The sequence below is a fragment of the Erythranthe guttata genome, chromosome 6 (assembly GCF_056151865.1).
Source record: "Erythranthe guttata isolate IM_541 chromosome 6, IM_541, whole genome shotgun sequence".
In the NCBI taxonomy this organism is placed as follows: Eukaryota; Viridiplantae; Streptophyta; class Magnoliopsida; order Lamiales; family Phrymaceae; genus Erythranthe; species Erythranthe guttata.
This window is the reverse complement of record NC_142538.1, coordinates 13,958,414-14,030,502: the sequence shown is the minus strand read 5'-3', so window position 1 is coordinate 14,030,502 and position 72,089 is coordinate 13,958,414. Positions and strand designations below refer to the sequence as shown.

Below are 72,089 nucleotides of genomic sequence, written 5' to 3'. Positions count from 1 at the left end.
ATACACATTGTCTATCGACCTCTTGCTAATTCTCCTATGGAAGCTCATTTTACGAATATTGAGCTGGAGTATTTCCTCGTATTCAATGTAGATATTAAGCTCAGCTCTAATAGGCTCGACGTAGCTCGATTATAGTCTATAGGAATGCATCAAATTTTATTTCTTTATTTATATATGAGGATTCCAATCCATTAAATCCAATTTTTATTGTCCTATCAAATCATAGGTGTTATTGGGGCTATGCGTTCGAGGCTCTGGCGACAGAAGATCCAACAAGAGCTGATGGAGAAGGGATACATCACGTTGATGCTAATGTCGAATATTGTGCTGTGATTAAAACCAAATTAGGAGCTCATCGGATACTCATGGGTGCTGAAATGGATTGCTGCGATTCAACCGACGAGGGCAGGAGATTCTATGTGGAACTAAAAACAAGTCGTGAGGTTGGCATTAGTGTTTGATTTTCTCTTTGTTCATTGTTCTAGCTTGCGTATCTAGGTTATAACTATGATCTCTTTCATTTGTGCTTCTACAGTTAGATTATCACACTGAAGAAAGATACGAGAGGGAGAAATTGCTTAAGTTCTGGGTAATATGCATTGTCAAATATTATAATGAATTTCTTCCTTTCACATTTATAAAGCCGTTCCCTTTCTTCTCTTGTTCATTTCTTTTGGTGTTTTTTTCCCTGTAGTGCTGTTAAATGAACATTGTGTAAAATCTATTTTTTTCTCAGATGAAAAGTGTATCTAGGTTAACTTAGAAAATCTGCTCGATTAGCCCCTCTACAAACCAGCTTCCCTGTGCATTAAAGATAAATTACTAATTACTCTCCAGCATATGCCACTATTTATTTCCCCCATTTACTGCCGGTGATAGTAACTAATTATATTATTTGACTTTTGAGCTAATAAAGGAAACTTGTTTGGAGAAATCTCTTTTTCATTCCTTGACTTTGATGTTTAAGAATATCACCAAGAATTAGGGACTTCTATAGATCGAAAGGTGGAGGGTTCCATTTAAATGATAGTAGAGATTCATTTTGGAATAACTTAGATATAGGTAGTTGAGGTATAGGACGTCGCTTTGCAGAATTCTTATCCTCGAATGTGTAAAACTCGAAAATTATTTCTACTGGATTTATAACCACTTTGGCTGTATTACTATGAATGCCTGTTTAATATATGGTAAAAAAGATTATTCTGAAGAGCTCTACTGACTAGTGCTACAATTCAATCTATTCCTTCCTAAAAATTGTTCTTAATACGTTATTTTAGTCAATTGGAAAGAGGATTTAATTTGCTGACAAGTTTTTGTTCCTTTAAATCCTTAATAATGCTTACTAGTAAGGCTGACTAACATTCAAACCCTTTTCACTTTTGAAGGCCAATAATTAAGGTTTATTTTGAAGAGTGAAATGAATCGATTCTTATGATGGCAAGCAATTTAAAAAAGGATTCTCTAATCGTAGGCTTTTAGAATCTCTTACTCTCTTTGGATGATATTGCACTCAAAACTTGTTGCTCTGGCCGAGGATGTGTATTTGCTAACTAAATTCCTATACAGTTCTTTCTTGCTATAAGAACAAATTGATTGTCAAACTTGATTAACTATGGATAAGTTGCACAAATTTGGTTTGTTAGGCATTTGTCTTCCTGTAATAAAAGATGATAAAAAATGATCTTCTTTCAAAGTGTAAATCTTCTGTTGCTTTGTCTGCGCAGAAAGTACAGTATGATTTTAATTATGTATATTTTGTTTTGACGGGTTTTATAATGCTATTAATTTATGGTGCCAGATCCAATCATTCCTTGCTGGTGTACCTTATATTGTGATCGGGTACAGGTATTGCCTATCTCTTTACAGCTAATCCTTGATTAGATTGTTATAATACTACTATCGAACCTAATTAATAACCACAAAGATAAAATTTGTCCATTTCTTGTTACTTTTGTGTATATCAATCACATTTTGATTGGCTGTTATTTCAGAGATGATGCCGGCGTACTTGTCCGTACAGAAAGATTAAGAACCAAGGACATAACACACAGAGTCAAGATGAAAAATTATTGGCAGGTAGATTTTATTTCTCCAGCAAACTAAGCATCGTCTGTATTTCAGAAGGTATTGAATTTTTGGCAAATTGTGACTTATTATTTTTCTTGGAATTTGTGCCAGGGAGGAGTGTGCTTGGCGTTTGCTGACGAGGTCTTGTGCTGGCTTTACGGGACAGTCAAAGAGAGTAAGAACCTTTAAATTCAGTCTGTCTTGGCCATTTGAAATTGGAATCGTTTAATTGCCGAAAATAAGTAAATGAAAAAAATAAAAAAAATTGGCAGCGAGACTTGTGTTTTCTTTCATTTTTCATATCTTTCAGAAAACAGAGCAATTTTTTATTTATTTATTTTTGTAAAAAGAGGCCATCGAATTTGAATCTCTTTGTTGTATGTATGGGTGCAGATGAAGACTATGTATTACAGTTTGCGCCGCCTTTCTCACGATTGGAACTCCTTCAAGCTCATTCCTGCCCCGATGTGATAAAGCAGCATGTTGAACAATTATAGCCACACTCGGTAACAACTTACCTTCGTGCAGATGAAGCTTGTACTAGATAAGTTAGGCATCACGGTCGTTCGGGGATTTTCAACTGGAAGTTTCCTAACTATTTAAATCTAAGAATTCGATCTATGCTACAATTATAAAAAAGAAAAAAAAAAGTATTGCTCACATAGATATATGACTGTAGTTACGTTATGCTGACTGCAGCATGTCTTACCGATGTAATACTTAATAGCGAAAGTATTGCGATTCTCAATTTTTTTTATGGTTTTCAACGTATTTCAGATTTGATAGTTACTGTTGTCACTTACGGTAATCTGTAGATTAATTAATGGGAAGAATTAGTTCTAAATAAGCGTGATCAGAATACTTTTCGTGTCAACGATGATTATTATTGTGTTTACAAGTATGTATAAAGTATAGTTGGGAGGGAAATCGTACTAAGGGTGTCTCATGCTTACTAACTAATGAATGATATGTCCTATTTTGTTTTCGATTATATTTTGATGGAATAGAAAACGATATTGTGAATGGATTAAATGTTTTAAATCAGACTTATTTTTTATATAAAGGTAGTTCGAGTGAAGTCACCAATGTTCAAAAACATGAACAAAATCTTCAGAAGATGATACAAACTTGTGTTCTTGATTGTATTTTATTGTGAGTGTTGTAATTAATATGTGTTTTATTGTTAGTTTTGTAAATAATATGCAAGTGGGGTTTCTTAATCTAAACCACGCAAACTACCACTTTCTTGATTGTATTTTATTGTTAGTGTTAGTATTCCACCAAGTATTATTTTTATAATTTCAAATATATCCTTAATTGTCAATATACTATTTTGAAACCCTAATTTCTCTCTCATTTTTCCTCACCACCACCACTGCCTCTCCCCCGCCGTCCACCGCTATCGCCGCCGATCTTCACCGACTACCACCGTCCCTTCGTCGTTCCACCACTCAACCTCACTTCGTCTTCGCCGCTCAAAACCCTCACAATCACAGTCGCCGATACCACCGCCGCGCCTGCACATGACGCCAACAAGTCGTACACGCTCGACAGCCCCTCCACCACCGCCGTCGTTGTTCTGACCGCAGAAACCCCATGGGGAACTATGCGGGGACTGGAGACATTCTCGCAACTAATGTGCTTGAAGTCGTCGGTGGTGGCACGCGGGTGGTGGTTTGCTCCGCCGCCGCCGCCAAGGAGTACAGTTCTTCGCTATGAACATGTAATTCATAAACAAATCTGAATATATGCTCTCATTTCTCTCTTCTTTACTGTAATTATGGCATTTAAATTTTCAGCCAAGGGGAAAAGAAAACTCCCACCAAGTCCGGCGGTGTGATGACGATGGGGAGACCGATTTTGAGTTTTTTTGTGGATCGGACGGAGGACGACACGTGTAGAGAATTTCGCGCAGGCTGAAACCTTAATCAGCTATGTACATGTTCAATAGTCGATTAAGATAATCGACTATGTACTGGCAGTCGATTAAGGTTGATCGACTCCATTTTTTATTGATTTTTTTGTTTATTGATTCCAAGTGTATAAATCAATTATAATGTTTGTATATTTTTTGTTTTTTGTAAAATATAGTTGATTTTGCATTTTTTTCGCAATTGTGATTTGTTATGTTTAGTAGCAGATTCTTAATCGACTATGCTTCATCATAGTCGATTAATATACCTGATACAGAAAAAAAATAATTAAAAAACAAAAAAAAGAATTAAAAAAATTAAAGATTTTCCTTAATCAACTTTGAAGCATAGTCGATTAAGGCTAATCGACTATGCTTCAGAGTCTATTAAGGAAACTGATACAGAAAAGAAGGGGAAAAAAAACGGAAAAAAAAATCGCTGAGCGCGTGACCCAGTGATGATGTGGCGGGCGGGGGCAAAGTTGAAAGACATAATGACTCAAAATGGGTGTGGGCTTTTCTCAAATGAACTAAATATTTTGGACCTCTCTCCATTAAAAAAAAAAGTAATGAGGGGTTCTTTCAAAGAGCCCCTTGCATATAACTCTCAGGAGGAGGACTTAAATGTACATATCCCAAGACTAAAAACAGTTTCACTCAGGAGGACTGAAATATACATATTTCTAGACTAAAAACAGTTTCACTAATCTCCATGTTTTTTTTCTTCTTAAGATACCCCTCGTGATGCAATTTAAATCATTTTTATACATTAAACTCTAACTTCACCAATATTCACATTAACCTCGAATTTGAACAAATATATCACATTAAGTCCATTTTCATAATTTTTTGAATTTTGTTTTTTCAAAAAGTAATATATATTTTTTCTGATTTTCCTTTTTCAGTCAATTTCCGGAGTTGAACTTTTCTTTTCTTTTTTTGGGGGTCCCTAAATTATTGTGTTAACAATCTTATTAATTAATATAAGGTTGCTCCTGGTAAACTTTAGGGTTTTTTCCCGTTCATTTGACGGTTTTAATTGTCGTTTATTTAATATATTTAGTTTTGTAATATTTTATTATTTGCTTCTATTCTTTTGTCTCGAATCTATGCAATTAATTATTAGTTCCTATTAATGGTTTATTTACTCAATTAATTTTAACAATATTTAATTATTGACTCTTATTATTTTCCGCAAATATATGGAATTAATTGCTGGCTCCTATTATTAATTTATTCACTCAATTAGTTCCTAAGATTAATTATGAAATCAGAAGACGTAACTTCGTTTCCCTTTTTATCTTTTTTCAGTTCAGGTTACTTTACTTTTATTGTTTTATTTACTCAATTAATTTCAAAGAATTTTTGCCCCAAATCAAACTACACATATTTTTCTCCTACAATACTTCTTTTTATCTCACTTCTCTCTACAGTTGCCTCTCGTAATACGTTAATTTATTGTTACTGACAGTATAATTAGTGTTAATGACAGCACAATTCCAATCAACGTTTAGCGGTGGACGTAAAAAAATGAAAAAAAAAACCACTAAAAGAGCCTACGCCTGAAATCGGCGGTGAAAAAAACAGACCAGAAAAAAATAAAAATAAAAAATAATCAAAAATTCAACGCCGGAGACTAGCGTTGACTGTCTGGTCAACCTTGGAAATCGGCGGCAAAAAAATAATTTTTGAAAAAAAAAGTTTTAACAAAAATTCAAAATTGCATTTTTGTGGTAAAAATTGATTAAATTGGGGTTACAATTAAGAATTGAGTGTAGAGGGTTGGAGGTAATTTTGTCATATACATTATTTTTTTCTTTATTTATAATACATATTAAAGGGATGTGTTTATTGGCGAGATAGATATAACCCTGAACCTAAAATAATAAAGATGGTTAGTGAGGAACTTATGCACAAAAACCCCTATTTTTTAAAATCTCGTAGAATATAAATGTGGGTGCATTTCTTTTGTCTACCAAATGACTTTTTTCTAGTTATGTAAAAAAATTTGAATGAAGTTTTATTTGTTATTAGATACGATATTCTTTAACAGTTTGAAATGGACAGAAGTAGATTTAGATTACGATTGTGTTTGAATTATCCATTTGTTGAGGATGTAAGAGAATATCTACTCTAGACAAATGATATTGGATGCTAAATAATATTGTCCACCATCTCGATACGGCGAGAACTAAGTATTTAATTTCAAATTCATTGGCAACTGATATTTTAGAGATTAAATGCAAATACATATTTTACCAAATTTCATAAGGTATTTGTCTTTCTTATGATAACAAAAATCGGTAACAGTCTTCGAATTTACATTTGTATTTTGATAAAGACAAATTTCATAAGGTAGTTTAACAACTCATATGTCTATTCAAATACGATAAAGAAAATTATTTTGCATGATCAACATCGGCTTTATGCAACAGTCTTCGAATTGACTTTTGATTTTTGTCATGCTTCTACAGTACAACTGTTTAGTTGACGAGTGGAATTTATCTTTATTTTCAATTTTTGTTTTTGGCGGTTTAGTGATTAAGGGGGGAAAAAAACAATACACAACTTCCACATAACATGTTCTATATTATAAATAAAGGTTACTTTCATTGTGTAGTTTTGTACTCAATTTTGTTTCTTATTGATGTAAATATAATATACAACATTTATGTAGTTATTATAGCATCTTTTGCCCGTATAGGCAAATTACACTAAAATTTCACTAGAATATGATATATGGTAGTATACTTTCAAGCCCCCAAAAGATTATTTCTCGAGCACAGATTTGTCATGAGCAACTAAATGTTCTAAACGTTGACATTTTTCATTTGTTAACAGTTTAATTTTAGTTATTTTATTTATTACAATAATCAATGTATTTTTTAATTAAATTTTCATTAATTTTATGTTGGATGACAAAACTTATAAATCTCATTATTCATGGTCGAATAGATTACAAAATAGTAGTTGGAATTATGTGTTTATGATTTGTTCCTCATTACAAATATATAAATCAAATTAATAATACCTTGAGATGGTGTTAATTAACTAGCATTGAATGTTTCATAGACAGTTGAAGAATACATATATATATATATATATATATATATATATATATATATATATATATATATATATATATATATATATATATATATATATATATATATATATTATATGATGTGAGTAAGTCTATGCAACAAGTGAAATAAAGAAATAACACTATATTTATTGTATTGCAATCTTTATATTCATGTATTAAAAACTATGTTCCGTGCTTCCTTTTTAAATGCTACCCCGAGCAATCGCGCGGGACACGGTTACTAGTGGAATTTAAAGGTAAGGAAGGATGGATTAAGGAACGAAAGAGAAGGAATTATTGTACATTCATTTGATCATTTTTTATATTTAACAATAAAATGTTTTTAAATAATCTAAGGATGAGACATGTTATACAGTACAATGTATCAAGCAATTCATTTGCCTCATTTTGTTTATTATTTTTTTCATTTCTCTTAAATCTTCCTTTCTCTTGGAACAAAAATAAGGGGTGGGTATCAATTATCATCACTCCATTCTACCCTATTTCTAGTCAACATACAGTTTTAAATGCAATGCACTGAGACATAAAAAGTAAGAGAACTTTCAATTTTACAATCAGAAAGAAATGAAAAAAAAAAAGAAGAGACAAAATAAACTGCATCAAGATAGGCAAAGTCATAAGTGAGTTTCAGTTTTACATGAATCTGAAGCCCCTTAAAGCATCAAAACATATGTACATTATTTTTTTCTTTATATAACGAAACAAGTGAACACAAAGCATCAACAAAATTAACATGTAGACAGTTGAAACATCTTCATACTTGTATATATATATATATATATATATATATATATATATATATATATATATATATATATATATATATATATATAGAGAGAGAGAGAGAGAGAGAGAGAGAGGGAGAGAGAGAGAGAGAGAGAGAGAGAGAGAGAGAGAGAGAGAGAGAGAGACTGGTAACTTCAAATCTTTGCAAGATTGTGATCGGAATAGCAAGAACATACAACGCACTCAGATCATGTCGAACACTTTAAAGGAGTCGGCCACAACTTTAAGCTGGTTCCGGTACTTTCTCCACCGCCTTTCGTTTGCTCCAACAATCAATGTGTAGTATCTTCCTGCATAAATTCCGACACTAATTTACGATTTTTGCAGAACGTAATATACAAACCATGTTGTTTTGACAAAGATTAGTTGCATTACAGATATGGAGATAATCAATAATCATTTATCATCATTCTCACACAACAATGTACACAAGACTAACAAAGAAGCAATTCCCTCTTCAAGTAAAACGTTATGTTTGTTCTTGTTTAAGTCGATACCGTTACAAAATCTAACTAAAGCTCCGCGTTTTCCTTATTCCAAATAAACAAACTTTCTTTATTTGTTTTGGATGTCAAATTTGAGTAAGACGTGCATAGAACATTAAATGTGATGAAAAAGTTGGCATACCATTTCCGATTGCTATAGTTGCAAAAGCTGCTCGGGCAAAATTTGGAGATGTAAGTACATATTCGAAGGTGCAGTAGTTTCTACCGTCGATGTTTCTCTGCAGTTATAAGATTGACAAGCTTAGTAGTAAAATAAGAACAGAGATACCTTGTACCAGTAGAAAACAATTAAACAAACACACCATATATATATATATATATATATATATATATATGAGAGAGAGAGAGAGAGAGAGAGAGAGAGAGAGAGAGAGAGAGAGAGAGAGAGAGAGAGAGAGAGATGAAACCAAAGATTATGGAGGGGAAATTTACCTCTTGCATATTCAATAAATCTGCTACTTGAGTTGGTGCAGAGTAGACATTATTTATAAGATTTGCAACAACCTAATAGCAACAAGCTAAAAAAATTATTTAGACAATTCAAATAGATCCGTAGAAAAAGAAATAAAGTACAGAGTTAAGGATATGTCGGTATTCACCTCGTCCATTGGTCCTATATCATGGATATCAGTTTTATTTGTTGGTATAAAACTCAGTCTCACATTCTGAAGTTGCAAATGGCTGTCCTTGAATGCCGAATCGTGACCTCTGAAGTCAAATTCCTGTAATCAAAATTCTCGACTAATTATAAAAGAAAATAAACAAGTAAATAAATAAAAAAAGCTATTTGTAGCTTCTAGTAAAACTCTTACTCTCCAATCTGAGGGGTAATAATATGAATAACCATCAACCTTGTCAACAAAGACTTCATAGTTGTCAGGTTTTTCTGCATGGAAGGATAATCGAGTTTAGTTTCGGAAACTAGTGAGAAGTGAATATTAAGAAATGGAACAAAAGAGCATCCAATTTCATGAATTTTAAATCAAGAGAAACCATGTCAATATGTCATAATTGATACTATAAACGAAAAATAATCAAAAGTTAACAAAATACAAAATATGTTATTTTTTCATGGAACAATGGCATGAAGATATTAGGACACGTGTTAAATTACTACAAAGCATGGTACCTTCTGCAAAGACGGGGCTTATAGGAAATGAGTTCACAGAGAGAGCACCTAATCCGAGTACGAGTTCCCTCCTTTTACAGCTTACAGATTGAACTGCTGCACAAGTAAACAAATAATTTCAATTTCATTGTAACTTATTTAAATCATAGAGCTTGGAACCAAGAAACTACAAACACTTCCCTGAGTTTTACTCTAAGGATATCATTAGAAGTTTCCTTTACCCGAAAATTAGAAAAGAATAGCAACAACGAAGGAGGAAAAAAAAAAGGATTTAGAAGTGTAAAACCATCATACATTTTGAAGGCAGTTACAATAAAACTACACCTAGTAAATGGTCATAGAGAATTTTTCCGGAAAGGGAATCGTAAAATAATCGAGACTACCCCTTACTAAAAGTCGAACTGGTTCTTCATCTATTGACTATTCTCATTGGGGAATTTTCACAAACACAAGCTGTGCGGATTAGAATTGCAGCAACACACACATACACACTCAAACGAAAAATGGTCTTCGATCAATTTTACGTAAAATTAGAACTAAAATGCCTTGTCAGTTATCAGATTTGAAGAGAAAAAGTCATAAAAGATCAACTTTGTCATGCTTTGTCATACAGATTAATGGCCAAACCATCATATCGATTGGAGTTAAATTCAACACAATCGCTCAAATAACAACCAGCAGAACCAAAAATTAAAGACGAAGATGATCCTAAAAACGGGGAATTACGAATTCGTACATTTCTGTTCATCAGTAGAAGAAGTGTTGATTGAGCATTTGGTAATCCCATGTGCAGAAATAGCAGCGGGTTCTGATTGGCTCGCCCAACTTTGCACGCCGAACTGAAGAACAGATTTCGATAAAATTGTCAGATATAAAAAAAATCAAATTATAAAAAATAATGTAGATGAATAAATGTTGGGGGAAGACCTTTGGTTTGGAGATGAAGCTGAGTGAGAGTGATGAAACTGCCATCTCTGTAAACTAACAGCTCAAAGGTTTGTGGGTTTCTCTATCTATCTCTTGTTAGTTATGGATAGTGCATGCAATTTTTGACTGGCCACAAAAACTATATTATTTGTTTGTTTGTCTCCTCAAAATGAAAAGGAAAAATAAATATAATAATAATTATTATTATTAGGGTAAATTACAAACACCCCCCTGAGGTATGGCCAAATTACAAAAACACCCCTCTTGTTTGGATAATTACAACCACCCCCTCAACTCCTCAAATTTAGTGTAATCTTCGAGATTATATGGAATATTATCACTTTTGTACCCGTTTTATCTCATTCAAGCGCTACATTATGAAGCAAGATGGTCATAATATGTGATTTTTAGCTTGTATATATCAGTTTTTGGTGCATCGGAAGCTGTATTTTTACACAAAATGAGTACAAACTAGAGCACATTTTACGGAATCTAGATGATTATGTTGAATTTGGCACCATAAGGGTGGAGGTGTAAGAAAAACTCATAGTTGAGGGGGGTAGATGTAATTATCCAAACAAGAGGGGTTTTTTTGTAATTTGACCATACCTCAGGGGTGTTTGTAATTTACCCTAATTATTATTATTATTATTATTATTTGTATTTTATTTTCCTTTCCTATATTCAAAAAGAAGGTTCGGATATTTTATACTTCTAATTTTCCGGGAAAATGGTTGCTTTTATTTATAAGGGGTAATTAGGGAGAACCCCTGATCTAGGGGTGAGACAGTTGGTACGGGTTTGGAGTGTTTTAATCCTCGAATCTATTCGTTCGGGTGGGTATAGATAAGTTAAATAGTTCTAAAGCGGATAATGGAATACGCTTACCCATGGGACGAGTAGGACTAGGCCCGAACTCGTTGACTCATCCTGAAGGGTCAACACGGTTGACCCGATCGACTTAGCGGGTGACTTGTTTATTTTAAAAAAATGAATTTTATTGAGTGAACTAGGTTATAGGAAAAAAATTTAATGATCGAGATCATTGGAACCGGTCCGGACATCGAACTTAGCGGGCGTCAATATGTCCTCCATCCAGCTCGAGACCATGTCCTATATTTCACGATCAATGACCCGACGGGTCCGACCCAAGATCCAACAGCTTCGGGCCGTTTTATAATAATTTAACAACCAATATTTATGGGTCTTTTTTCTTATAACGGAGAAGGATGGTGACTTCGAAGCACTGATGTCAGGTTAAAAAATTCAGCCATTTCTAATAATAATTATGTTTTGGGTTTTTTCCTATTTGTTATGTTTAATTACATATGATATTTTTATTTGCAATTTGTATTTTGCAAATCTTGTATGCACTTTCATAAGTTGTTTGCTTTTTGATTTTTTCGATAACATTGTTTGGATAATTCCTTAATCCTGAATTATTTTTCTTTTCTTGCAACAGCCAAATCAAAAAAAGAAAGAAAAAAAATCACTAAATGACTGTTCAACATCATCCAAAAAGAAAGGAAAAGAAGAATTAAAAAAAAAAATTAATTCCGACTGCAGTCGAGGCCCAAGAAACCACCAATCGTTACAGAAAAGAAACACCAATTTCACATTATCCTTCAAACCTCTATTCTTTTTCCATGTAATGCAGTTTGCAGTTTCAGTCTTTGTTTGTTGATAAAAAGGTTTTAAGATTTACATTCAACCTTGAAAATTTTAAGTAAAAATTGCAACATTGTTTGTTTTGCAACATTTTAAGTCTTTGTTTGTTTTGCTATTGTATTTTGCAACATTGTTTTTCTCAAACTAAAGTAAATAACAAATTTATGTTTACTATTTTTTTTCTTTTCGAAAGCAGCTATTTACTAAAAGGAGAGTGCTAAATCCCGTACTGAAACTTACTGAATAACGCACACAAATTAAAAAAATTCTTCTGTAACATTATAAAATTATCTCTGTACGTCTATTCTCTATCACTTTCTTCTCTTTAGGGCACTCTCTCAAAACCACTCACAAACAAAAATGAATTTAAAGACGAACGATAAAGTTCGTGATTATTGTTCAAATCTCGGTCGCTAACATGCAGATGTTATTTGCTTATTTGATATATTTTATTTGTTAGATGGCACATTTATCCGACACAGTGGTGCGTCAATTCGAATTTCATTCAACATATTATTTCTTTCCGAGTTGTACTTGTACCGTTTTCTGGTGTAAATCAAATGTAATTTGCATAAAGTGATTCACGAGTTAGGCGATCTAGCATAGAATGTCTATGTTCTTAAAAATATATATTAATTTTTTTAAAACCAAAATTAAATATGTGAAGCCAGGTTCAGACCAGGTCGTGCTCAAATTTTGTACAAGATTAGGTTTATAAAAAAAAAAAAGAAAAAGGGAAAGATCTACAATGGTATCTATAAATTAGGGTAAATTAGGACAACCCTTCTGATATAATGTCAAATTATGAAAAAAAAACCCCATGTTAGGGCAATTACAATTATCTCCCTTAACTATGAATCTTCTTACAATTCCACCATTGCGTTGTCAAATTTAGTGCATTTTCTAGATTATGCGGAACATTCTCCAGTTTGTACCCGTTTCATCCCATTCGAGCTACATATTTTGGAATTAGATAATCGTAGGATGTGTCTCTTGGCTTGTGAATATCAAATTTTTTTTTGGTGCATTAGAAACTGCATTTTTTCACAAAGCGAGTTCAAGTTAGAGAACATTCCACAGTATCTAAAGATTCTGTCGAATTTGATACGATAAAAGTAAACTGAAAAAAAAATTGATAATTGAGGGGTAGTTTTAAATTACGGTACCCGTAGTGTAACCATAAAATGAAAACGGCAAATATCACTTCCGGCACATGTACTATTTACACATTCTATAGCCAGATTGGTTCTTTGACGACCGAATCGAAATCACTTGACCCTGGGCCTGGCCAGCTGTATCTCCACCCCTCCTCGGCTCCACTGTACGACTACCGGCGCTGATTTCTGAATACACCCCCCCCCCCCTCTCTCTCTCTCTCTTCTCTCTCTCTCTCTAAAATCGAATTTCCAATGCTGTAGTTTTCGACACACCCATTGAACACACACCAAAAGCACACAGGCATTGTACTTTTATTAAATGACGTCGACCAGCTATAGTCCATCGAGAACCCCCGGAATCTCTAGGATGCAATTCGGCGGTTCCATCGCTTCCCGGCTGAGATCCTCCTCTTTGAAGAAGCCGCCTGAGCCGCTTCGCCGCGCCGTTGCCGATTGTTTGTCCGCCGCTGCTCCGTCGCAGGTCGAAGCTTCCAGGACGTTACGGGTTCGAATACTCCTCATTCATTTACTCAATTTTTTTTTTTGATTTTGTTTATTCAGATCGTCTTGCTCTCTGCAGCTATTGTCTCATTTTTAATCCGATTTTGCGTTTTTACTAGGTTATATCTCAATTTTCGGTATGATACTCTTGTGAAGGGTGGACTTTGTTTTGGCTTATGATTTTTTTTTTTTTTTTTCTCGATTCTGCCCCTTTACTGGCATTTATTTTGTCAATTGGCTAGTGACTGGTATAAATTTTGCTCCTAATGATCCAGAAGAATGTATGTAAAAATGCAGGTTGATTGTGCTATACATAGTTGCCCTGTTTACGGTAGCGGTGTTGGCCAAATGTTTAAATTACACTAGAATAGTGTTTCTTGTTTTATTAACTTAAATCATTCAAATATGATTTTTTTTATAGTTGTTTCCCTATCAAATTGCTTTCCTAGCCTCAATGCAGTTTAGGATTGTTTCAGTCTGATCTAATCTCCTCTACCACAATTTTTCAAGAGGTGAGAGAAAGCGAAAGACGACTATGTTGTATGATATGAATCTGATTTTCTATGACAGGATTACCTTGCATCGCTTGCAACAGTTGACCTGGCGTATGGCATGATTCTAGAACACACACTTGCGGAGAAGGAACGCAGGTACTTTTTTTTTTTTGGGTGATATGGTGCTATGGTATAAATCTAAAATGGTTGATCAGACCATGCACCGTGCTTTTGTCCTTTCAATGTGATTTTCCTCGACTATTTATTATTTTATAGTATGTTATAAAGTTGATTTATTTTCTATTCTTTCGTTTGCTGCTATATGTTTTTTCTTCTGAGTTGCTGAATATTTATTATGTCTGCCTCCCTCTGTGTGATCAGTCCTGCTGTGGTTGGAAGGTGTGTGGCGCTTCTGAAACGATATCTTTTAAGGTGATTTCTTCCTATCATCAGACTATTCTCTTTCCATTTGAGCCTTTATGCATGAGAATTGAGCATATTTGACATTTAGAGATGCAGTATGTTCACATTTAATGCACAGACTCATGCTGTATTACATTATGGTGCACTCAGTATTGTGTATTACTAGTTTGCTGCAATAGTCGGGATAAAATAAAAAGCGAAATTTTCAATTTTTGAGTTATGAAATTTGAAAAAGTTGATAAATTGGCAATTTTGTTCACTAGCCATCTCGTATCTGAGCTGAACTGTAATCGGCTTCCCCACCACTCCGTATAGGCTTACTAATTCCACTTGAAAAATTCAAGCAAACCCTTTCTGGGGCATTATCCGCAGTTACATATAAGTTCTGTTTATAATATTTATGCAAGTTTGGACCACTTAAGGAGTTTCTTTAATGCGTAACCCTTCAGTACAGTTTTCACTAATATGCAGCCCTGGGTACAAAAAAAGCCAGGACTGTGTGTTGAAGGAAGAAACATAATTTTTGTTTTCCTAGCATTTCTTAAAAATGGTGCCTCGAGAGAAAACCAAATACAAATCAGTATACAAAGATTATTGTTGGAGATAGCAATAATACTCATTGTCTTCAGATAGATCATCGATATGAGAGCTTTTAAACTCGTTATCAAAACTAACAAGATCCCATATCACTCTAGCTACCAAAATTGGACTCTTCTAAATATAAGGGGAAATAAGATGGGACATGGGAATAAAGACAAGACAGTAAAAAAATGTTTTGTTGTATAGAAATTATTTATGTTGACTATGCCTTTTCTAAATTTGTGTTTCATTCAGTACATGTATCTCGTTTAATTTCCTTATTTCCTTTATTTACCATCTTTGTTTTTATTGTACGTGTGTATCTCAAAAGGAGATTGTGTATTAGCACAACGATAATTAAGGCGATCCTTCAATTTTAATTGAATCATTAAGAAACTTCTTCACACTTCAAATACAACTGAAATTTGGATTAATGAATCTTGTTATGTGCAACTAGCATCTACATTAATTCCAACACATACAAAAACTATAGGCTCTTAATAGCCCTTCAGTCAAGTACAACTGAAGATTCGTGATGATATTATTCTCTGGTTATGTTTACTTACATTTCTTCCTGTCAGTTTTTGATAAAATGTTAGTGCTGTCTCACGTCTCCTCTTATGATACTTAAACCAAAGCAAACTGCAAACCATTTAGAGTAAATAAATATATTTTAGAGCAGTAGGAGGTATATAGTAGAGATGAGGGGTGAAATGAGTTAAAAGGGCAGGCCAGTGCAATTCAACTCAGTTGTAGGTCCAGGGAATTGGAAAAAAAGGAATATAGGATTGGGGTTGTCATGAGGAGAAAATAAAGGTTTATTGGTAATCAAGTAATACTTATAGGCTAGAAAGTTGTCTGTCTGAGCAACAAAAATAATGTTTTTGATTTTATTATTACTGTTAGCTTAGAAGTAGAAAACTAAAAACAGCATTATACATTTAAGTTTTCTACTTAAATATCTCAAGTGACTAACTATTTTCATTCGTATATTAGCTTTAGTTACTTTCATCTACCATGAGTACCATATAACTTTATAGTTTAGCTTTTCCCTCCTTTCTAGTCACATTTTATGAATCCTCAAACAAATGAGAGTTCTGATGGTATGAACCCATAAAACTTGCGTAATGAGTCTCTAAAGTATTAAGATGATTTAACCAAATTTTCATCCTTGGCATACAAGATACTGATGCTATACTGGACATCCTCGTCTTCCGTACAATTTCTTATATGTATGTAATTGTACTTGTTTAGTGGGCATATGCATTTAAAAAAAATTGAGAAGAAAAAGATTTGAAATAATATTGTTACAAGAACACCATTAAACCATGGTTTTCCAACTTTCACTTCTTCTCCAAATTATCTTCTTCTCCAAGTTTCCTAACTCCAAATTGAATGGCATTATTATCTTCAATTGTGTGGTATTGATTGTGGTGACAAATGGGTAGATCATGCAATAACTCCTGGTATTGAAATAACTTAACTGGTAGTTTGGATATCAAATAAGTTGTAGGGGTCCCTTAATTCGTGTGGGTGGGTTTCTCAGTGGTCTTTCATATGGTGTTGGCTTGCTTTGTTGCATACACAACAAAGTGGCAGGGCTCTTCCATTATTGATCTGAATCTTCCATGTTTCCCTAGTTTGCTCTGCACCCCCACCCACCCCCCCCCCCCCCCCCCCCCCCCCCCCAACCACCACCACTTAATCAATAGTATCTTCCTTTTCCTCCTTCCTCCTTCTCAATACCCACTAATAGAAGGAATGTAAGTTCTGAATTGCAACATATTAAGATATGTAATTTTTGTTTAATTATTTTTTATATTAGCATTGGTAGAGCTTTGAGAAGGTTGCTCATGAACCTACTCTGGTTAATTATCTCATCCACAAGCTTATTGTTAATTGCAGATATAAGCCCAGTGAGGAGACATTACTACAGATCGATCGATTTTGCACAAGTATAATTGGAGAATGTGATGTGGGCCCTTTCCGAAAATTGGCACCACCATCTACAAATGTAAATCTTTTGCCTGTGTCGGGTTATGCATCCGGCGGCGCACTTATGAAATCTTTAAATTATGTTCGCTCTTTAGTGGCTCAATATATCCCAAAGCGCTCATTTCAACCAGCTGCCTTTGCTGGAGCTGCACCTGCATCAAGACAATCCCTACCAACATTATCATCTTTATTGAGCAAATCATTCAATTCCCAATTAAGTCCGGCAAATGCCAAGGAATCTTTGGAGAAGAAGGACACATCTGTAGCATCTATATCTGACTCTCCAATTGCTGAAGAAGTTGATGAAGTTGGAGATCTAGAGTTTATGGCACTTGATGCTTTCAGATGGCGTTGGTCTGGAGACCAACATTCATCACTTCTCTTGCCCAAAAGGTCTTGTTCTCTATCTGCTGTTATTCATTAATCACATTAGTTGTTTTTGCTTTTACCAATTTCTGAAAATACTCACTTACAGCGATCACATTCTGAATCTCCAAGACATTCGCACTCATAATTTCCTAGAAGTAGGTGCAGCCGCTCTTCTTGTTGGGGACATGGAAGCGAAAATGAAGGGTGAAGCTTGGAGAATTTTTGGAAGTGCAGACATGCCTTACCTTGATCAATTGTTGCAGCCTTCATTACTGACTACTGTCACCAACTCAGCTTCAGCTTTTGCACACTTGACAGCAATAACAGCGCTAAAACGCTCCAAACCAGCCGCTAATCAAATTTGGCATGTTTTTGCTTAATCCCTTTCTTTTTCCTACTGTGGTTTGAGTTTATTTTCTTGCCAGTAATGTTTTCTTATATTAATTGTTAAATCTTCATGATATTCTCTTGACATTTTTATTGATGGTATACTTGTTACCTAGTAATTATTTAGTAGAGCAATGAGGGGATGCTGATTTTCTGTGGCTCGTCATTTATCAATTTAAAACCGATGAAATTTGTTAACTTTTCTAGCACTCGATTAATATAATTTTTGAGATTATGGAGACTTGTGTTAGTTAATTCACGCTTTAATATCTAACTGTTTGGAGTTTCTTTCTTTTCTGCTCGGTTGTGTTTTGGTGATTTTTCTTTTCTTATAAGTTTTTCACATCACGGTTCTCAAGATTACCAAGTTCTATGACTGCGCATTCATCTGCGACATCATGGGAATAACTTTTGTTGTAGGTCTTATTATGTCATGGACATTTTGGCTGGTGGGCTTGTTTTATGAGATAATATGCTAATCTGAACTTGATCTTCCCATCGTATTGATCTGAATGTCACTTCTTTTTCCTCAGGGAGGATACTCCTATGAGCACATTTCGGCCACGTGCTAGACCACTCTTTCAATATCGACATTACAGGTAAAGAATGAAAGTTTCTTTAGGTACCCTTAATTATGAACTGCTTGTCGATGACTATGTCTCCTCCCTGTTGTGAGTTCACTTGCAGTGGTTTTTATGATTGCGTGCCATGTAACTTGTTGGTTGTAGAGTTAATTATTTTGAAACCTATGTTTACATTCAACACCCTCTTCTTTAATAGTCATTTATTCGTTGAAATTTATTAATTTCATATGCATTCCATAGCTTTGTATATATATATATATATATATATATGTATATGATGTATGTATGTTTACTTTATTTAATTGTGCCAGTGAACAACAACCCTTGCGGCTGAACCCTGTGGAGGTATACGAGGTTATTGCTGCTGTTTGTTCTGAGGCATCTTCTGCCACTTCCAATCACCTGACAGTCTCATCTAAATTAAGACAAAGTGGAAAGCCGTCGATGGATGTAGCCGTGAGCGTTCTTGTAAAACTTGTAATTGACATGTAAGATATGATGCATTTGTTTATATCTTATGAATTAACTATAAGACACGCAGCCACATACAATTTCCTTTGTCCGTGTGCCTAAATATGTGCAAGTATATAAACAAGCATAAATATGGGTGAGTGGGAGAGTTACTGGGGCATGTCTCAAGTACGAGTGTTGACTGGGTAAACGGAGTAATAATGGTGAGAAGATTGGTTTATATGTAAATCCCCTCATTTTTATTTGTTGCAACTTTATCTTCTATAAGATTATTCTACTGATCCTTTTTTCGTGGGAATCCTTGGTAACTTTGTCAAAGAATTGTGCTGGTAACTTTCTTAGCTTAAAGTCTTTGATTTTTCATGGCCAAGTTAGTAGGTTCAAATTCTCGTCATCGGCTTGACTAGTCAATTTGACTTATTCTAATCTAAACTAAGGATACTTTTACGCTCCCTTCTCTGTATTGCTTACTCAGGGTCAGTTTATCATCATTCATTAGATCTTCTAAAGATTGGGTCCATAGGTTGAACTATTTAGAGTTAACTTACTATCGTAAAATCTTTCCTCCGGAATAGGGTATAACAGTAACCAGAGCTGACATTTCTATAAACAAGCTTCTCAACCTGATACGTCAGTTCTAAACTGTTTGCAGGTATGTTTTGGATTCTGAGACTGCTGGTCCTCTCTCTCTATCCTTGCTAGAGGTGCTGCTTTCTTCTCACATGATTTTATATCAGACATGTATTTATGTCTAATTATTTTCTCTGTAACATTGTAGGACATGCTAAATTCTCCTAGCTTGATGTCAAAGACTCGAGCTTTTGATTTAATTATTAACCTTGGAGTGCATGCACATTTATTGGAGCCACCAGCTCGTGACGATTCCTCTATAATTGAAGAACAGTATTCCCAGGAAGCATATTTTGACAATGGAACTCAAGTTTCTTCACATGGAAATTTAAAATCCAACTCTCTCAAGAAAACAGGAAATTCCTCGGCTATTGATACATTTGAGTGTTGGATTCTGGGCATTCTCTTTGAGGTTCTTCTTCATCTTGTTCAGGTATATCCTATGACAGGAAATATTTGCAAATGAGTGAAAGATAAGATTAACAATAATGACAAATAGTTTCCTTTGAGATATTTAAACTTTCAATAATATCTACTATATGCATTAAGTTAGTTAAAAATGTGGAGGAATAGGTTAAAATAGGCCGAGATCAATAGAACGGTGAGAGGAGAGAGAATACTTATTACAATTGATGAACAAAAGTTGTTTAATATACGTGCTGCTGATCTGTACTTCAATAAAATTTATGAACCATGATGATGGATTTTTTGAGTTCCCAGTTATTATATTCAAAATCTCCAACATTTAGGCTTCCTCGATTTCCCCGTGCTGTATTCCATCTCTGTCTTCATAGTGCTGCCATGAGAACAGATTAGGGACACCAAATAAAGTTCTCCGCATCCAAATTGTGATTGGTGGTGATACTTTTTCACCAAAAGATTTGAGTAATGATTGTTAATCATTGTGAAACTGAATCACATGACGTGGCTGAAGATGTAAGTTTCTTCCTAATCTATTCCCTAATCTGAAGATGTAAGTTTCTTCCAAATCTATTCCCTAGACCTTAAGTCTCATAATGGAGCCATCTGCATAATGTTTAACATTAAATGCCGAACTTATCAGTAGTAAGTTCCTAATTTCCATTTCTTGGGTAAGTTCTTTGTCTCAACCATGGTTTCTTCCCGTCCTGGGTCTTGGAAGTGCTTCCTCCAATTCCTATGAAATAGATACATTAGTAAAGAACAACTAAAAATGTTTGTAGGAAAGGGACAAAAGATTCATATGAAAGAAACTTAGGGATAGGATCTTAGGTGCATGACCAACTCTTTCCAGAGAATTTGGTTTAGGATATGGGTAGTAGGAGGAAATTTATTAACCGATTATGTAGAAGTTGAGTCTAGGATCGGTGCTTGACCAAGTAAATTGCTGTAAATATCTATACCCATTTTTTCTTATGAGATTTTGTTACTAAATCTGGCTTGTGCAATCTTCGTGATTTCATTGAGTTTATCACAACTTTAATCCTCATTGCCACTGAATCTTTGTTGGATCCTCCATTTCCTTCATGCAATTTTTAGTGATCATTAAAGTCCCATGATTTGTTGAAAATCACATTCCATATATTGTGAACTATTATCAGTTCATAATATTATAACCTTAGCAGCAAAACAAGTATTATTTCATGGATGGAGACTACTTCTTCATTTGCACACATAATATGTACGCTACTCATCTGACTACAGCCATCAATATACCTTTTTTGACAACTAATAATTTCTTCTATCCTTTTTTGTTTGCTTTCTGTCTACTTATTAATTGATGCTATGAGTCATTTTTCAACTTTCTCATACAAGAGTTCCTCTTGACTATTTTACAGATGGAAGAGAAAGAGGAGGCTGTCTGGGCTTCTTCCTTAAGCTGTTTACTATATTTTGTCTGTGATAGAGGCAAAATCCGACGGAGCAGATTGAAAGGTCTTGATATTAGAGTGAGTATCTCGACTACTTTGCTTTCTTGTCATATATTGATTGCTAAGAAAACCTTCTTTAGATGCACCTCAATTTTTATGTACTTGAATTGTCTTTTCCCTTGCTTGAAATGTCAATAATTTGTTCAGAAGAAGGTATACATGGAGCATTGATTTGTCGGTTCGTTGCAGCCTCACAGATGAAGTAACAATCAACTTCAATATGCTTAGTTCGTTTGCAAAAACTGGATTTCTAGCAACGTGAATAGCTGTTCAATCTGAAATGATATTTTTATTAATATAGACCATCCAATTTAATTAAACTACTACTTGTTCAGCTATTAGCGCACAGTCCTGTACATGAATTACTATAAGTTGGTATTTCATATAAAAAAATATCAAGTTCATAGTACCAATAAAAGAAAGACTAACTATATCCCTAGGAAATGCGTTTTATTAAATTAGTATTTGTTCAGCTATATTGCATGCATTCTGATTTAAGTGAATTAGTATAGGTTGGTAATTCTTATTATAATTATTAAGTTGACAATATCAATATAGAGGACTAACTTTTCCCTAGAAAAATAGTCTTTTGTTCCCTCTACAGGTCCAAACTAAGAAACATTTTAATTGGTTGTACATTGTCTCTATGGTAGGTCTTAGATCTCATGATCAATACAATGCTGTAAAAAAATTATAACGATATCTTCATCATCATTAAATTTGTCTTGCATAATTTCGACATAGATGATTCAGTCTCAAGCTCTCGCCGCCCCCCCCCCCCCCCCCCCCCCCCCCCCACAAAGGATTTTTTTCTCTCTCATCAACGTTGTTCTCTGCCCACAGGTTATTAAGGTACTCATGCAGATCAGTAGAAGAAACTCTTGGGCGGAAGTAGTTCATTGCAAACTTATATGTATGATGACAAACATGTTTTATCAAGTGCCAGAGGGACCTGATAAAGTTGTTTCAGCTACCCCTTTGTTTCTTGTTAACCAAGTTGATCTGATTGGCGGAATTGACTTTATATTTGGGGAGGTACTAGTCTAACCATTTCCTGTTAGCTAAATTTTGTTGAGAAGGAAAATCTATGCCACATGTGGAAACTGGAAACTATAAGGTTTTTTTTGACCTGCTATACCTGTTCAGCAATTATCTTCTATGGTTCCTAACAAAAATAGCCTTATTTGGATTCGTTTTAATATTTAGCCATGAAGAACAGCTTCCAGAAAGAGGCTCGTTAAGTAGTGCTCTCTTCACCTCAAATCTTTCTTTTAATGGGTGGTATAAATGATTTGTTTCAGAATAAGAAAATAGTTTGTTTTCTTTCACTAAGTAAGCATATTATTCTTTTTGTGTATGTGTTTAGAGAAATTTCAGAAATCAAATGTCTCCGGTACTTCTCTACTCTACGATTGTATCTCCTTGCCCAATGTTGACTCTCTTGCATTGGCAGAGGCTGTGCATTTTAAGACCTACATGAAATTGATCTTTTATGCTCAAATAGAGTGAATGTTCATTTTGCAAATGCAGTTGGTTCTTTCAAACTCGAGGGAAGAGAGAAGAAATCTATATCTGGTGCTTTTCGACTATGTATCACATAAAGTAAATGAGGCATGTATAGCTGCTGGAGTTTCAGAGTATAGTGATGATGAGATTCGACCTATTGCTGTCTTGCTTGTGCTTGCAGACGCACCCGAAGCACTGCATATTTCGGTCAAGTTGAGCGTTGAAGGTATTGTGGAACTATTGAGGAGATCAATTTCTACTGCACTGTCCACATATCCTAATAATGATCGGCTTTTGACGGTATGTTTCTCGATCTTTTTGATCTTGTTTACATAATTGAAACATGATATTCATTTTTCCGTTTGATCAAAAGCTAGGTTCACTCACATTTATATTCAACTTTATATGTCAAAAGGAGTGGAGGTTGTTTATGACTTTGGTCGAGAAGTCTTCTTCACCCTGCTTGATTCAATTTTATGAAGTACCAATTATGGGAATATAAATTTTGACGGCGTCCTAGTATTTTGTTTCCACGCTAAAAGATAACATATTTGCTAAGATTATGACATTGGTCTAGAAGCCTTCTTCACACTACTTGATACAAATTATGAACTGTCAATTATGGGAGTACAAATTTGAACAGTGTCTTAGCATTTTTTATCCACCCTGAAGTTTGATTCAACATGTTGCCATCTTTATAGGTTGTCACGTTTTAACTGCCCATTGTGATTGATCATATAAATTTACTGTACTGGATCCAAGTGGTTTGATCTGTAAAAAAATGTCGTGTTCAACTTCAGTTAGCCATCTGTATTCTTATGTCAATTTTTTACTTCTGATCATTTCTTACTTTTCATTCTTTCATGTTGATATGAACTTACAATGTGGTTTAACTCCGGACCAGATTGCATATCTACTGAGAACATATTTTTATGAACAACAAAAATATGACCTCAACTTTTGTATTTGCCTGAGTTTAGGCTTCTGTGCATCTATTTTAAACCCATGCTAACATTATTGGATATTTCTACCTATCATTTCCTTCTTTTATAACTTTTTTTGTAGATGTTATATAGCATGTTGTTTGATTAGCTCAGACACTCGTACATAGACGAAAAGAAAATATTTGGTAAAACATATTCTTTATATGTTTTTTTAATTATGCTCCTCTTGCAGCTATTGGAGAAGATAGTAGAGAAGTTTGACACACTCATAGGGTCATTTACTCATGTAGACAAAGAGTTCACTCAAATGATTCAGATCACGAAATTATTCAAATCTTCTGAAAGCATTGGTGAAGTTCCTGGAAACATTTCTACTTTGAATGCGAAGCTCTCTTGGACCACTCTACATTCTCTTCTACACTCTGAAAGGAAAGCTAATCGCCACAATGGGTATTTGTGGTTGGGGGACTTGCTGATTGCGAAAATCAGTGAGGAAGGTGATCTGAGTCTCTGGTCAAGCATTAAAAACTTGGAGAAGAAAATTTTACTTGCTGGTGTTAATGATTATTCAGCCTCTTCAGATGTTCCTTTACCAATCTGGCTCATGTGTGGGCTCCTCAAGTCAAGAAATAGCCATATCAGATGGGGCTTTTTGTTTGTTCTGGAGAGGCTTCTGATTCAGTGCAAATTTTTGCTAGATGAGAATGAAGTCCAGCATGTAATGCGTAGTCAACCTTCGGCACATATACATGACAAGAGTCGTCTTGAGAAAGCGAATGCTGTGATAGATATCATGAGCTGTGCCTTGTCTCTGATGGCTCAAATTAATGAAACTGATCGAATGAATATTTTGAAGGTAATCAATCTATTGTTATTGGTGACGTTCTGCAGTAATCCTTGTTTTGTAATTTCAACCTGTTATGCTGATTGTCGATACCTGTCACTCTTTTTATGATTTCCTAAGTGACTTTTCTCTCTGTAGAAAAGACATCTCACAGATAGGCGATGCTTTAAGCATTCAGAAGTATGAACCTTCCTCGTGGCACAACTGCCACTATGCATATTGCTGCTGCTAGTTTATGATAGCCATTATAGTTTGACTTTGTCCTGATCTGACTCTTTTTGTTTAGAGATAAATAATTGTCAGCTAACAGATACTTTTGCTTGGTTGCTTCATTAAGTTGTTTTGTTTAAGTTCGTTGTTTGCAAGCGTAAAAACACCTCATAAAATTGTTCTGTACTTCTCTATCTTCTTACACTGTTATTTTCCTCGGACGTGCATGAACAGATGTGTGATATTCTATTATCTCAACTGTGCTTGAAAGTTGCGCATGCTCCTGTGATGCCATTTGGAGATATAATGCACATTAAAGATTCTAGTACTTCAGAAAAGATGACTAAGGGAGATGGAGCAGAAGGTTTATCCCTAAAGGAGAACCCCAGTCGTGGTGATTTCAGTGGAGACCCTAAAACAAATTTTGGGAAAAATATACATACTCCAATTCGTGATACTGCATCCATGGCAGCGCTGCTTCTTCATGGACATGCTATTGTTCCCATGCAATTGGTTGCTCGTGTTCCTGCTGCATTATTTTATTGGCCTTTGATCCAGCTAGCTGGTGCTGCGACAGATAATATTGCTTTGGGTGTCTCTGTTGGTAGCAAAGGAAGAGGTAATCTTCCAGGTGGCACATCAGATATAAGAGCTACACTTCTCTTACTTTTAATTGGTAAATGTACAGCAGATCCCGCTGCTTTCAAAGATGTTGGTGGAGAAGAATTCTTCAGGTAGCTTTTCAGCTTGAACTCACTGTTGAAGGTTCTTGTTTATTTGATTTCTAAACACTTTTTGCATAATTGTCAGGGAATTATTGGATGATACTGATGCAAGAGTGGCATATTACTCTTCAACCTTTCTTTTGAAGGTATGTATTGGATCTCTTTTTTCCGACGTTGAACTGTGAAATGTGGTGATATTATATTTAATTTGAATTTATATTGCAGAGAATGATGACAGAGGAACCAGACAGTTACCAACGCATGCTTCATAGTCTTGTTTCAAAGGCTCAGCAGGTTATTGTTCTGATATGAAGAAACATATGCCCTATTTCAAAGTGTTATAGTTGTTTTAATCTATGAAAAAGGTCTTTTTCGTTGCCTAGCTATCCTTCTATGTTTCCACAATTTTGTGCTGCTTTTTATTGTCCATTGGGATTACTCAGGCTAGAATCCAACATGGAGTAGATTATCATTTCCAGTGTCATCAGGTCCTTTAACGATGCTTTTAAAACTCAAAATGACATGACCATGTTTATTGTGTAGTAACTTCAAAATCCATATGAATTCCCTTAGCTGCCACTGATGCAATTAGCATTGTGGACTTGGTATATTTTCAGACTAACTTGTCTTCAATTGGCTGGGATGTTGTTTGGCCGGATCGAAGTAAAGGTTGACCAATAACAGTCCGCAAGTTCAGTTCTTAGTAGAACTTGTGGATAATAACTTAAACCATGTTTCTCCGGTTTAAATTATTATGTGCATACTTTTTTATATGGGTTGGCCTTAAAGGAAACACATCAGCTCTGTTAGGCAAACAATGAAGTCACGTTTATCCATATCTTATTTGACTGTTAAAATATCCTAGGAAATATAATTCTTTAGAGTTTTGCCTGTTGCGACTCTACACATTTTTATTCAACCAGTGCCACATATATAAGATAGATTTCCGAAATTTCACTTGGTATACACTCTTTAATTCCGTTGCTTGTGGACTATGTTAAAAGAAATAGGGTTGTTATTTACATTAGGGACACATTTAAATATACCAAAACCTCCCTTTTTAGATTACTTCGCTTGAAAGCAAAAGATTTAATGTATGCTTTTGTGATATATTATTATTTTTATTGGTTTCCTCTTATGTGCTTAATTTCTCACTTGTCTGATTATATGAGTATGATTTGGCGAATCATGTACAGAGCATGCCTGGTATAATGTGTAGTATTATCCTTTTACTACCATGATTTTCTTACTAGTTGCTTATGATATTCTTAAACTTCTTTTTTCAGAGCAACAACGAGAAGCTATTGGAAAATCCATACCTCCAGATGCGTGGCTTGCTTCAGCTGTCAAACGAATAACTATCTTTCTCACTTTCAGCTGTCAAAAGCATCGCTACTTTTGGCTGGTGATTGAGCAATTTAATGCTCACTACTCCTGATGTGCAATGCCTCACAAAAAAAATATGGTGACAGTTAATGGTTATGCTGTGACCTCAGTTCTATCATGATCGGAATGAATTCGATGTTCAGCTCCCAATTGTGTTATTATTTTAGATGCCTTAGGACGGGTTGTCTGCTACACGTATGTTTCAAGAGCTTTTTCTTAAATTATGGTGGAGGCCAGCAAACACTTAAGCCTAAGAAGTGCTGAGAAAGCCTACCTGGAAATGAAGAAAAGCTATTTATATTTCTGAATTTTGTGATGGCTGCACATGTGAAGAGAAAGAGCTGCTTTTGTATGCTGAAATGTGTCAAAAATCTGGTTTTCAAGCCAACTTCAGGTACTTTTACTACTTTTTCTATAAAATGTAATTGGTAGATTTATCATGATCTTCTGTTAGAAATTTGAATAGATAAGTCAGATAGAAACATAGGGAAAGCAGACTATATTATTGAATAAGTGCACTGTCTTATAAGGAGATGCCACACAAATATCCGAACTAACAGACACCGACTACTAAATAGACACATATTCATGACGTAAATAGACTTGTAAATATCTTCTAACACTCTCCTTAAGTCGGTTCAGCACTTGAGCTTGTTTAGATGAAAAGGACAAATTTAAAGAATAGTCGAACAATGGTTGATTGGCAGACAACTAAGAGTCTAATCTCCTAACTAAGATAGGCAGGAACTACTAAGTAGACACAAATACGTAAAGTAAATAGACTCATAAATACCTTCTCTAATTTAGAACAAGCTACAAATATACTTATAATTGTTACTTATAAACAAAAATAAACAATGAATGATAAAAGTTTCTGTTCTGCAAGTTTTACATTATTCATACTCCTACTAGTGATCATTCTTTATCTTCTGTTTTTTTTAAATTTTTTTTTTTTTATTATTTTCAGTAGTTGCAGTTTTTGGGAATGCATGTGAGGAACACTAATAAGTCTTTGAAGTGGAGAAAATGTATGGTCTGTTGTCCTTTTCTTATATGAAGAACAAAATTCTAAGGTTCAATATACTTCTAGTGGTGCGTTTCGGAAGGTTTGCCTTTTGGATCCAAAGGAGCACCGTCATCCGGCTGGAATATCTGTATAGGAAGTGTGTCTTATGTTCCTCGTGTAGTTTTTGTTTTTCAATTTTGTTTCTTTCTAAATACATGCTTATTTCGCGTGATTCTGATTTTTGTAGTGTAAATTTTGTTTTTACGATAGGTTATAATGTAACTTCTGTTCTGTAACACGTAAATAACCATTTTCTTAATATCCTTGCAATGAAGTGTTGGGTTTTTGGAAATAAGGTGCTGATATATGTTGTAAGGACCTTACAGGTTGACTTACTGTCTTTGCCTATTCCATAGGAATCTGAAAACGAGGTTCCTATGGCGATCAATTGGCGAAGCCCGAAAACATAACCTTGGAATTTTAATATACTGCTTACTGTTTGATGGAATTTTATGTGCTCATCTTCTTTTACATGATAAACAAATTTAGTTTTGGTTTTTTCAACAGTCCTGTGAGAATCCCCACACCCTACAAGATGATTATTTGTTTTAACTATATTTCACCTATTTTTTTGGAGTTAATTGCATACACCCCTCTGTGAAAATTCTAATTGCCAGAAAAGCCCCTATGTAAAACAATCAACATTTACCCCCTATGATGGATTTTATTTAGCACACCACCCCTTATCCGAAAAAAAATTGTTGACTATAGTTTGTGGAATTTACGTGATAAAAATTATATTAGAACTAATTGAAAATTTGAAACTACTTTAGCTATCTAATGCGTAACTTAAAACAAAATGATTTATTTTAAAATAATTTTTTACACATATATGCTTATAATAAATATATCATTGGAAAATTCTTCAAATTTAGTTGTACTCAAATTAAATTACATCGAAGATTTCAATATATATATGTCGAGAAAATTACAATAAGAAGAAAATAAACTCTCACCGTTGTATAAATATAGCACATGAAAAGACATTTGATATTTAAACTACATTATTAAGCTATGTTAATTTATTATTTTCATTTTTGTTCTTACAAAATTGACCCTAACTAATTGATGGTATAATTTGTTATAAGGGGCATAATAGGAAGCAAAAAATATTAAGAAACAAAAAACATTCATGCTCTAAAATTGGTAGAGATAGAGATAGAGAATATACTCATAATTGGACACCGAGTTGATAGTCGGAGCGTTTACGGCGGGAAAACCTTCTAAGTGTTGTAGGATTGACGGCTGATCGTGATTCCGATGAAATCAAAGTTGACTTGGTGCAAATGACAACAAGCATAAGGTGACGTAAAGCTTACTGATGGAGAACAAGGAATTTAAGAGTTCTATTAGGATTAGGAGTTGTTTTATTTTCCTATTTTTTTTAGTTTTAGTATTTTCCTAGATTAATTAGAATTTTATTTTTAGTATTTTCCTAGCTTAATTAGGATTTCTAGTTTATAAATAGGTGTCTTAGGGATTTATTTTGGACATCAAATTTCGAATTTTAATAAAACCTTTAGAGTTCTCTTTATTTTTCTGGTGGATTCCAGAGTTTTTCGGTGGATTCCGAATGTTATTTTGTTCTATAGGATTAATTCGTAGAAATTAATTCTTTACCGTGCTTCCGTTATGCGTCAGTTGGCTTCAGTAGCGAGGTTTTTCCCTGTTTAGATGGCGAAAGGCGTGCAACATGGAGACGACAACCGCGATGGCGATGACCGCAAGGTTGGTGACGTTTATGCAGCGATCGAACAAGCTACAGAAGGATTGCGAGTGGAGTTTCGTGAGGAGCTGCGGCAACTTCGGGCGATACTAGAGGGACTCACCCTCAACGGCAACAACAGAAGGGGCGAACCTAACATGGCGCGCGCTGGGAACTTGGCCCGAGGTGCACGAGTTGGGAATCAAAACCACCATCATCTTCAACAAGAAAGTGATGACGGGTCGGGTGAAGACAATTTGGCGATAGTATATGGAAACCAGCCCAGACAGAGACAAGATGATCATTGCCGGATAAAAGCTGAGATTCCCCTTTTCCATGGGAATCTTTCCATCGAGGACTTCTTGGATTGGATTTCCGACGTGGAGCGAGCGTTCGACGTGATGGAGACACCCCCAGAAAGAATGGTTAAGATGGTCGCATATAGGTTGAAAGGCGGGGCGGCTGTTTGGTGGGACCAACTTCAATGATCACGAACTCGGCAAGGGAAAGGTCCTGTACTATCTTGGAGGCGGATGAAAGGGTTGATGCACGATCGATTTTTACCGTCTGACTACGAACAACATCTGTACAAGTTATATCATAATTGTTCACAGGGTAGTAGATCAGTGCATGAATACACGGCTGAATTTATGCGTCTGTCAGAAAGGAATAATTTAAGGGAAACTGAGAATCAACAAGTAGCTCGTTATTTGAATGGGTTGAGAAGTAATATTCGAGATCGAATAGGATTACAGCCGGTATATAACGTTGATAACGCTCAGGGTATGGCGTTGAGAGCTGAGGATTTTGAGAAAAAGAAGTAACGCGAATAATTTTAGGAGAGCGGTAACTTATACCCCACCTCAGAGCGATAGAGGAAAAGCTGTAAATCAGAATCCGGTACCGACGACAACAGCCCCACGAACGCAATCCTATGCGAGAGGCGGTGCTAGTGGTTCGAACACCAACTTCCAGCAGCGAACAAATAATAATCCTTATGCGAGGCCTTTTCCTGACAGTTGTTATAGGTGTCACAAACCTGGGCATCGATCTAACGAGTGTCCTGAGCGAAGAGCATTGAATCTAGTGGATGATCCGGAAAAGAGAGACGATAGTGAGCACGAGGGTTATGAAATTGACAAAAGTGAAGAGGACGAGGAGACCGAGTATCATAGTCACGAGAAAGGAGAACAGGTTAATTGCGTAGTGCAACGTGTTCTTTGTTCGGCAAGGCAACTAAGCCAACGAAATAGTATCTTTCGTTCCCAATGCTCGATTAATAAGAAGGTATGCAATTTGATTGTGGACAATGGGAGTTGTGAGAATTTCGTAGCAAGGAGACTAGTGGAGCATCTGAAATTGCCCGTAGAAAAACACCCGTTTCCTTATACGATAGGGTGGATTCAGAAAGGGCCCACGGTCAAAGTAACAGAAGTCTGCCATGTACCCCTCTCGATCGGAAAGAATTATGTCAGCGAAGTGGTATGCGATGTCGTTGACATGGACGCAAGTCACATTTTATTGGGGCGTCCTTGGCAATTTGACGTAAATATGGTGTACAACGGGCGAGAAAACTCCTGCAAGTTTGAATGGGGAGGCCGAAAAACGATCATGCTACCTAGGACAGAGACAGCGACTACTTCGGCCCGGGAAGTCGGGAAGGACCCCGTTTTTGTAGTGGCCCAAACTGAAGGTGAGTTTATGGAAGGTGTTGAAACAACGACCGAGATATACGCCACCTTAGTAAAATCGTTGGGAGTTCCGAAAGAAGAGGCGAGTTCGAAATCGACGGTGGTAGTACCGGAAAGTGTCCAGCCTTTATTGAAGGAGTTCGGCGAATTGGTAGCCGATGACTTGCCAAATTCGCTGCCACCTATGAGGGACATCCAACACCAGATTGACTTAGTGCCCGGTGCAAGCTTGCCGAACCTGCCCCATTACCGCATGAGTCCACAAGAATGCGAGATACTACGAGAGAAGGTGGAAGAGTTGTTGGCAAAGGGGTTTATTAGAGAGAGCATGAGTCCGTGCGCTGTTCCGGTATTGTTAGTGAACAAGAAGGATGGCAGCTGGAGGATGTGTGTCGATAGTCGAGCGATAAATCGGATAACTATTAAATACCGATTTCCAATTCCACGACTTGATGACATGTTGGATATGCTAGAGGGGTCGAAATTATTCTCGAAAATTTATTTGAGGAGTGGTTACCACCAAATTCGAGTTAAACCCGGGGATGAGTGGAAAACGGCGTTCAAAACAAAAGATGGCTTGTACGAGTGGTTGGTGATGCCGTTCGGCCTGTCAAACGCATCCAGCACCTTCATGCGCGTGATGAACCAGGTACTACGACCCTTTATTGGAAAATTGTTGTGGTTTATTTCGACGACATTTTGATTTATAGCCAGACTGAACCCGATCATTTGAGTCACTTGCGAGCGGTGCTAATCGTGCTAAGAGAAAATCAACTCTTTATAAATTTGAAGAAGTGTACGTTCGTGATCAGTCGCTTGGTATTTTTTGGATACATTGTGGGGGCCGAAGGAATATATGTGGATGACGAGAAGGTGCGAACTATTCGCGAGTGGCCAACGCCCGTGAACGTTTCAGAGGTACGGAGTTTTCATGGCCTAACGACGTTTTATCGTCGTTTTATTCGTGATTTTAGCAGTATTATGGCTCCCATTACCGAGTGCATGAAGAAGGGGAAATTTAATTGGGGTGAAGAGGCAGACCAGAGCTTTGCAATAATCAAAGAAAAATTAAGTAATGCACCTGTTTTGGCATTGCCGAGTTTCGAGAAGGTTTTTGAGGTGGAGTGTGATGCGAGTGGCATGGGTATTGGAGCTGTTTTGTCCCAAGAAGAGCGTCCGGTTGCTTTCTTCAGCGAGAAGTTGAGCGATGCGTGAAGAAAATGTAGCACCTATGATCAAGAATTCTATGCCGTGGTTCGGGCATTAAAACAATGGGAACACTATCTAATCCAGCGGGAATTTGTGTTATACACCGATCATCAAGCATTGAAGTTCCTGAATAGTCAAAAGTGTGTGAGCAACATGCATGTGAGGTGGACAAATTTTCTTCAGAAATTCCCGTTTGTCATTAGGCACAAGAGTGGGGCTCTGAATCGCGTAGCAGACGCTTTGAGTAGACGAGCTGCGTTGCTTACCACACTTAGCGAAGAAGTAATCGGGTTAGAATGTTTGAAGGAGTTGTACGAAAGCGACGAAGATTTTGGGGAAATTTGGTCTAAGTGCACTGCGAAGCAGCCCATGGAGGACTACTCCATCAGCGATGGGTTTGTTTTCAGAGGAAACCAGCTATGTATCCCAAGGACCTCACTTCGTGAGAAATTAATTATTGATCTGCATGCAAGTGGGTTAAGTGGGCACTTAGGGAGAGACAAAACGAGGATCAGCGTCGAAGAACGATTCTATTGGCCTCAATTGAAGCGAGACGTCGGAAAGGTAGTTGGGAAGTGCTACGTTTGTCAGGTTTCAAAGGGGCAGTCACAAAACACGGGGTTGTATACACCTCTACCAGTCCCGAGTGGCATTTGGGAGGACTTATCCATGGACTTCGTGCTAGGATTGCCACGAACGCAACGTGGTGTTGATTCGGTTTTCGTAGTGGTTGTTCGATTTTCAAAAATGGTCCATTTCATTCCATGCCGAAAGACCTCGGATGCTTCCCATATTGCACGATTGTTCTTCGGAGAAATAGTTCGTCTGCATGGAGTTCCAAAGTCGATTACATCGGATCGGGACGTCAAATTCCTTAGTCATTTTTGGATTGTCCTTTGGAAGATGTTTGACACATCCCTTAAGCGAAGCACGACAGCTCACCCGCAAACGGACGGACAAACGGAGGTGACTAATCGAACATTGGGTAATTTAGTGCGATGCATTTGTGGAGATCGCCCTCGGCAGTGGGATCATGCCTTACCTCAAGCTGAATTTGCTTACAACAGTGCTGTCCATAGCGCTACCAATATGTCCCCGTTTGCATTGGTATATCGGGCAATCCCAAAGCATGTGGTAGATTTAATTCGCCTCCCACAAGAGCATCGTAAAAGTATAGCGGCAGAGCGAATGGCTAAAGAAGCGCATGATGTGCAGGTTGAAGTTAAGGAGAGGTTGGAGCAGGTGAATGCTAAGTATAAGAAGGCAGCGGACATACATCGAAGAAGAAAAGTTTTCGACGAAGGTGATGAGGTAATGGTGTTTTTATGTAAGGAACGTTTCCCCGTGGGCACATACAACAAACTTAAGCCGAAGAAATATGGACCGTTCAAGGTGTCGCAACGCATTAATGATAATGCTTATGTGATCGATCTTCCTTCACATATGAGCATTTCGAAGACCTTCAACGTTTCGGACTTGTATGCATTTCGTGAGGACGAACCGCTGTATCCAGATACAAGCTCGAGGTCGAGCTCTTTCAAAGAAGAGGAGATTGATGGAGAACAAGGAATTTAAGAGTTCTATTAGGATTAGGAGTTGTTTTATTTTCCTATTTTTTTTTAGTTTTAGAATTTTCCTAGATTAATTAGAATTTTATTTTTAGTATTTTCCTAGCTTAATTAGGATTTCTAGTTGATTAGTATAAATAGGTGTCTTAGAGATTTATTTTGGGCATCAAATTTCGAATTTTAATAAAACCTTTAGAGTTCTCTTTATTTTTCTGGTGGATTCCAGAGTTTTTCGGTGGATTCCGAATGTTATTTTGTTCTATAGGATTAATTCGTAGAAATTAATTCTTTACCGTGCTTCCGTTCTGCGTCACTTACGATAGCAAACTCATATCTAAACGAGTCCGATCATTGGCGCAGTCTGTAGTATATCTTACAGATCTGAGCTGAGATGTTGAGATGGAATGAAAGAGTTCTTTCATCCACCTAAGAGAGGATTCATCCAGATGATTCAAGGAGGACCCACCGGAGGCGATACACATCGAGCTCGGAGGAGGAATCTTGGAGAGATTAAAAATGGGGGAGACGTGTACGAGATCGCATATCCGACCACCATAGAGTTCGGGACGAAAAACGTTTTGAAATAAAATGGACCTCCTCATAATGACCCCTTGCTCGTGACCATTAATATAATGTTGGAGGATACTGACAGTTTGGTAGACGACTGTTTCCGACATATGGATTTGGATCTACCTGACTTCCCAGTGAACCGCGTTATTATGGATTTAACAAGAGGATCGATTGTCTGTGACGGTTTTAACTGTTTTTTAAATTTAAGTTGGACGGTGTCATTTTTACTAAAAGAATCTGGTTTAGTCATTTAAATTGTTGACACATTTTTTGCTGAAGATAGGAGGGGAGGAACGATGTCGTTTTGTCAAGGACTGCATGTCGTTTTCATCACATACAAGCAGCGTACCCTAACTGTCTTTTCCTGCTTTTTTGACCGTTGTGCTCTTTCTGTTTATAGGAGAGGCAATGTCTGAGGACCTTATGTTGAATCTCAGTGTTTAATTGGCTTAGTTAGTTTAGCTTAGAGTAGTTACTTTGATTCTAAGCTTTTCTTTTGTGGAAGAATTGTAACCGTAATTCCAGATTTCGAAATAATACAATATCTTCTTTCTTTTGTTCCGAAAATTGTTGTTTCATCTTAATAAATTATTCAGATTCATAACACTTGGTATCTAGAGCAGTCTTTCCTAGACCCCTTTCTTCACCATGATGACAAGGAGCCATGAGAGGACTGGCTCAAGTGACAACACAAGAACTGAGGCAGAGGTATTCGTGGATGAGCAGATGGCCTTCAACACCAAAACCAAACAGATCTCTCAGTAGTTAGAGAGGAAATGGAGAGGAATAGAGTGGAAAGTAACCAGAAGATGGAGGAGACTCATAGGATGCTAGCTGAGATGACTAGATCTATGAATATCAGCAGATGCAATGAATCAATGCAACAGGGGAATAGCTCTGAAAATCCCACAAGAAACCCTGAGAAGATGGCTCCCAGATACCACCAAATGGCACCAGATCTGAATCCTGAACAGATGGCTCCAAGGTTCCAACAAATGCCACCAGATCCAGGTAATCCTAATATCCCTATGTGAAATGTGGATAATAGAAATATCAGGGTGGACTTTCCAAAGTTTGATGGGCAGTTTCCAAGGACATCGCTGAGAAGGTGTCTAAGATATTTTAGACTAAACCTTATGAGTGAAGGAGAGAAAGTGCAGACATCCTCTATGAATCTTGAGGGTAAGGCTGAAGACTGGTTTGCTGATTATATAGAAGACATAGAATACATGGGGTGGGAGGTTTTCTCTGGCATGGTGTTAGAGAGATTTCTGGAGGAGGAAGGGGTGAGTTTAACTGCAGAGTTCAATAAGCTGCACCAAGAAACTAAGGTGGAGGATTACAGACTGAGGTTTGAGTAGCTGAAGGGATATGTGGCAAGAAAACACAGGGCCTTGCCAGAAAGCTACTTTGTAGAGTGTTTTGTGGAAGGACTGGAGGGAGAGCTCAAGCACACAGTGAAGATGATGAACCCTCAAACCCTATCCCATGCTATTATTCAAGCTAAACTGCAGGAAAATATGGTGGATCAACTGAAGGCAGAGCTCAAGAGCTCTATGAAAGTACCTAACCACAATTATGAGGCTCCTAGGTTCCCAGCTCCTGAACAACCTTTAAGGATCCAATACCCTGAGAAGGGGGGGTATGCAGCCTAAGAGATTGAACAAACAAGAATTAGAAGAAATAAGAAGGAAAGGATTGTGCTATAATTGTGAAGAGAAATTCACTCCAGGCCACAGATGTAAGAGGCTGTTCTATATTGAGTGCATGGCCGATGAAGAATTGTCTGAAGTAGGAGATGATGAAATAACCATTGAGGTGGAGGAACTGATACAGATATCCCTCAATGCCATTACTGGCCAAGCTTAACACACCACACTCAAGGTCTTTGGCAAATGTAAAGGACTGGAGATTACCATCCTATTGGATACTGGAGCCTCACACAACTTCATAGATCCAAAGTCTACCTTGCAACTTGGATGTGAGAGAGTTTGTACTAGGAGAACCACATTGAAGGTGGCTGGAAAACATCAGATAGTTTGTGATTCCATATGTCCAAATTTCGAGTGGAAAATGGGGGAGGGGGGTGCCACTTCTACTTATGAGCGACCTTGCTGGATTTGGGAGGGTGTGGCTTGGTTTTGAGAGTGGATTTCATGAAGAAATTTGGACCCTTGTCTTTTGATCATAATGAGAATTTCATTACTTTAAGGTAAGGTGGGAAGGCGATCAAACTACAGGGAGTAAAGGAGGATCCTCAGTTCTCAATGATCAATGGAGAAGAGCTGGAAAACTTACTGCAGACACAGGGAGCCAACATAGGATGTTTCTTCATCATAGAAGAGGAAGAGAAGCCACACACCACTGAGAAACACTCCACTGCAGTGGAGAAGATTATAGAGAAGTATGCAGACCTTTTTCCAAACACCAACTGAGTTGCCTCTTATGAGAAACACTGAGTACAATATTCCACTCAAGGAAGGGGAAATCCCTTCAAATCACAGCCCTACAGGTATCCTTACATGCAGAGAAAGAAGATAGAGAATATGGTCAGCAGCCCATTTGCTTCTCCAGTGTTATTGGTGAAAAAGAAGGATGACACCTGGAGGTTTTGTGTGGACTTCAGGAGACTCAATGCCATGACCATAAATGATGGATACCCATACCACTGATTGATGATTTATTAGATGAGCTGGGAGGGGCCAAGGTGTTCTCTAAGGTGGACTTGAGAGCTGGCTATCATCAAATCAAAATGAAGGAGGGGGATATTGAAAAGACAGATTTTCTCACTTCTGCTCGAAATTATGAGTTCAAGGTTATTCCCTTTGGACTCACCAATACACCAGCTACATTTCAGTCATTAATGAATGATGTGTTCAGAGCACATCTAAGAGACTTTGTGCTAGTCTTCTTTGACGATATTTTAGTATACAGTAAGAGTATGGATCTGCACATGGAACACTTAGAAACTGTGTGCAAGCTGTTAAGACAACACCAGCTGTATGCTAAATTATCAAAGTGCATCTTTGGGAATAATCAGATAGAGTATTTGGGGCTTGTAATTAATGAAGGAGGAGCGGGGGTGGATCCACGAAGATACAAGCTGTGACCAATTGGCCTATACCACAATCAATAAAATCACTAAGAGGGTTTCTAGGGTTGACAGGATACTACAGGAAGTTTGTCAAGGGCTATGGGGAGATAGCCCGGGCTCTCACTCAGCAACTCAAAAAGGGGCAGTTTAACTGGAATAAGGAAGCAGATAAGGCATTTAAAAAGTTGAAGCTTGCTATGACTACTACCCCAGTTTTACAATTGCCCAACTTCAAGGAAAAAATTGTGGTAGAAATTGATGCTTCTTACCATGGGATTGGGGCTGTGTTAGGGATGGCCATGGGGCGGGTTTGGGGCGGGTTTTGCATTCCCCGCACCCGCCCCGTTAACAAACCCGTTCAACCCGCACCCGCCCCGCCCCGTAACGGGTTTAAATTTTCTCAACCCGCACCCGCCCCGTGGAAAACCCGCGGGTACCCGCCCCGCCAAAAGACCCGTAAAGCTGAAGAAAAAAAAAAAATTGAATAACCCTATGAAAACAATAATTCTAAATCAAGATATTAAATATATTATAATGATATTATAAAATAATATATATATATATATATATATATATATATATATATATATATATATATATATATATATATATATATATATATATATATATATATATATATATATATATATATATATATATATATATATATATATATATATATATATATATATATATATATATATATATATATATATATATATATATATGGGGGGCGGGTCTGCGGGGCGGGTATATACAAACCCGCACCCGCCCCGAACCCGTTTTCGGGTAAAAAATTAGAACCCGTACCCGCCCCATTTATTTGCGGGGCGGGTATTACCCGGAAATTTCGGGGCGGGGCGGGGCGGGTACCCGCGGGTCGGGTAAAAATTGCCATCCCTAGGCTGTGTTGATGCAAAATGGACACCCTCTAGCCTATCTCAGTAAAGCTTTGGGTCCCAAGAGCTTAGGATTGTCCATTTATGAGAAGGAATTTCTGGCCATATTCCTTGTTGTGCAAAAATGAAAATCCTACTTAATCTGTGGCTCTTTTGTAATCAGGACTAATCAAAAAAGCCTCAAGTACTTATTTGAGCAGAAGTTATCCACCCCTTTGCATCATAAGTACCTAGCTAATTTGTTGGGGTTCAACTACACTATTGAGTATAAAAAAAGAAAGGAGAATGGGGTGGCAGATGCACTATCTAGAAGGGATGAGGTAGCTGAGGTCCATCAAATCACCATAGTGCAGACTTTGTGGGTGCAAAAGATAGTGCAGAGCTATGAAGCAGATCTAGAAGCTCATGAAATCATTGCTAATAGTACACTCAGGCCTTGGGATGTGTCACTGTACAACTACATGGATGGGCTAATAATGTACAAGGGGAGGATTTTTGTCGGAAAGTCTACTGATATCGAACAGATGTTAGTGGAACAGATGCACAGTTCAAGCATAGGAGGGCATTCAGGGATCCAAAACACCTTCCAAAAGATCCAAATTACATTCTTATGGCCAGGACTGAAGCAAAAAGTCAAGGAGTTGGTGACAGGATGCCATATATGCCAGCTAAGTAAGCATGACAATGTGAAGATTCCAGGGTATTTGCAGCCACTTCCAATTCCTGAGCAAACTTGGAGCTGCATAACGATGAATTTCATAGTCAAATGGCCAAAGTCTAATGGTAAGAAAGTGGTGTGGGTGGTAATAGACAGGTTCATAAAGTATGCACACTTTATTGCTCTCTGTCATCCACTTAGTGCATCTCAACTGCATGGGCTACCTAATTATATTGTATCTGATTGAGATCCAATCTTCACTAGTAATTTCTGGAAAGAGTTGATGCAATCATTGGGGGTGCAACAACAATTAAGCACTGCTCATCACCCTCAAACGGATGGGCAAACTGAAAAGGTGAATCAATGCCTAGAAAGCTATTTAAGGTGCATGTGTGGACAATTTCTAAAGAAGTGGAGCATTTGGATTCCACTGGCAGAATGGTGGTATAACACCACATTCCACACTACCATCAAAATGTCACCATTTGAGGTACTGTATGGATATCCAGCACCTCAACTAGGGTATGTTCCTCACCTGCTGAAAAAAACTGAGGGAGTGGGGACTTGGTTGAAGGATCATCAACTGATATCTCAGAAGTTGAAAGGATTATTGGGAGAAGCTAGGGAGATGATGAAGTATTATGCCAATCAACACAGAAGTGAGAGAACTTTTGAGGTAGGAGACATGGTTTACTTGAAATTGAATCCCTTTAAGCAACTGAGTTTGAGGAAAAGTCACCTATGGAAACTGACCCCAACAAACTATGGCCCTTTTAAAGTAATTCAGAAGATAGGGGAGGTGGCATACAAGTTGTAGCTTCCACCGGAGTCAAAAGTACACCCTGTGTTTCATGTATCTCAATTAAAGAGGAAAGTAGGGAACCAAGGGCAGTTGCCAGCTAATCTGCCTCTCTTGGATGATGACAATCAGTTTTTGTTGGTGCCCGTGGCAGTTTTGGAACGCAGAATGGTTAAGAAGAATAATGCCGCATGTGTGCAATGGTTGGTGCGTTGGACCCATCTTCCGGAAGCAGAAGCAACATGGGAGGAGGCTATAGAGATGGAGAAGAAATTTCTAGACTTTAAGCCATGAGACATGGCTTAGAAAAAGGGGGGAGTAGTGTGACGGTTTTAACTGTTTTTTAAATTTAAGTTGGACGGTGTCGTTTTTACTAAAAGAATCGTGTTTAGTCTTTTAAATTGTTGACGCGTTTTTTGCTGAAGATAGGAGGGGAGGAACGGTGTCGTTTTGTCAAGGACTGCATGTCGTTTTCATCACTTGCAAGCAACGCACCCTAGCTGTTTTTTCCTGTTTTTTTGACCGTTGTGCTCGTTTTATTTATAGGAGAGGCGATGTGTGAGGATCTTATGTTGAATCTTAGCCTTTAGTTGGCTTAGTTAGCTTAACTTAGAATAGTTACTTTGATTCTAAGCTTTTCTTTTGTGGAAGAATTGTAACTCTAAGGACATCTCCCATGGAATGGGAGAGGGGTGGGGGTGGGGGTGGGGGTGGGCCTTGGCTGAGATGTTTAGTGAGTAGAGGGTGGGGCTGGAGTGGGGGGGGGTGGTTGAATTGAGCCGAGACATAAGCCCTGGGCTCTCACGCGTCTCTCCTACGTGAATTTCACGTTCTGCTGCTCTTTTTTTTTTTTTTCCTTTTTCCTTCTCTTTCCACGTTAGCATTATCTTTTTTATTTTTATTTTCCTTTGATTTTTGGGATTTTTATGCAAAAGTCCCCAACCAAGCATGTTTATTATTCTAGGTATAGGGGACATATCTCTTTCACCAATAAGCCCATCCCTTTAATATTTATTATAACTAAAGGAAACATTCATGTATATCCCAATATTACCCTCAATCATTTATACCCAATTCTTAATTGTAATCCAAATTAATCAATTTTGTCCATAAAAGTTCAATTTTGACCACAAAAATTCAATTTTGACTTTTTTTTGGAGTATAATTTAATATGCTCCAATTTCATCCTTAACATAATTTAATCTCAATTTGACCCCAAATTTCACAAATTATTAAATTTTGACCCAAAATTTTTTTTTTTTTCAAAAAAAATTTTTTTTTTCAAAAACTTTTTTTTGCCGCCGGATTCCGGCGTTGACTTTTTAAACTTTTTTTTTTTTTTTTTTTTTTTTTTTCTTCCGGATTTTTTTTCCGGATTCCGGCGTTGACTTTTTTTTTTTTTTTTTTTCTTTTTTCTTTTTTTTTTTCTTTTCTTTTCTTCCGGATTTTTTCGCCGGTTTCCGGCGGTCTCTTTCTTTAGTGTTTTTTTAAGTTTTTTTTTTTGTTTGGTTTGTTTTGTTTTTCCACGCCCGCCGCTACACGTTGACCGTAATTGTGCTGTCACTGACAGTAATTTAGCGTAATTATACTGTCAATGATAGTTAATTAACGTAATTGTACTGCCGTTGACATTACATTTATGTAATTGTGCTGCCGTTGACAGTAAATTAATGCAATATTATATTTTTTTATTTATTATTATTTTTTTTTTATTTTTTTTTATTTGTTGACAAGTCAACGTAATTATATTACTGTCGTTGACAGTAAAATAACTGTAAACACAATAATATTACTGTCAACAACATCAATATTATTATTTTTTTGGGGTGTTTGTTTTGTTCGAGTTATTCACGAAGTAACGTAATAATATTACTGTCTACTATTGTAATATTACTGTTGCTATAGTAATATTACTGTCACTCACAGTAATATTAATTCTTTTGGTTTTTTTTATTTTGTTTACATTTGTTGAACGGACAACATAGTAATATTACTTTATTATACAATAATAATGAATTTTGTTGTGTTAATATTAATGTGCTAGAGATTAATATAGCAATATCAATGTGTTAAACTATAGTTTAGTTAATTTTACTGTGTTTAACAGTAATATAGTTAATATTACTGTCATTCACAGCAATATTGCTGTTTAAACGGAAAAAAAAGTTACAGAAAAAAAAAAAAAAAAAAAAAAAAAAAATTAAAAAGTCAACGCCGGAGACCGGCGTTGACCGCCGGAATCCGGAAAAAAAATCCGGAAGAAAAAAAAAAAAAAAAAAAAAAAAAAAATTAAAAAGTCAACGCCGGAATCCGGAAAAAAAATCCGGAAGGAAAAAAAAAAAAAAAAAAATTAAAAAGTCAACGTCGGAATCCGGCGGGAAAAAAAAGTTTTTGAAAAAAAAAAAATTTGTGAAAAAAAAAAGTTTTGGGTCAAAATTGAATAATTTGTGAAAGTTGGGGTCAAATTGAAGTTAAAGTAAGTTAAGGATGAAATTGGAGCATATTAAAGTAAGAGGGGTTATTTTAGTCCTTTACATAAATCTGGACCATGTGTGGACTTATTGGTAAAGGAGAATATTGTCTGGATCTCTTTATGAATAAGTTCCCACTGATGGGCTTATTTGTAATATGCCCTTGATTTTTTGTATCTTTTCGTTATTTATTTTAGTTCTTATGTTTTTTTCTTTCTTTTTTGTTTCTTGCTTTTTTCTTTATTTATTTTCATTTTATTATTAGTTTCTTGGTTTTTTCTAATTATTTATTTTCATTTTATTATTAGTTTCTTTTATTTTATTCTAGTTTTTTCGTTTTTTTTTTTCTCTAGTTCGATCTTTTTAATTTAAAATTGTAATTTTAGTGTAAATATTCTATTAATTATATTAACATTACGTGTTATTATATTACAAAACATAGTTAAAAACTGACAATATAATTAGTAACTTAATAATAGCACAACATAATTTAAAAAATCAAATACTCAAATTTATAGGTAAACACTTAAATATAACTATTACGTAAATTTATAATTAAACACTTAAATATACTTATTACATATTTTTAATTATTTTAATTATTATTATTATTATTATTATTATTATTATTATTATTATTATTATTATTATTATTATTATTATTATTATTATTATTATTATTATTATTATTATTATTATTATTATTATTATTATTATTATTATTATTATTATTATTATTATTATTATTATTATTATTATTATTATTATTATTATTATTATTATTATTATTATTATTATTATTATTATTATTATTATTATTATTATTATTATTATTATTATTATTATTATTATTATTATTATTATTATTATTAAAATTATTAAAATTATTATTATTATTATTATTATTATTATTATTATTATTATTATTATTATTATTATTATTATTATTATTATTATTATTATTATTATTATTATTATTATTATTATTATTATTATTATTATTATTATTATTATTATTATTATTATTATTATTATTATTATTATTATTATTATTATTATTATTATTATTATTATTATTATTATTATTATTATTTTTATTATTATTATTATTATTATTATTATTATTATTATTATTATTATTATTATTATTATTATTATTATTATTATTATTTTTATTATTATTATTATTATTATTATTATTATTATTATTATTATTATTATTATTATTATTATTATTATTATTATTATTATTATTATTATTATTATTATTAGGATTCGAATTCATATTATTCTTATTATTATTCTTACTTGCATTTTTTCCCCGTGCGATGCACAGGATATTATTTCAAAAGTGAAAAAAATAATTAATTTAATACAAAATAAGAAAATATAATACACTAACATGGTAAAATTTAATAATGTAGTATTAATTTTACATATTGAGATTTATAATCCAAATATATAGATTAAGATTTAACCATTAGGTAGAATTCTTCACGGTTTAGATCCAAAGTTTTGCAATATTTCGGCCAAGGTGATTTCATTATGACCAAGAAAATTAGCACAAAAGAGAACATGTGAACTAGACCACTTCGATGTTTCTACCGAGTTACAGAGATTTTTAAGAATTCATTAGCAACCTATTAATTTCTCTAAATTGTATTTACCTTCTAAAATGTACCTATAATATTCATGGAGTGATCTAGTATATAATTAATTAAATCTATGACCATCTACTATATGATTAATTAAATCTATGACCACCGTCCATGAATAGGTGGAGTAGAGATAGGAGTAGCATTTTATTTATAAATCAACCAAAAAAATTTGTAAACACTTAAGGTCTTTTTAGTTGGCATTATTAGCCACAAGGGCATCAGTTATACCTAATAATACAACATTTGGTTTGGATGTTTTGTCATACCTTGACAACTGCCCCCACCAGTTTTATCACCCAATCGAACTATTAATTGTCAAGCCAAAATTGACTTGACAATTTATTCCATAAATACTCGCACCATTATACCCCAACTGAATTGTCAAAAATGCCCTTACACCATTACAAATTTATTACATATAAATACTGTTCTCATCATCTTTACCCATTTTGCAGTTGGAGCCCTAGTTTTGCCAACTGTGAATGAACTCCTTCATCATCTTCACAATCGCATTTAATCGTTAGTTATTTCACTGATTTCGACAGAAATCGCCTCAATTTGACCGTTGAACCATGTAGTTTTGAAGAACGTCTCCAAGACGGCGAGTTGCAAGCGTAATAGCTTGAATAGAAGATTCAAATACAACATCTGGTAATTGGGAATCCCGACTTCTTCTTTGTTGGTTTTCAAGCTTAGGATGTTGTAACCCCTTCAATTTCCTTTAGAAGTTTAGTGTTTCTTGTTTCGCCAACATAATTTTACATTCATTAGGTGCCCATCTTCAACCTTTCTCCCCAAAATTGTTGGATATACTAGCCCAAGATTATTCCAAACTAACATATATGTGGTTGAATATACATGTTTAAGACATCGGTGATTTCATGTGGTAGGATTCTCTGTATATTTTGTTATGGTGATTTCATGTGGTAGGATTCTCTGTAAATTTTCTTATGTTGGGATCTGCTAGCCTAAGCAGTTGTGTTCACCTATTCTTTGTGTGCTATTTTTGAAAAAAATGTCCCACAAATAAATCATTATGGTCTGCAATTGCTGGCGTATGATACCTAAGTTGAAGTAATATTTTAACTTGTACTACTATATTGAGCTGATGAAATACAAATGATGTGAAAAAAGATGAATTTTAATGGGTTAAAAAATGTTCACTTTTGAGGTCCCTTTTTGTAGAGATTAACATTGAAAAAAGTTGTCATTTGAAGGGCTGTTGTTGTTAGACATTAATTGTAACTTGAGATGCCAATCAAAGAGATGTTATTACATGGGTAAATTTGGTTTCAAAGTTATGATTTAATGCGGTGTTCGTACAAAAAAAATGTGATTGAAAAGAGTGTTGTTATAGATTAGTTGCAATAAAAAAATGTCATCTACAGTTAATCTTGTAATTGTCCTTTACCAGGTTAAATGCAAGTCAGTTAAAATAAATAAACGAGATTTTGTTACACTATTTGTTTTTAAATTTTGTTTTTCTTATTTTTTGTTAATATTGCTTAATTTGTTAACCCTGATTTTAATGGGCTCTTCATGGATTCTTATAAGTACTGTAGTATATTCTACTTTGATTTTGTTGAGATTTATTTGTATCAACACGTGTCATGGTAGACAAAATAGACAACCGGACAATAGAAATATTATCTATATATACATCCCCTTTGTTCCTAGGAATACCATGCAGAATATATTACAATACTTAGTATAAATAATTAGGGTGATTACATATTAAACTTGCTGTTAACAATCAATTATACTGTAACATTAAGCTTAATATTTACCTTAATGCTGAGCTTAGTTTTAGTGAGTATTACAGTATATTTGAATATTTAGGCAACCTAAAAGTATTCAATTTAGCTTTACTGAAAATAACCAGCTTAACTGTACACAATATAATTTGCTTAATTTTTTGAAATGGTGTGGTTTATTAGTTTGTATTGTGCAGAAAATAATATTAGATACTTATATTACTATAGTAATTTGTTGGTCTCCGATGGATTTTTCAAAACATGAAGAGGATGTAGTTGTGTTGTACCCACTGATGTTTAATCTTGAAATAACCGTTGTCGTTTGGCACACGCAAAATAACACTCGAACTAATAGTTTGATAGGAAGAACACCTTCGCAACTCAAGTATTTGCGTACAATATTTGGTTTGAACGATGTTGCATGTCGTGATAATTTTAGAATGAAAATACAAACTTTCTTCCGCATATGTTACGTTTTAGAAACTGTTGGTGGTCTAAAGGCAAATAGAAATGTCTCTATACCTGAGCAAGTTGCAACGTTTCTTCAAATTTTAGCCCATCACACAAAAAATGTTGTTCTTCGGTGTCATTTCAACAGATCTGGGTACACTGTAAGCAAGCACTTTAACTGCGTCCTTATGGCTTTGCTAAAGTTACACAAAATGCTTTTGATTACACCAAAACTCGTTGGTGAAAATTGTGAAAATGAGCGCTTTACACATCTTAAGGTAACCATAAATAACATATAATGTCAGAGTTATCTACGCAACCCTGATTTGTTTAAATAATGACCCTATAATGGTACACTTGTTAGGGGTGTCTTTGTGCACTAGATGGGACGTACATAGAATGTCGCGTTCCTTGTCTTGATAAATCAAGATATAGGAATCGCAAGAGTAATTGTCGGTCAATGTTCTAGCTGTTTGCGATGATAACATGACTTTTATATATTTACTTATTGGTTCCCTAGTTTACATGCACTAGACACACACACCATATAATACTTGCAAAATACCTTATTAAAAAATGCACCATACATACCATACTTTTTAGTGCACAAAATGTCCCCTATTATACAACTAGGCCAATGCTCGAACCACTTAATTTTTTGTCGGGGTAAAGAACTCAATCGGGGTTGGCTTGTTTGAAGCCGTTTAGCTCTCCGGAGTCTCAAGTGGGTTGAATTTCCACATTCTTCATGGTTTTGATCTTAACATAACACTTCCCCTAAATTCTACGTCCTCCACATAGTATAAGTTAGTCGTGGTAACTTCTGTGTCTCTTGAACCCTCAGATTCGGAGACGTAGATGAGAACGTTGAGCATGTCGAAATCAGCGTTGTCCGAAGAACCCGACGGAATTTTTATGATTGTATCCGGGCCGAAGATACACTTCAATGCGTTGTACTTAGGTTCTCCGCAACGGCACTAAACGAACGCAAAATTGCTAGTATGTATTACCAAAATAAGGAAAATAAATAATACAAAGTATGAAAACCGATTAATTACTAATTGCAAAATTAGAAAACGTACTAGCGAGTGAGCGCTAATTATAACCTTAAAAATGTGATCCCACGTGTTGTCGGATGTTGACACGATGTTATTCGAAGAATTATAGTGAACTCCGTCATGAGCTACAATCCAGCGAAGTGTATTGAATTTTTTTCATAGCAACGTCATTTTTTTCTTCACATGCTTATAAGAGAAGAAAGTGTTGAATTTGGTTTGAATAGCTTCTTGACAGCTGAATAGGGCAAGGGTACTTTTTCCTTCACGTTCAAAGGTATCCCGACATGATTCCATGCTCAAAATATCGACAAAATAATCACCGATCTTCTCACTCCATGCCAACTCTTACAGGAAATCATCCCACTTGAAAATTGGCTTCTTCTTGGGTGACCTTCTTTCCACATTTATAAAACAAGGAAACCCTAATTAATAAAGTAGGTGTTGGTTCTATATCACGTACACTTATGGCTGACAAGAGTTTTGAAAGGCAATTGGTAATTTGACTGCTGACAACACAATATTATAAAAAATGTCAACTATACATGATATAATATTTTTATGAAGAAATGATTTCGTCTCTTCATTTGCAGTAGCTGAAATATTTTCATATTTCCCATTTGTAGTATTTATATTTTTTTAATTGCAAATTCTTCTCTTCTTTTAAAGTTGAAATTATTTTATCTCATCTTTTACAATAGTGTAATATACTGCACCATTCTTAAGTAGCTATATTACCTTGGGTTCTTAAAGCAACAATCTTTGTTTTTTTTTACATTTTATTATATTTGCTTTCATATATATTTAAATATATATTCTATAATAGTTAATCATTTTTGATGTAATTTGTAGGAGATGGAGGACGAAAGGACATTTATAATCAACGGGTTTTCATTGTATGGGGATCGCTACTTTGTGTTTGATGTGAAGCAGCCCCGGCTGTCGATTTTCGTGGTGTTAGGGGCTATGATCCGGATTAATTTAGTGATATACAGTATTCTTCCTTAAGTGTTCAACACATCGTTATGTCAAAGTAGTGGTGTATACGTCTTATCTCTTTTGAAATTTTTACAAGTAATATGTTTGAGTTTTGTATATCACTAATTGGACATAGTTAATGATAAACTTGCAGGTTATTTGAATATCAATTGTGTGACTTCACTGTTACCGTGTTTGTTGTTAAGTCAGTTATTTTGTATAAGATACACATGGTGTGGTACAATGTATTCCATGAAATAGTTGTACCATATGTTTTAAATGATTTTATTTAATTTTTATATCGCGTTTTGCTCTTCGCGTTTTCTTCTTTGTAATATTTAATTGCATTTCATATCTTACGACTCTGAATATATATTACTTTTCTCATTTCAAAACTGACCTCCATGCAACGCACGACCGAAGTACTAGTTAGTTCTCAAAAGACATTTGTATTTTTACTCGAATTTTTCACACGCCACCAATTTTAATAGCATAAGTGTGCTTGTATTAGGTCATTTATCTATTTTTATTTAATTCAATCAATTATGTATATTCTTCATGATACAAGTTTTATAGTTTGACTTCATAAATTTTAACTTGGATATATATTTTGTTATAACACTACATAATTTCTTTAAAATATTTATAACATAATTATTATGTATATTATTTTTTAAAGAATTACAAATCTTACGATTTACGATTTGAATTTTTGACAAACTAATTTTCAATTCGACTTACAATTTAACAACCATGACCGTGACAATAAACATCCGAATGTGCCACTGTTGACGTATGCTTCGATTCAATGACCATGGTAATATATATGAATAATTGGCAAGCATTGTCCACAGGGTGGACTAATTGATAAAGTAATTTGGTGATTAAGTTTATATACTAGGGATGGAATTGAACGCTAGTAAAGATTAAAATTAAAAACCACAATTTCAAGTTGGCAAATCTCGAAACCGAAAAAACGCAAATGATCTCAACTTTTTACGTCACATTTGAATTTGAATTTCCCATTCACAGAGATTTGGTTTCTGAGGAACTCCCTTCCAAAGCTGGATTAAGTTGGGGAAGCATCGTGCCATAATTGGAAGCATTCGAGGAACGCAACACCGTTTCTCCCTAGATAAATAACAAGCCGAAAGAATCGACAAAAAAAAAATAAAACATAATTGGAATCCAAGATCAAAGAATCTTAAATAGCTACGAGCTAAATTGGTTAAAAAACGAGTATTGAACCTCACCTCCTCATCACCAGTTTCCTTGAGCGCTTCCGCAATTCCTTTTACCGTTGCTGCTATATCCGTAGCTGTATCTGTAGCGATGATAGCAACAAAGATGTTAAGCATAAGTTGTTAGTGCATAAGCGAATATTTCGAGAATTACATTTATACCCTAAATGCAAGAGTAATTTGATAAAAAGATAAGCAACGACTTTGTCAAGGAGCAACTCTGGTACATTACCTTCAAATAATGTAACTCGAGCTCTGCTTTTTTGCTCTGCTTCAGCAGACAAGTCCATTGCTGCCTGCGCTTCTGGTGGAGGAGATATACTCCCTGGAATTTCATGAAGTAAATCGTATAAGTGTTGGAATTGAGAAATACTAAAGTTTATATTTTGTATTTGCTGAAAATTTAGGTGGATAAGAATATGAACAAAGGCCACCTCTAGTTTGGGTAGACACTTTTCTTATTATTTCTTGATTGAAAATCTGATTACATGGAGTCTCTATATATAGAGAACTTACGTAATATCAAAAGACATTCTTGAGAAAACAAAGAGATATTCAAAGATAATAAATATACAATTTTCCAAGATATAGAAAATATGGAATTTGTAGTTTCCAAGACATTAATTTTATCACTCCCCCTTAATGGCTTGCGTAACTCCGATCAGCTCACGGAAAAACTCGAACTTGTCTCTAGGAAGAGCTTTGGTGAAAATGTCAGCAGCTTGTTCTTCGGACTTGCAATACTTGATTTGAATTTCACGATCTTCCACAGCTTCTCTTATAGAGTGATGCTTGATTGCAATGTGCTTCGTTCGACTATGATAGACGGGATTCTTTGCCATTGCAATAGCTGACTTGTTGTCACATAAGAGAGTTGTAGCTCCCTTTTGCTTCAAACAAATATCTTCCAAAATCCTCCTTAGCCACAATGCTTGAGAGGTTGCCAAGGATGCCGAAATATACTCGGCTTCGGCCGACGATTGTGCCACCCTTTGTTGCTTCTTTGATGCCCAAGAAAATATTTCCGAACCAAGAGAAAAAGCATAGTCCGATGTGCTTCTCATATCATCAACACATCCAGCCCAATCACTATCACAAAATCCAAACAAGTTTGCTTCAACACCCCTTTCATATAATACCAAAATCAAGAGTACCTTGAATGTATCGTAGCACTCTTTTTGCAGCCCCAAAGTGATTTTGACTTGGCTTGTGCATGAATCTTGACAACATGCTTGTAGCGAACATGATGTCCGGCCTTGTTGCGGTCAAGTACAACAAACTTCCAACTAAACTTCGATAAATCGAAACATCCACTTCCTTGCTTCCATCTTCTTTCTTCAACTTTTCATTTACGATTAAAGGTGTAGCCACCGATTTGCAATCTCCCATTTTGAATTTTTCAAGGAGAGTATTGGCATATTTCTTTTGATAAATAAGAATGCCATCTTTGTTTTGACAAATCTCAATACCCAAGAAATAATGCAAGAGACCCATATCACTCATTTCATATTTTTGCATCATGTCTCTTTTAAAACTTTCAATCATTTCACCATTGGTTCCGGTGAACACCAAATCATCAACATAAAGTGAAGCAATAAGAATATTGGTAGTACCTTGTGACTTCACATATAAGGTTGGTTCGCTTTTGCTCCTTTGAAAGCCCTTCTTGAGAAAATAAGAATCAATCTCGCTATACCATGCTCGAGGTGCTTGTTTTAGCCCGTATAACGCCTTCTTCAACTTGTACACTTTGCTTTCTTCTCCTTTGACGACAAAGCCTTGTGGTTGCTCGACATACACATCTTCCTCCAATTTTCCATTTAAAAAAGCCAATTTTACATCAAGTTGATATAAAAACCAACCCTTTTGAGCGGCTAATGCAATAAGTGTCCGAATCGTATCCAATCGAGCCACCGGTGCAAACGTCTCCTGAAAATCAATTCCGGGCTGTTGAGAATACCCTTTTGCTACGAGCCTTGCTTTGTTTCTTTGAACCGAACCATCAGAATTAAGCTTCGTTTTGAAAATCCACTTCACCCCAATTACATCTTTATCTTGAGGTCTTTTCACCAAATCCCAAGTTTTATTTTTCTCGATAACTTGGATTTCTTCCTCCATGGCTTTCTTCCATGCTTCCTCCTTTATTGCTGCTTCAAAATTTTCCGGTTCAGCAATGCAAAAATTGCATCTAGCATAAATATCGTTCAAGCTTCTCATTTTCCTTGGAGTTGAACTTGGAGATGAAGAATTTGAACTTGACGGAGAAGAAGAATTTGAGCTTGATGGAGAAGATGGTGGGCTTGTAGTTGGAGGAACCTCCCCCGGAATCTCATCTTCAACATCATCTTCTTGATTTTCTTTCTCTTCTTCAAAAGAGTAAGATTGAACCTGTACATCCTTTTCTTTCCAGTCATGTGCCATGTTTTCATTGAATAAGACATCTCGTGAAACAATGACTTTGTTTTTTGACAAAGGAAATAGTCGATAGCCCTTTGATTTTGAGCTATAACCCACAAAGATGCATTTTTCACTTACTTCATCAAGCTTGCGCCTCGTTTCTCTTGGAACATGGGCATAGCAAATACACCCGAAAACTTTCAAGTGACTCAAGGATGGTTTTCTCCCACTCCAAGCCTCGAGAGGAGTCTTACTATTCAAGGCTTTTGTAGGACATCTATTCAGCAAATAGACCGGCGTATACACAGCTTCGCCCCAAAAATCTTTGGGCAATCCCTTCTCATAAAGCATCGATTTCGCCATTTCTTCAATGCTTCTATTCTTTCTTTCGGCAACTCCGTTTTGTTGTGGAGTGAAGCCAACGGTAACCTGCCTATCGACACCAATATCCTCACAAAATTTGTTAAATTCATTGGAGTTATATTCACCTCCTCTATCACTTCTCAAAACTTTTAAAAGAAACCCACTTTGTCTTTCGACATACATTTGGAATTTCTTAAAAATAGAGAACACTTCAGATTTTTGTTTCATAAAATACACCCAAGTCATTCTCGTAAAATCATCAATGAAAATGAGAAAATACTTGTTACCGGCATGAGTTGGAGTCGACATTGGCCCACACACATCCGTATGAACAAGCTCCAGCGGTGATTTTGCTCTCCAAGTTTTTTCTTTCGGAAATGACTCTCGATGGTGTTTTCCAAGTGCACATCCCTCACACGTTTCTTGCACTTCTTTGATAGATGGAAGCCCATAGACCATCTCATTCTCTTTTAGATTCTTAAGACTTTGAAAATTTAAGTGCCCAATCCTTCTATGCCACAACCAAGATTCATCGACAACATCCATTCTCAAAGCGACATTGTTTGGGTAGCCAAAAGAGATAGGAAAGCTGCGATTTTTCTGCATTTTGATTCTTGCTACAAATTGACGATTCTTGTCAAAAATTTTGCACCATTGGTAGTCTCCGAATTCGAGAAAATATCCATTCTCGACAAGTTGTCCAAGACTCAACAAATTTTGGTCCAAATCTGGGACATGCAAAACATCATTGATGCATCTTTTATCTCCATTCTTTCCGACGACAATAGTTCCTTTTCCTTCGGCTTTGACTAGTTCTCCGTTGCCCATCTTGACTTGAGATTTTGTGGCTGAATCGAGCTTGACAAAAATATTTTTGTCTCTTGTCATGTGATTGCTACAACCACTATCGATAAACCAAACTTGGTTTTGTGGTTCCACTGCCGTTTGACAGGCATAGAACATCGTTTCACATTCTTGTTCCTCGGTAAAATTGGCTTGTTGGTTAAGCTTGACTCGACAATCTTTTTGAACATGCCCAAACTTCTTGCAATTGTTGCACTGTGGTTTACCTTTAAACCAACAATCTTTATCAACATGGCTGCCTCTTTTGCAAATTCCACACCTTTGTTGAGTTGACTCGAAATTGGAATTTCGATCAAAGTTGGCTCTTCCTCTACCTCTTCCTCTGGAAGTTGGACCTCTTCCTCTTCCGAATCTGCCACCTCGGTGAGAATCGCCGTTGTTTCGATCACCGATAATGTTATCTCGCCTTAGGATAGTGAGTTTGGATTGAAAAGCGCTTTCAATGGATTTTTCCGAACGCCTACTCAATCTTTGCTCGAACGCCTTTATTGAACCCATAAGTTCTTTCAAACTTAGATTTGAAATATCTTTGGTCTCTTCTACCACCGCTACAATCGGATCGTATTTTTCCGGCAAGCTAATGAGAACTTTTTCGATAATTCTTCGATCATCAACTTGTTCGCCAAGTGTCTTCATTTGATTTACAATATCCACAACTCTCGATGAGTAGTCATTTAAACTCTCATCATTCTTCATTTTTAGATTTTCAAAATCTCTTCGCAGGGATTGGAGTCTCACGGCTCTGACCTTGTCGTTGCCCCGATACTCCTTTTGAAGAATATCCCATGCCTCCTTTGCCTTTGAAGCGTTGATAATTCTGGGAAATATTGTCTCAGCTACTCCTTGTTGGATGAGATTTAGAGCATTCGCGTCCTTCCTCTGATGCTCCTTTAATTGTTTCTTTTGCTCGTTTGTAAGGCCTGTAGTATCTTCCGGGTCATCAAATCCTTGGTTTACGTACTCCCATAAATCATGTGAGATGAATATTGTTTTCATCTTCACATACCAGAAATCATAACTTTCTCCACTGAAGAGAGGAAATGACGGTTGCAGATTTTTCGAAACTTGGTTGCTCGAACTCGCCATGGCTGATTTTTTTTAATGAATTATTTTTGACGCCCCAGTTGTCTGAACAACCAGGCTATGATGCCAATCTGTTGGAATTGAGAAATACTAAAGTTTATATTTTGTATTTGCTGAAAATTTAGGTGGATAAGAATATGAACAAAGGCCACCTCTAGTTTGGGTAGACACTTTTCTTATTATTTCTTGATTGAAAATCTGATTACATGGAGTCTCTATATATAGTGAACTTACGTAATATCACAAGACATTCTTGAGAAAACAAAGAGATATTCAAAGATAATAAATATCCAATTTTCCAAGATATAGAAAATATGGAATTTGTAGTTTCCAAGACATTAATTTTATCAATAAGACGAAGCGGAATACGATAGATTAACCAAACAAACGAATATTTATTTTCGTAAAATATACCCACTTATTTCGTAACCAAGGCACTCTAAGCCCCAATCTTTAACAACTCCACTGACGGACACCTGCGCCACATTCATTTTGCAAATGGGTTATTACTACTTCTATGACAAGCATACAGAAGAAAGAAAGCTAAAATTTGGAAGAGCTTATAATCTCTAAAACATCTTATAAGCTTAGCCAAACACCCTCTAATAACCCAATCATCAAATACTACTCACCCTTATCTTCTCATAAAGTGTGTCTCTTTCCTTCAAAAAATTATCGAGAGTGATATTGTGAATCTCTCTTGTTTCAAATGTCTGCGCAATCGTGCACACTAGATCCGTCAAATCCGTTGAATCAGCGAATACGTAAGAGGCCAACTCAGTGTCCACGATCTACAGAACACGAAAAAATGAAGATGTCAGCGTCAACACCACTCATCTACCACAAAAACCAAATTTAGATGACAGATTAAAAATACATGCCTTGACATTCAAGACTCCATCAGTTTGAATGCAAACATCATCCGCGGTAGTAATAAACTGATTAGTTATAGGAATCGCCTGTTCATCCAGACGATGAACGTAACCAATTCTATCAACAAACGGAATCAGAAAATGGATTCCATGAGTCAATGTCCTCGAATAATTCCCCAATCGTTCAATAACGTAAGCTGTGTTCTCTGGCACAATCTGAATTCCTCAATTCACTCGTGACGACCTTCATCAAAAGTAACACCATAACTTAGAGTGATTTCGTTACAAGTTCTTCAACAAATTTAAAAATTATAAATAGTTTGGTGGTATAGAAAATTCAATGCTTAGTTACATCTAGAGGTGGTAAATGATTCGAGCCGACTCATGAGCTCGATGAGCCAGCTCGAAAAAAGCTCGAACTCGGGCTCGAGTTTTTTGAGCTCGAGCTTTAATTTCTAATCGAGCCGAGTGTGAGCCAGTTTTTAGTTGTTCATGAGCTCAGGAGCCGGCTCGCGAATCCTATTTATTATTTTTCCTTTTTTTTCTTATTTTTTTATATATTAATTTTTATGAAAATAAACAAAAATAAAATATAAATATTAAAAAATATATATAATTACAATTTATTGTTTATTTTGTAATTTTTTTTAAATAATTTTTAATAATAATAAAATCACGGTGAAAATCACCGTTAATTTTTATTATTAATTTTTAATAATAATAATAATAATTTTTACTATGATAATGTGTAATTTTCTTTCACCATTTTTCACGAAATGTCTGGTTTCAAATTACTATTTAACGGCGAAAATCACGGTGGTAAAAACAGCAACAAAAATAAAAACTAATTGCTCAGAAGAATGTAATATGAATAACAGTACCAGATTAGGTCATAGTAAACTTTTATTAGTCATTTAAATCCAATTAATACCTGGAAGTATCTGGACAAAGCCGCGGAGGAGCTGTAGAGATCGGCCGGCGGCCAATCGGAGAGCGAACGGCGAGGATTCTTACATCTCGAACACAGTTCAAAGTATTCTGCCGCCTCAGAAAATTCATTTTGGGAAAATTTTGATTTCTAGTACACATTAATTTGACAAACCCTAATCAAATAGAAATTTAATTCTTCTTGCCTTGGTCTACAAGCCATAACAAAGGGTTAATTTCACTTGAACATCCTCCTAGATAATGAAATTGAATTCACTCCCTTTTAGTTACAAAATTTGTATAATACCTTTTTTAATTTTATATACGAAATTAATAATCTGGGTCTTGAGTTTGATTTATTAGAATATAGGTTATTCAATTATGCTTTTCAAAGCTCGGTATTTTAAGTAATCGGATGTGTGTACCACGAATCGACGATAAAGTACTCTATACGAAACTTTTTCTCGTTCCACCGTGCTCATACAAAAAGTACATTTCACCTTTGTCGTGTGATGCATTGAGGGCCGGCTCAACCTCTATTGCCTAGGGCCCCACATTGGGGGCCCACCTATACACTTTTTTTTTCTTTTTTTTACACTAATACGTATTATATGTTATATAAAAAATCTATATACAATACACATTATTTTTTCATATTATAAATTTTATATCTACTATAGGCCTCTCAATTCATTAATATAACTGAAATGATTTGTGCAGGCCAAAATTAAACATTCAGGCACATTTTTTACCATTCTTCAAAAAACAAAAAGTAAAAAAACTCAAATCTCTCTCAACCTTTCGATTTTCTTTCGCAAAGCCCGTGCAAATCGTCAACAGATCGGAGATAATTTTTACGTTTTTACGATACTCTTGTTATGTAGATTACGAATCCGGAAAAAAAAAACGAAAAAAATCACACGTTGGCCTGCTCGTGTGAATTTACACGAGCGCATCCACTGTGCTTGTGTAAATCCACACGAGCAGGCATTTTTATTATTTGTTTTTTTTTAATTGCTCGTGTAAAAACACACGAGCGGTTGCAAAGTGCTCGTGTGATTTCACACGAACGCTTTTCAACCGCTCGTGTGTTTTTACACGAGCAGATTAATTTTTTTTTTTTTTTGATTTATAAGATGCTCGTGCAAAAACATGCGAGCATTTCAACAGTGCTCGTGTGAAATCAGATGAGCACTGTTGAAATGCTCGCATGTTTTTGCACGAGCATAACAATTTAATTTTTTTTTTTTTATTGGGTAGGAATAGTACAAAAGGTAAATAGTTATGGTAAAAAGGTAAAAAATCATGGTAAAAAAGTGCCTGAATGTTTAATTTGGCATGCGTATATCATTACCCTTAATATAATAGACGATTAATAATACATGTATATTTAATTGTGTGGGTTCTCGTTTACTTTTACCTTAATATTATCCCTCATTATCACTCTTTTTTTCGACCTGACCTCAATAAGTGAAAATGTGCTATATTATAACCTTTCTTTATTTTTTGCCTTTTATTGATTTTTCTACTATTTTTGTTTGGGTAGGCACATTTGAAATTCATTTTTTGGCATGGCGGATGGAAATAATGATATTAATGTCTTATATCATTCGCCATTATTCGACAGATTCATATATGGCTGAATGTCTCCAATCAATTATACAGTGAATGGGCATTCCTATACGATGGGATATTACTTAACTGACGGTATTTACCCAAAATATGCAACTATCATTCAAACCATTCCCTATTCGACCACTGCAAAAGAAAAAATATTTGCTACAAAACAAGAGGCTGTCAGAAAAGATGTGGAACGTGCATTTGATGTTTTATAAATCAGGTGGGGCATAACTCAAGAACTCGTACGATATTGGTCAAAAGAAGATCTCTATTATCTAAAATTGACATTATCATTCATAATATGATTATAGAAGATGCGCGAAACTAAATACGACTTATCGGAACCTTTACCTGAAGAAAATATTTTTTCTCACTAATATGGTCGAAATCCATCAATTCTTGCATCTTACATCTCAGCACGTCTTGGTCGAATTCACAATGGGGGAACTAATGAAGTCTTGCAATCCGATCTTACGAATCATTTGTGGAGTATCTTTGGAGATGGGGAGGGTATAATAATATTCTTTTTCTATGTTGTCTTATTTTCATATGTGATTTGTAACTTCTTTATTTTTGTAATTTTGTATCGTAATTTATATTGTAATAGGTTTGATTAATGTTTAATTTAAAATTACTTTCATTACATTATTATTGTATTAAATTTGTTGAAATGCCTAATTGAGTATAGACATTATAAATTTTCATTACATTATTATTGTATATAATTTGTTGAAATGCCTAATTGAATATAAACATTATAAATTAATGAAACTAGCATTTTTCCCCGTGCGATGCACGGGATATTATTAAATAGTAAAAAAAAATCAATTTAATACATAATAAGAAAATATAGTATACTAATATAGTAAAATTTAATAATGTAATATTATTCATATTTTATATAACATTAGTTTTTTAAAATTTTACATATTAAGATTTATATTACAAATAAATAGACTAAGATTTAACAAATCGAATTTCTAGCTTTATCTCTTAATAATTGTTGAAATTATAGTTAAAACATTAGTACAGAAAAAATATTAAAAATAAATAATTACATAAGTAGGAATAAGGTAGGATTCTTCACGGGATAGTTTTAATTTTGATAATTGTTAAAAATTATAGTTAAAAATTAGTAGAGAAAAGATATTAAAAAATAAATAATTACAGAAATACCATTAGGGTCTTTTAGGGTTGCCCAGTGTTTCTTTCTTTTATATATAAGATTAGTTATTTTCTTGGAATAATAAATTATTTATCTGTAGTGATAAAAAAAATTCCATTCGTTGTAAAGTAAAATAACCTTAATAATAAATGGTCATCTATTTTAATTAAAATTTATTTGTTAAATATAATTTAAAGTATTTAAAATTAATTTCAATTCTAATAAAGGATTTTTTAGATTTTTCTTGAGTTTAGCATTGGAGATGCTCTAAGAAGAAAATAGAAAACACCGACAGCGAAAATAAAAGGAAGAGATCCACCCCAGCTTTGGTCTGCTGCTCACTCACCGCTCGCCCGCCACTGCTTGCCAGCCACCGCTTGCCCGCTATTGTCCGCCCGCAGTTTGCCGCCACCATCAAAAGACCATATTATCTTAGTTTACAGAAACATAGACAATAAAAAAAAAAGCGGCACAAAAAATTATTGAGAAAATCGGTACCGACAATTATTGAGAAAATGGGTACAGAGATTTGTAAGGTAAATCGGTATAAAATACATTTTAAAATATCGGTACATAAATGTTTCATTTTCTCCAATCGTTTCTTTTTTCTCTCAAAGGGTGTCGTACCCACAAAGACCAAATTATGTTGTTGTTGTTGTTGTTGTTGTTTATTTAAGTAGTGAGAGTGTGAAGTTGAAAGGTAGACTTGGAAATAAATAAAATGGTTGAGTGATGTGAAAAAAATGGTGGAGTGCAATATCCCCAATAAATTGTGAGTCCACTTTTTATGGTTAGAGTGATCAATAACTGTGGCCCAACCCTTTAAACATTGGCCAAATATGGAGAGAGTGCTATTGAGTACTATTTGATCCCACTCCAACATTTTGCTCCCAAAATTTGAAGAGTTTGAAAAGTCTGACATAGTTTACATTTAAGAAGCCAATGTACATACTCTTACTAGTCCTTGTTATTTTTAGGGCAGTCCTTGTTATTTTTAGGGTAATCGAACGAGACTTTAGCTGAAAGTTAATGTTATTATTGGTATTTTTGGTATTTTTCTCAATTTTAAAGTGATCTGAGCTTTCAATTGGACGTCTTACTAACCTTTGTTATATTTAGGGCAATCTTTGTTACTTTTAGAGGAGTTGAACGAGACTTTAATTGTAAGTTAATGTTGTTATTCAGACCTTTTGGTATTTTTTTCTCAATTTTAAAGTGATTTGAGTTGTCAATTGGACGTTTGTTATATTTAGGGCAATCCTTGTTATTTTTAGTGTAATCGAACGAGACTTTAGTTGAAAGCTAAATGTTATTTGTGGGGACTTTTTGGTAATTTATTCTCAATTTTAGGAAGCCGGAATTACAGGCAGAATTCATCCCAACTAATTCCCATCAGCATCACATTCTTCTCGTGCATATAGAAGCTACTAGAAATCTCACTTGTATATAAAATTTCCTCCATTCTTATCTCACCTTTTCTGCTCAAACATTTTCACGAACACCTAATACTCACACAATCTAGCTACATACATGGCTGTGGAGATCTGCGTCAAGGCTGCCGCCGGCGCTCCCGACATTCTCGGCGACTGTAATTCTCTCTCTCTCTCTCTCTCTCTCTCTCTCTCTCTCTCTCTCTCTCTCTCTCTCTCTCTCTCTCTCTCTCTCTCTCTCTCTCTCTCTCTCTCTCTCTCTCTGTGTGTGTGTGACGATTTCTTTCGATATCACAGGCCCCTTTAGCCAGAGGGTTCAATTGACTTTGGAAGAGAAGAAAGTCCATTACAAGCTGCATTTGATCAACACCGACGACAAGCCCCAATGGTAATTGTCTGAAATCAACTGGTTTTATTATGGTTTTGTATGTCTAAATATTTCTATTCAATTCCTTATTTAATTGGGGATTTTTAGGTTTTTGGAAGTGAACCCAGAAGGGAAGGTGCCGGTGATAAAATTCGATGACAAATGGATCGCCGACTCCGATGTGATTGTCGGTATCATCGAGGAGAAATACCCGAACCCTTCTCTCTCTCCTCCTACTGAAGTCTCGTCTGTGTATGAATATCATTCTCTCCGTTTTTTTCCTTGCCGTGTTTATATACTTCTAATTGTCTTGTTTATATTTTTCATGGAATTGAATTGTGGTTGTTGGATTTGCTGATTTAAATTCACTTTCTTATGTGATGATGTGTTTATGGTGTGAGGTGATGAATTAGTGTACAGATGTACGGATTGTTGTATAGATATAAGTTTGTCCGGTTCTGAATTATTCCGATGGTAGACTATAGATGGAGACGGGATATTAATTAATCTAAGCGTGGTATTTATATATTATTCGTTAAAATATCTGCGCTTTCTCAATGATATAAGTTCAAGCATCGGAACTTGGCCGCACTTTAGTATTTTGCAGTTTTGGATAACGTTACAAAAACGTCTAACTCTCGGATTTCTCAGTGAACCGCCCCAATATTTTTCTTGAAGATGTAGTTGTTTTTTTGTCGGCATTGATCACCTTCAAAGTGTAGTTTCTGCTGCGCTAATGTGCTTACATTTTTAATCCACATGTGTAGCTTTATATATGTGTATGTTGTGTCTATATCTGATTGTATTTCTTTTGTCCGTATACATTACTCTATTTCAATTTGTCCTGCTACTCGTGTTTAACCTTCTTTTTTCTCCTTTTCGGGGTGATTTTTTTCAAGAAAAGCCCTTCCTATTTTTGTTTTCCTAAATTTATGCAATTTTTCGTTTCGACTTCTAACCCTGCTCAGTTATTCTATACTGTCAAACAAGGGAGTCCAGAGCTAGGTGGTATTTAAAACAGAGTTGACATTTACGAGGATTTTTTAAATGGCTGTGACTTTTTTTGAGTGAATAAAAGATCTGAACTTGTCGAAGATTCTTATTAGTTATCTTTCATTGTAACAAAAATTGTTGCGGGATGGACTCTCGATATAGCGAGTGAAATATAGGGGTTAAATGTATTTTGCTATATGTATATTATTGTACTAATTTCTGTTGCCTTTGACTTTTTTTTATCGTAGAGGCTCCAAAGTATTTCCTTCTTTTGTCAAGTTCTTGAAGAGCAAGGACTCTACCGATGGATCGGAGCAAGCTTTGATTGACGAACTGAAGGCATTGGACGAGCACCTGAGTACTAAGGTCCGAACTTCTTCTGTATTAAGAATATTATAAAAGTTAAAACATAAAAGAAAACATATTTTGCAGTTATTATTATTATTATTGGTATTTTCTTATGAAATCGTATTTCGATAATAATCAGGGACCATATGTCAATGGAGAAAACATCTGTGCAGTTGATTTGAGTTTGGCGCCGAAGCTTTACCATCTTGATGTGGCTCTTGGCCATTTCAAGAAATGGTCTGTACCTGAAAGTTTGACTCACGTGCACAACTACATGAAGGTATCTTAATGCGTTATTTTCAATCTTTAAACATTGTTATTTTGACATATTGTTCCGACGAGTACTCCCTTTTTAACATGCATGTGCCTCCTTTCAATAATTATCCTGTACTCTTCGGTTTTTATGAATGCATGCATACAATGCAATTATTTCCCAAGTGACAAATCCATTTTTCTTCATTCTTACAAGACAATGGATGCAGTTATTCTCTCGGGTCGAACAACTACTTAAAACTGGTTGTTTGTGTTCAAAAACACTATAGGGCATGCGTAAAATCGACCCTGTTTATTTGGTTGAAAAATGCGGAAGATGTTGAATTCTTAGTTCATATCTATGACAGACTTTGGCTAATCTGCTGTTTCTTTGCTCTCCCGTTTCAGCTGCTCTTCTCTCGGGAGTCTTTCCAGAAAACTAAGGCTGCAAAGGAATTTGTTATCGCAGGATGGGCACCCAAGGTTAATGCATGAATTTGCCCTAGTACGACGTAGTATTACATATTATATATAATAGAATGTTCTATTGCTTTTATTCCAATGGCTACTGTATGTATATGTTCTGCAAGAATCTTTCTCGGTGATGCTCTTTCGAGAAACAATGCTTGTTCGATGTAGTAGTTAATGCGTATGTATTTTGTGCTAAGGGCTGATGGAGTATTTAGAAATACATGCTCTATTATGTTGAAAATCGAAATAAGAATTTGAGACATTAATTTTTCAATTTCATCACCTTTTATCACTTGCTAGTACCACTTTTCTGTCTATAATAGTTACCAAAATTTCTCATTCCAGCTTCGTGGGTATTCGAATGCCGGTTCGATCAAATTTTGACGATCAACGTATGTTTCAAAAATTTAAAAATATATATCCACCAATTAATTAGCAGGTTAGAACCATATGGGGTGAGTATGGGGATTAATACAAAGTTTTAAATTGGGTATGGGGCGAGGACGGGTTTTGCTATACAGGTCACCTTGCCCCGCCCTGTACTTGTAAATTATTTTAACTTAATTTATGTTTAACTAGTAATCATGCCCGTGCGTTGCACGGGACGCTTTCGACAAAAGGAAAAAAAAAATTGTTTAAATAAATGATAGACAAATAGTAATAAAAAATGTATCAAATAATATTTAAATATATATGTGAAATTCAAATTGCACTACTATTATCTTATTTTATCGTAGCACATATTTTTCACCCTAAATCTGTGTGTGTGTGTATATATATATATATATATATATATATATATATATATATATATATATATATATATATAGAAAGAGAGAGAGAGAGTGTCAATATATAAAATATATGTCAAATAATAAATAATACAAATTTAAAAAAGGGGACCGCGATTTTAAATACCAATTGTTTCTCATTTTAATACCACATAAATAATAAATATGTAATGACATTTATACCTTTAACGAAAATCAATGTCACACAAACATAAAAAATCTTATTTTTCTTTATTTAATACTCCATACACAAACCCCTCACATCTCTCTATTTCTTCTTCACAAACCCTCCCTCCTACTCACGTTTCTTCTTCATCCTCCTCCTCTTCCTCTTCTTCTTCTCATCCTCATCCTCATCCTTCTCCTTTTGCTTTTTCTCCTCCCCCTCCCTTGTTCTTTTCGCTTCTTCTTCATGCTTCTTCCTATCTTCTCCTCATCCTATTCCTCATCTTCTTCTTATCCATCTTCCGTTTATTCATCTTCATCCTCTTTCTCTTCCTCCTCTTTCTCTTCTTCCTCTTCGTCATCCTCGTCTTCTATGTCCCTCTCATCTTCTTCGTCTTACTCGTATTCGACTTTCTCTTATACATCTTCCCGCCTCTTCTTCTTCCTCCTCCTTGTTGTTCTTCATTTTCTTCTTCCTCTTCTTCTTATTCTTCCTCCTTGTTCTTCCCTTTTCTTCTTCGTCTTCTTCTTCTTCTTCGTCGCCGCATTTTTATTCTTCTTCTTCATGATCTTCTTCTTCTATATCTTCTTCTACTTCTTCCTTCTTCTTTTTTCTTCATTTTTCTCAGTCTCCTTTCTCCTCATTCTTCCTTTTCTTCTTCCTTCTTCTTTTTCTTCCTTTTTCTCAGTCTCCTTTCTCATCATTCTTCTTTTTCTTCTTCCTTCTTCTACTTTTTTTTTTTTCTTGTTCTTCTTCTCCTCCTCCTCTTTTGTTTCTTCTTTTTTCTCTTTATTCGTCTTCATTCTCCTCTTCTTCCCTCTCAAAACAATTGATTCATTGCAAACAAACAATAATTCGCCAAAGAGAAAAACATATATTCACATACAACTAAGTAATCTGAGATCAATCTTACAGAATAATTTTTTTTTGTGCAAAACCCAATCGTAATTGAATACTAAAACCAATGAAAATAAATGGAAAACAAAATGCATACCAATTCCGTCGCCGTTAAAATCTGAAAAGCAAATGCCATCCAAGGTAAAATGCCTAAAAGTTTTTTTCAATCAACATTTGAAATTCGAAAACATTGAAATGGTAAAACTTACGCAAACTAATTTTACGTGATAATACAATAGAAGTTCCATTCATCCTGTGTTGGAGCAAGGACATAAGTTTAGAGATAGTGGGAGGTTTTTCTTTTGTTTGTGAATTGTTGACAGATAGTGGGAAGTTACTCTTTTGTGTGTGGGTGTTATGGTGTGAACTAAAAAACTGCAGGAAAAATAAAATACAAAAAAAAAAAACTCCCAACAAATGGAGAGGAAATAAAATAATAAAAAAATGCAAGAATATTGCATTTACTAAAACACCCCTAGGTTTAGGTTTATGTTTTAGTTCAAAATATCTTTCTTTTATATATAAGATTCTACTGTTATTTTAAATTGATTTTTTTTAGTTGAATCTTATTTTCATTCAACATTATTTAATTTCTGTTTGTTTGAAGCTTGTTTTCACAAGAATAATTTGAATATATATATATGGGTTTTTCTCTAATTTTCCATATATATATATATATATATATATATATATATATATATATATATATATATATATATATATATATATATATATATATATATATATATATATCGGTGATTTTGACGGGTGGGTACCTGCATAGTATTGACCGGGACGGAAATAGAAATATCCAACGGGGATTTTTATGGGGATGGAGATTGCAAAACCCGTCGATTGCAATCCCTAATTCATGAGTTGGAATATATCATATCCTTAACCGACCCTGAATTAGCCAAGGGGTCAAAATGTTAATTTGTGGCCCCGTTGACCTGGTTTTGATCCGGGTCAGAATTCGGTTTTGTCCCGATTGTGGGTATGTCTAGGTTCATCATAAGAAATAGAGTTTAAAATTAGATGAATATTATGATAAAAAAGAGAAGCAATTGATTGAACGGAGTAACTAATCAATTGAAATGCAGAAAAGTTAATTGAATCGTATAAAACATCAATTGAGCCAAATAAATGGATTTATTTTCTTTTTACATTATTATGTTCGATTTTTATTTTGATTTTTTGTTATAGATGATTAGTGAAATTGAATTAGGATCTTTAATCGACATATTTAATGATGTTTGTTCTTTAGATTTATTTTTTCAAGGGACTCTTTGAAGAAACCCCCTTATTACTTCTTTTAATGGAGAGAGGTCCAAAATATTTCTCCCCATTTGAGAAAAGTTCACACTCATTTTGAGCCATTATGTTTTCTAGCTTTGCCTCTGCCCGCCACATCATCATTGGCCACTGGGTCACGTGCTCAGCGTTATTTTTTTCCCTTTTTTTTCTTCCGTTATTTTTCCTTCTTTTCTGTATCAGTTTTCTTAATCGACTATGAGCATAGTCGATTAAGAATCTGCTAATAAAAATAACAAATCACAACTGCAAAAAAATGCAAAATCAACTACATTTTACAAAAACAAAAAAATATATCAACATCATAATTGATTTATACAATTGGAATCAATAAAAAAAAAAAAAAACTAGAGTTGATCAACCTTAATCGACTACCAGAGCATAGTCGATTAGCTTAATCGACTATTGAACATGTACATAGTGTCACGTTCACAAGCTTCAGATGGATATGTACTCTTTTTCCTTCGTTTAGGTTTTGTCCCATCGGGTTTTCCTAACAAGGTTTTAACGAGACATATTCCATAGATGGTGGACATCCAAGGGGGAGTGTTATGAAACTTAAGGGTGTGGATGACCACCATTACTCACCATTACTCCCACCACTATTCCCACCATTTACTCACCATTATAGGCTCATAATTCCTTGTAACTCATGACCTTTCAATATGGTCTTACTTGTACTATATATAGTGATCCATTGTATTGAGTTGGATACACAAGAAGAACTAGAGAATAATATATTTGTTTCTCTCTATATTACTATGTCAATTCATCTTTGCTTTTTTCTTCTTTAATAGTTTGTTAACACGTACGTATATATTAAATTTTGAATTAATTACAAATTCTAAAGAAAAGTTTTCTTGCATACACAAAAAGAATAGATCATATCAATTAATTCCTTAAAAAATAATAAATTGAACAGCACCCAAATAATAAATAATAAAAAAAAATGTTGTGCTGGCATTGAATCGTGCACGTTTGTACTTTTTTTCTCACGTCTCCTCTACAACATGATAAGTCAGATCGCATGGTTGAACCTGACTGTGTTAACGTCCAGATACATTATGCTCACTCTGATTTCTTATCCAGCAATAATAAGCTTAATAGGTCTCGCAGTCTGGCTGCTGCTTTCCATTTTTATACTGCATAAATATTTTTCATTGGCTTTTCGAAAATTATTAAAAAAAAAAAGAAAAGAAATTATATTGTTCATTGACAACTCTTAGAATTAGACATTCTTATTATAAATTTCCATTTTTTTAATATGTTTAATGTGTTTCTATTTTGTAATATATGAGATTTGATTTTGATCATGGTCAAAACTATTATTTAATTTAATTGTCTAAGGATATATGACTATAATATTAACCAAATGACAGTTAAATTACTCTCAATCATGGTAAAAGAATATCATAAATTTATGAAAAAAAAAAAACGAACAAATTTAATTAAACGATTCAAGCTGCTTTTGAAAGCTAAAACAAAATAAAAAAAAATCCACAACTTTTGTGCTTTGCAATTTTCGAAAATTATTTTGTATAGTGGTTAAAAATTAATTAATGTGAACAATTTTAATTAAGATGAGGGTGTTTCTATCACAAAATAATTAAAATTTGGACACTCATTTTACTTATTCCATTACGTTTGCACTTCACAGGGGATTGTCTGAGTACATAATTTTCCATAATATAATTTTATTCCTATAGTAGTAAATTATTCAAAAAACTTGGTCTCTCATTCAATAACTTACAAACTAAACGTGACACGTAAATAATACTAGGCGTAAACTACATATGCCAAACTTGACATATATGTGGTTGACAAGAGGATTCGAAATGCGGGTCATTTGGCCACTTCTTGCGGGGCTGATTTCTTGAATTCTTGATCACCCTACAGAAACTAAAGGGTTCGAAGACATCTAAAGGGTTCGAAGACATCGCTCAATTGTCTCTGGAGATATTCATAAAAAAAAAATTACAAAATAAGTAAATATTTAGATTCTATAATAAACTTTAATCATAATACTATACATATATTGTAATGATAAATATGAAAACATAAATAAAATTTACATAAGACTATGGAGAAAAAAAACATTAAAGGACCAAAACCTATATTTACAAAAAGGGTGTTGCTATTTGCAGCGAGACTTTTATTGAAATTGACTTATTTGCAGCGGAACCTTTTTCATTTAATTTTTTTTTTCAATTTCTCTCTCATATTCCCAAACTCTCTCTAGAAATTTGAATTTCGTAAATTTTTTCGACTTTGAAACCGTAGCAAACGAGACTCGATTCCGGTAGATTTTCAATTTAGGTAAAAACACATGTTTATGATTAGATCTAGCAAATTTTCGAAAAAAAAAAAAAATAATGTTTGAAGCTCCCGTTTTCTGGAGCACGGAAACTCGAAGAAAATTCAAGTTTGCGTGCTCTGCAGAACGGGAGATTCAAACGGCTTGAATCCTCCGTTCTGCAGAGCACGAGAACTTGAATTTTCTTCGAGTTTCCGTGCTCTAGAAAACGGGAGCTTCAAATTTTTTTTTTTTTTCGAAAATTTTCATGGTTCCCGTCCTCTAGGGCACGGGAAACCCATGTTTCCGTCTTCCAGGGCACGAGAACTTGGTGTTCCCGTTCCCCACATCACGATTGTTCTTTGTTTTTTTTTTTTTTGAATTTGCGGTTTTGTGTAGCACGGAAAACCCAAAAAAATTGGATTCTCGTGCTGCACAACACGATAATGTCGCGAAAAAATAGGAATTTCACTAATTTCTTTGATTTTATTTCGTAGAAGTCATCTGAATCGGCCATTATGTTATTTGTTATCGTCGGACAGTCGATTTATCAAATAAACACGAAATTCTTTTTTTAGTTGAGAGCGTTTTGAGTTTTTTAGAAAGTTGAAATGAAAGTACCGCTATAAATAAGCTAATTTCAGTAAAAAAAACCCGCTACAAGATGGAAGCCAAAACTCATATTTATAAAATATTACCTCTTTTTTTTTTTTTTTTTTTTAATAATCTTGGGGGTCATAGGCCCCCTTGCCAAATACGCCCCTGAAATTGAAATTTAGTCATTTTATCACAATTAATTTAATATTTCTAAATATATATTCATATATATGTCCACGTGGAAAAACATATGCATCTACTATAAAAGTAGTGTTCGTCGTCAATTGTATGAATCCAGAAATACAACTATTGTAGATATTATTATTTCGCTAACGACAACTGTTTCGCAGTAAAACGCAGAAGGAAAATTTCCATGTAAAAAAGAGTTGCACAAATTCAATTGGTCTCTGTTCCTTCTCAGCCAATCCCCAACAAATTTCAGTTACAAAATCGTACCTGATTAATTCTCCCACACGCGCCGCCGTTTTGCTACGGCGGTTGCCTCCGTCATGGAGGGGATAAACCGCTACTCCTCACCCAGCGTCGGCGACCTCACCTCCTACGGCGCCGCGAACCGCCCCGTCAAAATCATCCAGTTGCAGCACCCCTCCCCCTCCGCCGCCCCGTCGTCTTCGTCGCCGTCGTTTTGGGGGAAATGGAGTGCGAGAATGAAGCGGATGACTAGGGCGGAGTGGATTCAGCTGTTCCTGCCGTGCTACCGTTGGATTAGCACCTACGAATGGCGCGAGTATCTCCAGCCCGACCTCATGGCTGGCATCACCGTCGGTGTTATGCTCGTTCCTCAGGTCAAATTAATCATGATTCCGCCCTTGTTCGGCTAAATTGATATTTCAATCCTGTCTATAGTTGTTATTGATGATATTTTGTGGTCTCTGCTTTTTGATGTGCAAATACAGTCAATGTCTTATGCAAAGTTAGCTGGGCTTCACCCCATTTATGGACTTTGTAAGTTTCGTCCTTTTCGTTTTTGCTACTGCTGTTCCTTATCGTTGTTCTTCCTTCGGTTTTGTTTAAATAGGCAAATGTAAGTGTCGATATTGTCCGGCATTCAAGTTGATCATACAGTTAGATTATTATTATTATTATTAGATGACGGTGCTTTGCCAGTTGTCCCGAATGCCGTTTTTCATTTTATCCTTTTAATTTGAGTTTTATCATCTGTTGGATCCATTTTTTGTGGCCGAGTCTGACTTATGTTCGCCTTTTCTTTTTTTTTAATTCAGACTCGGGTTTTGTGCCCATATTTATATACACCATTTTCGGGTCGTCTCGCCAGCTTGCTATTGGCCCGGTTGCATTGACTTCCCTCCTGGTGTCTAATGTATTGGGCAACATAGTTGATTCATCAGAGCAGTTGTATACCGAACTTGCAATTTTGTTGGCACTTATGGTTGGTGTTTTCGAATGCATTATGGGGCTTTTAAGGTACTGATTTTCTTGATTCTTGTTCCTTCGTCAGTATTCTCAAAATTGTACTTCATTTAATGTGAACCATGTGGATCAAATAACAGTCTAATGTCTTTAACTTTGGCTTCTGATATCCTGTGCTCATTTAGCCGCATTTTGATGCATTCAGATATTTGATGTATAAGTGACATTATATAGATTCTTGACTGAACATATGACTGACTGGAGTAATGGCTTTATATGATCTTAGCTTTCTTAGTGAGCAGACACTAATGAGTAACTATGCAGTGTGAATGTGTGATAACATAGGTTTTAGGTATTGACAGGACTGAGGCATGACATCATATATTCATATTACTATTGCACCAAGTGATGACTGGTATTCTTTGTTCCCTTCCGCGGGCTATATTTTTGAATTGTTCACTACAAATTGAGTGACTGCACAAACTGCTGTAGAAAATGATGTCCTTTTCAAATCTCATTGCAAACTTCTGTAACTTTTTCTACACATTTTCAGTTCATAAATAGTTCTTATATTTCATTTTTTCCACATTTAGGCTTGGATGGCTTCTTCGATTCATCAGCCATTCTGTGATTTCTGGTTTTACTACTGCTTCAGCCGTTGTAATTGCCTTGTCTCAGGCAAAATATTTCTTGGGCTATGAAATAGAACGCAGCAGCAAAATTATTCCACTGGCCAAGAGTATTATTTTTGGAGCAGATAAGGTATGTTTCTCGCTGAGTGTTACAACCACTGCTGAGAAAGAACTCTGTTCCTCTGTTACTTTATGTATGATCTCTTCACGGCAGCAGACATTGCACTATCTTATTCCTTTGAAAATTAGTTTCGTTAAAATTATCCCATGTTTTCCTATGTTATGTGATTTAGTGATATGAAAGTAAAGATCTGCAGCTTCATCAGTATATGCATGTATATCCATTATCCTATATCATGGTTTCCCACATGAAGTCATGGAGGAAAAATAATATTGGACGGTCCCCATTATTTGCTCTTTGCTGCTTGCCTTGTATTCTATGGATCTATATGCCTCCTAATAAGCTTGTTAAGTTACTGATCTTGACATTCACTAAAAAAAATAAGTTCATTATCTAGGAAGCTTTTATCTTAAAACCAATTGGGACGAGTAGTGAGGTTAGCTTGTACACTACTGTGCTAGTTTTTGTCATTGAATCGCTAGTGGACTAGTGTAGGAATATAAGTTATATATAATGATGAATCTAGTAATGGTGAGTTAGATTTATTGTGTAGCTTGGCATTTGCCTTTAACTTCCAATTTGCTCTGTTGTTTCCAAATGCTAACTTAAGTCGAGCTCATTGTTGCTTGCTATTAATGGATTATATGTTTTCATC

General features: G+C 35.1%; 5 protein-coding genes across 7 annotated transcripts in view; 4 read left to right on the top strand and 1 right to left on the bottom strand.

Annotated features, from left to right (window-relative positions):
* The window catches only part of LOC105962722 (glycine-rich protein), a 7,232-nt gene extending 4,380 nt beyond the window's left edge, over positions 1 to 2,852 (top strand). The window contains exons 8-13 of the mRNA XM_012987045.2: positions 227 to 443; positions 536 to 589; positions 1,799 to 1,845; positions 1,992 to 2,076; positions 2,179 to 2,242; positions 2,461 to 2,852. Coding sequence (XP_012842499.1) covers positions 227 to 443; positions 536 to 589; positions 1,799 to 1,845; positions 1,992 to 2,076; positions 2,179 to 2,242; positions 2,461 to 2,564 — 571 coding nt within the window. The 3' untranslated portion in view covers positions 2,565 to 2,852. The remainder of the gene's footprint in view (positions 1 to 226; positions 444 to 535; positions 590 to 1,798; positions 1,846 to 1,991; positions 2,077 to 2,178; positions 2,243 to 2,460) is intronic.
* A 5,166-nt stretch (positions 2,853 to 8,018) lies between these two features.
* PNSL1 (PsbP-like protein 2) lies at positions 8,019 to 10,593 on the bottom strand. 2 transcript variants are annotated; one of them, XM_012987046.2, is made up of 8 exons: positions 10,434 to 10,593; positions 10,243 to 10,345; positions 9,507 to 9,602; positions 9,190 to 9,263; positions 8,977 to 9,099; positions 8,810 to 8,881; positions 8,499 to 8,595; positions 8,019 to 8,161 (listed from the first exon to the last, which is right to left on the bottom strand). In XM_012987046.2, exons 1-8 carry the CDS (start codon positions 10,476 to 10,478, stop codon positions 8,055 to 8,057), a joined length of 717 nt encoding a protein of 238 aa, XP_012842500.2. In that variant the 5' UTR covers positions 10,479 to 10,593; the 3' UTR covers positions 8,019 to 8,054. The 2 variants fall into 2 exon arrangements, with proteins under 2 accessions (XP_012842500.2, XP_012842501.2); XM_012987047.2 differs by having other exon boundaries at positions 9,507 to 9,599.
* Positions 10,594 to 13,242: 2,649 nt separating this feature from the next.
* Positions 13,243 to 28,574, top strand: LOC105962724 (uncharacterized). Of its 2 annotated transcripts, none has more exons than XM_012987048.2 (18): positions 13,243 to 13,763; positions 14,330 to 14,409; positions 14,635 to 14,685; positions 17,161 to 17,643; positions 17,726 to 17,983; positions 18,540 to 18,605; positions 18,902 to 19,078; positions 19,714 to 19,765; positions 19,840 to 20,124; positions 21,509 to 21,619; positions 22,445 to 22,636; positions 23,132 to 23,407; positions 24,284 to 24,907; positions 25,340 to 25,839; positions 25,916 to 25,976; positions 26,056 to 26,124; positions 27,117 to 27,610; positions 28,184 to 28,574. In XM_012987048.2, exons 1-17 carry the CDS (start codon positions 13,578 to 13,580, stop codon positions 27,186 to 27,188), a joined length of 3,543 nt encoding a protein of 1,180 aa, XP_012842502.2. In that variant the 5' UTR covers positions 13,243 to 13,577; the 3' UTR covers positions 27,189 to 27,610; positions 28,184 to 28,574. The 2 variants fall into 2 exon arrangements, with proteins under 2 accessions (XP_012842502.2, XP_088676007.1); XM_088819881.1 differs by having other exon boundaries at positions 13,310 to 13,763; positions 28,187 to 28,574.
* Positions 28,575 to 60,349: 31,775 nt separating this feature from the next.
* Positions 60,350 to 63,508, top strand: LOC105962725 (glutathione S-transferase DHAR2). Its single transcript, XM_012987049.2, has 6 exons — positions 60,350 to 60,961; positions 61,101 to 61,191; positions 61,279 to 61,422; positions 62,412 to 62,529; positions 62,651 to 62,791; positions 63,172 to 63,508. The coding sequence occupies exons 1-6, from the start codon at positions 60,904 to 60,906 to the stop codon at positions 63,256 to 63,258; spliced, it is 639 nt and encodes a 212-aa protein (XP_012842503.1). The 5' UTR covers positions 60,350 to 60,903; the 3' UTR covers positions 63,259 to 63,508.
* A 5,899-nt stretch (positions 63,509 to 69,407) lies between these two features.
* LOC105962727 (sulfate transporter 4.1, chloroplastic) overlaps positions 69,408 to 72,089 on the top strand; it is an 8,389-nt gene continuing 5,707 nt past the window's right edge. Inside the window, exons 1-4 of the mRNA XM_012987050.2 lie at positions 69,408 to 70,095; positions 70,207 to 70,255; positions 70,534 to 70,735; positions 71,275 to 71,443. Coding sequence (XP_012842504.1) covers positions 69,799 to 70,095; positions 70,207 to 70,255; positions 70,534 to 70,735; positions 71,275 to 71,443 — 717 coding nt within the window. The 5' untranslated portion in view covers positions 69,408 to 69,798. The remainder of the gene's footprint in view (positions 70,096 to 70,206; positions 70,256 to 70,533; positions 70,736 to 71,274; positions 71,444 to 72,089) is intronic.

Coding starts and splice junctions, on each gene's coding strand:
- PNSL1 (XM_012987046.2), bottom strand. CDS start 10,478: ATGGCAGTTTCATCACTCTCACTCAGCTTCATCTCCAAACCAAAG. Junction 10,346..10,433: donor GCTTCATCTCCAAACCAAAG/GTCTTCCCCCAA, acceptor TCTGTTCTTCAG/TTCGGCGTGCAAAGTTGGGC. Junction 8,882..8,976: donor ATATAGGACCAATGGACGAG/GTGAATACCGAC, acceptor TGTTGCTATTAG/GTTGTTGCAAATCTTATAAA.
- LOC105962724 (XM_012987048.2), top strand. CDS start 13,578: ATGACGTCGACCAGCTATAGTCCATCGAGAACCCCCGGAATCTCTAGG. Junction 17,644..17,725: donor TCACTTCTCTTGCCCAAAAG/GTCTTGTTCTCT, acceptor ACTCACTTACAG/CGATCACATTCTGAATCTCC. Junction 24,908..25,339: donor ATCGAATGAATATTTTGAAG/GTAATCAATCTA, acceptor GTGCATGAACAG/ATGTGTGATATTCTATTATC.
- LOC105962725 (XM_012987049.2), top strand. CDS start 60,904: ATGGCTGTGGAGATCTGCGTCAAGGCTGCCGCCGGCGCTCCCGACATT. Junction 60,962..61,100: donor TCCCGACATTCTCGGCGACT/GTAATTCTCTCT, acceptor TCGATATCACAG/GCCCCTTTAGCCAGAGGGTT. Junction 62,792..63,171: donor ACGTGCACAACTACATGAAG/GTATCTTAATGC, acceptor CTCCCGTTTCAG/CTGCTCTTCTCTCGGGAGTC.